Below are 67555 nucleotides of genomic sequence, written 5' to 3' on the forward strand. Positions count from 1 at the left end.
TAAAAAACTGTAGGACAAAAAAAAAGTAGAGTCTACCAGTTTGCAACCTCTGTTTTAGGCTGAAATCACAGCATGAATAAAAACAAGTGGAGATGAATATGTTGAAGAACGAAAAGCCTAGTGTGATCTGGAGCATAAAAGTTTTTGAAGGAAGTAATGGAAATAAGGCTAAAAATAATTTGAGGTCAATGCTTGGAAGGCCTTGAATACATGGCAGGGAATTTGGACATTTACAGTAAGTTTTTGAGAAGACAAGTGACTTCCAACTTATGATTTTAGTGGCAATGGGAAGACAGCGAAAATTTGCGACAATATTAAACTTTGCAGTAATTTATGTGAGAAGTTTAGAGCTTGGAACAGCAGGAAAGAGGACAAGAGTCATCCAGGGACAAAAAATTGACGGGCTTAGTAACTGACTAGGTTCACTCAGCCAACATAGCATACCTGCCATGTGCCAGGCATGGTGCTAGGCATTTGAGATTCACAAATAATTGAGAAACATGTCTTTAAAGGAATTTTCAGCTTGGTAGATGCACTTGAACAAATAATGGGGAATACAGGATAGTATGTTGCTAATAGATAAAGACTAAATGGGACAAGGCGGAAAAGGGTCCAACTACCTACCTGATGGGATGTAGGAGGGAAGGCTTCTCAGAGGAATCGTTGGAGCTGAGTTCTGAAAAGGATCAGATACTGGCCGTGAGGAATAGGGGTAACAGATCGAGCATTTAGTGTGAGTCAGGCACTAAGTATTAAATATCTAGTCATCCCAACTTTATAAAAAGGCACTATTATCTCCATTTTTTTATGTGGGGAAACAAAGGAAAAACTTCGCACAGCAATTAGAACAGGGATTTGAAACCAGAAAGTCATTCCAGAGCCTGTGCTCCTAACCACCGCACTTAACAAGGGACACTTAACCAAAGATGAGTCATAAAGACAGGTTTCTAGTCTGTGTAAATGATAAGACAATGTCATTAACCTGAATCGGGAGGAGAAGGATGAGCAGGTTTCAGGGGTGAAGTAGTGAGCTCAACTGGGGAGCACTGGATTAGAAGTGCTTGCACATAGAGGTGTGGAAATGAAAATGTGAGTCTGGAGCTTAAGAGTAAGAAGTCAGGGTTAAAGCAGAATTGGAAGCTATCCAGAGGTGATCAAAACATTCTAAGAATTAATACAAACATTAAAGGAGAGAATAAGAAGGCTAAGAATGGGGCCTTGGAAATTCCAGAAGTGGTCTAGGACAAAATCTGGAAAACAGATAAATGATAAAGTTGGCTAATGCATCAGCTTTTTAAAAAGTAATTTTGAAGTAGTAAATTTTTTTTTAATATATCTTTATTGATTTCAGAGAGACGAAGGGAGAGGGAGAGAGAGGTGGAAACATCAGTAATGAGAGTCATTGATTGGCTGCCTCCTGCACTACCTCCACTGGGAATTGAACTGGAAACCTGGGCATGTGCCCTGACCGGGAATCGAACCTTGATCTCCTGGACCGTAGGTCGATGCTCAACCGCTGAGCCACGCTGCCCAGGCGAAGTAGTAAATTATTTAAATGTGGCTCATAAACTAGCTGTGAAGGAGTTCCAGAAATATTTTGTACAACGGCAGCATTCCTGAAACAAGTGTAAGTTAAGATCATTTCAGCTCAAGTCCTCTAATTTGCTTTACTGGATAAACTGCAGAGATCTAAGCCTCTTAACATTTGGAACAAGTCAACAACTTGCAAGGGTATAATATTAAATTGTTGTGCGTTAGATTCCCACACATAAGCTTTCTAGTCACATAAAAGCAAGTTTGATACTTACCTGGCAGGGGCGATAACCATGATCACGAAGATGTTTTTCCGAGGCTGAGGCTTATCCATTGCACTCTGGATGTACTGACCCCTGTGATTTCTCCAAATGTGGCAAACTTGACTGCATAATTTGTAGTAGTGGGGGATTGCATTCACAATCTCCCCTGTACCCCCCCAAAAAACTTAAGATCTAAGAATTTGTAGCTGAAAAAAATTAGTGTAGGGTACCATTAGTTAGTCATTAATTATAAAATGAAGAGACAGACCCTGGCCGGTTTGGCTCAGTGATTAGAGCATCGGACTATGGACTAAAGGGTCTCGGGTTTGATTCTGGTCAGGGGCACATACCTTGGTTGCAGGCACGTGTGGGAGGCAACCAATTGATGTGTCTCTCTAACATTAATGTTTCCCTCCCTCCCTCCCTTCCTCAGTTCCTCCCTTCCGCTCTCTGAAAAGCAATGGAAAAAATATCCTCAGGTGAGGATTAAAAAGAATAAAAATTAAGAGACAGGAGCTTCATGAGAGAAGGAATTAGGCTGTCACATGGAAATGTCCAGCCTGATTAGATCGGGGGTATCTTATTGGGAAGAATTAAGGATTAAAAAAATGGGTGATTTAGGCAGGGTGTTCTTGAAAATAGGAGCATGTGTTTGATCAGACAGGCATTGAAGTTTCTGGACAAGGAAGTAATATGAAAGTAGTGTTTTAGAGATTTAAGTGTGGTGAAACTGGAGCACCTGGAAGGCCACTGTAACAAAAGCATGAATTAGATGATGTGATGGAGAAAGCAATGACTGATGAATCATGGGCATGGGAGAAAAAAAGTCAGATAATCCTTCAGGTTGGAAACTAGATGGAATTGAGAATAGTATCAACATAAATGGAAAAAGTCGAGAATGTGATTCTGGGAAAGAGAAGTTTTGTGTTTTACGTGACATTAGGTCAGCTATGCAGACACAGACAACTAGAGATAAAGGACGATGGTTTAGCTGAGAGGCCATGCCTGGAATGGTGGCTTGGGATTTTTGTCTTGGGAGGAGGGAAAAGAATGAAGCTTTGGTAGAATTCCACAGAAGAATGGAGAAAACAAATGAGATGGAGAAACAGTTCTTCTCTCCTTTTTTGCAGCTGTTTTTTTTTAATTAAAAAAATATATAGTTTGCCCTGGCTTGGTTGCTCAGTTAGTTGGAGTGTTGTCCATACACCAAAAGGTTACAGTTACAACTTCTGGTCAGGCACATACCTAGGTTGCAGGTTCAGTCCCCAGCTGGGGCTCGTACAGGAGGCAACAGATTGATGTTTCTCTCGAACATCAGTGTTTCTCTCTCTCTCTCTCTCATCAATAAAAACATATCCTTGGGCGAGGATTAAAATATATAGTTTGGTCCTGGCCAGGGTGTTCAGTGGTTAGAGCATCGTGCCGAGTACCACAGAGTGAAGGGTTTGATTCCCGCTCAAGGGCACGTACCTGGGTTCTGGGTTCGAACCCTGGCTCCGGTCAATGTGCCTCTCTCACATAGATGTTTCTCTCTCTCCTTCCCTCCTTCCCACTCTTTCTGAAAAGTAATGAAAAAAATATCCTCAGGTGAAGATTAACAGAAAAAATTAAAAATATATATATAGCCCTAGGCAGTTTGGCTCAGTGATAAGAGCATCAGACTGCGGACTGAAGGGTCCCAGGTTCAATTTTGGCCAAGGGCACATACCTCGGTTGCTGGCTTAATCCCTGGCCCCAGTCGGGGTGCATGCAGGAGACAACCAATCTATGTCTCTCTCACATTGATGTTTCTCTCTCTTTCTTCCTTCCACTCTCTCTGAGAAGCAATGGAAAAAATATCCTCGGGTAAGGATTAAAACACACACAAACACACACGCACACATAAAAAAAACACACAAAAATATATGTAGTTTATGGTGGTTGCTCTGTCTGTGGAGTAGCCACTCTGTCTCGTTGCTTTACTTAAAATATATATATATTTTTAAGATATATGTATATATATTTTATATATGTATATATTATATATTTTATATACATATTAAATGTATATATTATATATTTCTATATATGTATATATGTGTACGTATATTTTATATATGTATATATGTATATATTTTTATGTATTTATGTATGTATTTTACATATATATATACACACACACACAGTTAGTAAAATCTTAGTTTACTTGTTGATGAAACTGTTCTAAGACAGCGATTTTCTACCAGCGTGCTGCAAGAGTTTTTAAAACATGCAATACCTGACTATTTAGTCAGGGCCACTGACCTCTTTTCCCTTAGATTGTCAAATATAAAAATGACAACACCCAACACGATAATAGCTGTCCAGTAGAAATGAATCAAAAGTATACCTTTTTTTTTTGGTCAGATCAGCAAAAAATATATTTTTTGGTGTGTCGCAGAATTTTAGTAATTAGTTGATATGTGCCACAAGATGAAAAAGGTTGAAAATCACTGTTCTAAGAGAAAAACAAATGTCTCTGAAGCCCATTAAGATATCAATGGTTACAAACATAGCAAAGATTTCTAACACAGGGTATTAAAGATAGTATGGAGCTGGAGGCAGAGGATATGCATTTTATTCAAAAAAATGAAAGTAGAAAACAATGTGGTGGTTTGTAAGTGTCAGGTGTAGTTTTATTTGTTCTGAATTAAAGAAGGATTGATCCAGTAGAGTAGGAAGGGTACTTATGGAAGGTTCCCTAGGAGGTTGAAATGAGTGGGACTGCAAGCCAAGGTGAGAAGATAACTTAAGGGCAGATAAGCAAGGCCAAATACTGAACCAGAAGAAACTAAAGAATGTCAGTAGGTAGAATGTAATATGTAAGAATGAGGGGAAGAGGGGCCCAGTCATGCAATGCAGAGAAAGAGAGACAGGATTTGTTGGGATGGAAGGAGGATGAAAGAATTAGGGAGTTGGAGTGGGCTGCAGGGATGGTAAAAATCTGAACTTATCTACTGTTCATAAGAGTTCAAAGCCTTGGCCTCTCACCCCAGAAAGTTACAAGGGAAGCATTTGAGAGCGAAATGTAGGATCTCCTAAGTACCAAACAACCTCTGCCAGTTTCTCATTCTCAGTCCAGATCCTCCATTTTATAAACCATGGAGCCTTCATCCTTTCACAACATAGTTGTCGTTTGCCCTCTGCTGGTCAATTTTGGTCCTGGCTCTCCAGATATTTAAATCCGGGAGCATGCGCAAAATTGGGATTGGGTAGGAAGCTGAGTACTGAACCAATTAGGTGGTAGTGTAGTATATATTTGATATATTTGATCACACCTACATGTAAGACTTAGTAGATACAAATAAAACACACAGTCCTAACTCCCAAGAATTTACAGTACAGTCTGAGTGAAGATTAAAACATGTACACATAACTACTGTAAAAAGCATCCATTTACTCAACAAAATGATTTTTTTTAATTGAGCAGCTTATAGGTGCCAAGAGTTTATATCCTACAGGGGAAGAAGGACTCCAAATAATAAAATTAGAGCATAGGACATGGTGGGCTATAGGTGATTAGAGAAGACTTTCCAGGAGAACCAACATTTAAGTGGAGACTAAGAAGAAGGTGAGGATAAGAAAGATTATTTCAGGCAGAGAACAGAATGAACACAGACAAATACTATACCAGGAACTAAATAATGCCAGGGGATGGAAGTAGGAAATATGGAAGAGTGGTGGGAGAAAAGAGACCAAAAGCAGCTATGGAAAGTTTTAAGGTCTCCATTTACAGTGTGCAGGCTTTAGTGCAGCTTTACATTAAATCTTGTAGTCCTCACAATTACCCCTACTTTCCAAATGAAGGCTCCAGCAAATGGTGGGCCCAGCCTGCACTCAACCCTGAGAAAAGTGGACAGATTTAAGGCATAGTTGGGAAGTAGAATATTTTTTAAAATTAATTTTTGCAGACATGTATCAAAGGAAATTCCTTGCATGCCATCTAATGAATGGTCATGGTAGACTGATAGATTCCATCTGGAGCAATCAAGAGCCTCAAAGAGAAGGAGTAAAAGGATGTGCGGGATAGAAAGTGATTACAATGGGGGTAGGGAGAAGGGGGTGGGGAGGGTGACCTTGGAAAGAACGGCATGAGCAATGGTATGAAGGTGGAAAACTCCCAAATATAAGTGTGTAGAAAGCTCTATGAATTACTTTTGAACCCCCTGTCCTTTGGGGATCCTTCTTGGAGAAGATGGTGCTGTGTAAGAAATGAAATACAGAAAGAACATCCTCCACAAGTATCTTAGCTATTCCCCACAATCAGAAATTGGGGGATAGGAAGAACTGAGTGAGGTGAATACAGGTTAGAGAAGGGATAGATTCTCTATCTTGGTTAATACACGGAGTACTTAGAACAGTACCTGACATATAATGAGCACTCAATAAAAAGTGATAGTTATCATCCCACACTGGCTCCAGCTGGATCTGCATTTGTTTCAATAGGCTACTCCCCCTAGCTCTGTAGTACTTGAGGTGCACCTATTCAAGGAAATCCTTGGTCTTCATTTGTAATCAGACCTACAACGTATGACTTCTGGTCACCAAATCCAGACAGAGGTGCCCTCTTCTCCTGGAAACTACAGTTTTGACTCTTACAGCACAACAGGTATTCAAATTCCTGAACAAAACTTAACCCTTCTTCAAATTCTTTGCTATTCCCTACCAAAAGCATGGAACAATGTCAAAGCTCGGCTAGCAAATCTGAAGTTACAGAATTCTGAAAGTGCCTTGTATCCTAGCAGCCAATAAAATTGTACATAATTAAGCTTCCTTGATCACTCCCATCCCCCCAAATCCAGGGGTGAGACCTTCCGGCTTCTGTTTCCGAGAGAGAAAGCTAAGTGCACGAAATTCACGTGGGAAAACAAAGAGTTCCCTTTACACGTCCAGAAGAGGAAAAAAAAAGAAGCGGCCGTCACGAACAGGATTCGAACCTGTGCGGGGAAACCCCATTGGATTTCGAGTCCAACGCCTTAACCACTCGGCCACCGTGACTCCCAAAACTACACTCCGCTTCGCGCTTACAGAAGGAGGCCGAATTGCGGGGAAGCCGAACCCCAATGCATATGCACATACCCTGTGACACCCCTCCCCTCTCCCCCGGCTCCTTACCTCTCTTCTATGCCACTTAAAGGAAAAGAGTCCGGTGACCTAGGTTGGGAGGGTCACCTGCCCAGCAAAGATTCGGGGTCTCAAGGAGAGCAGTTACTTAGGAGGCGAAGGCGAAGCCTACAAAGTTAGCAGTTGGAGGGAAGGGGCTGGCCCCGAGGGTGGCGGCTAGGGGACGCCTCGGATTAAGGAGTGAGAAGGGGTGCTGGGAAAAGGCGTTAGGGGTGAGGGAGACTAAGAGTTTAAAGGGGTAACTCCTGGAGACGGATGAAAGAAAGGAACATTTTAGAGAAAAGGGTTTGGAGCTCCTTGGGATTAGGGTCTCCGGTGAGTTAGGAATGTACAAGGTGACGGCCACTGGGAGGTGGGGGGGGCCTCAGGCGACGGGCGTCCCCTTGGGGTGGAATAGAGAGGTGCCACTTCCCGGCTGAGAGGCAAAAAAGGAAACGGCTTCCCGTCAGGTCCAGAGCGATCTCAGCAGAGGAGAATGGGCGCCTCCGCCAGGAAGCAACCACCTCGCCAAGGCTCCCGCCGCCGCCGCCGCCGCCGCCGCCGCCGCCTCCGGGGAGGCCGCCAGGGTCGGTCCCGCCGCCGCGCCTGGCTGGCCGGCAGGGGTCGCTGCGCGGGCCAGGGCCGACCCAGGCGGCGGGAGGCGGCGGCCGCGGCGGCGGGAGGCGGGCGGAGGAGGCGGAGGAGGCGGGAGCTGAGCTGAGCGGGGCGGGCGGGCGGCGGCGGCGGCGGCGGGGCCCGAGCCCGAGAAGATGGCGGTGCGGAAGAAGGACGGCGGCCCCAACGTGAAGTACTACGAGGCCGCGGACACAGTGACCCAGTTCGACAACGTGCGGCTCTGGCTCGGCAAGAACTACAAGAAGGTACGCGGGCAGGGCCGCGCGGGGACCGGGGGCGGGACAAAGGGACCACGGTCCCACAGCACCCCGGGATCCTGCCCACCCTCCGGCGGCCGCGGGCCCTGTGCAGCCCCCAGCGCGCCCTCGGGCCTGCGCCCCTCCCCCAGCCCCCCCCGCCCCCCTCGGGCCTCAGATTCCAGCCCCCGCCTCCCCCGCGGCGCCCTCTGCCCCGTGTTTGCCCCCACTGCCCCCGCGGGCCCCGGTGCCAGCAGCCCACCCTCTTCTAAGCCATCGCCTTCCGGGCTTTCTCGGGAGAGACGACCCGGGTTGGACCGGGTGTCGATTATGCTCCCCACCCCCATCGTGCCCGCTACAGTGCCCGCCAGAGCTCCCCACGGAGCCAGGTACCAGCAGGGCCGAGGCCTCCGTGGTGCTTTGTGTACGTTCAGAAAGCAGGAGGGTAAACAGCTACAGAGCAGGCCCTCGGCTGCTCCATCAGCCTGAAAAAGGCCCCCACCCTGAGATCACCTGTCTCTACTTCTTGGCCCTCACCTCCAGCCAAGGGGCAGCAAAACCTCTTTGCGAGCCAGGGTTTAAGTTCCTTGCCAGGGACCCCTTCTCAAACCATTCCTCAGCTTCACAATGAGCTAACCTCACCACCTGGCCGTGAATTGCCCTGGGTTTGGGGTTCAGAGTCTAGGCCCCCACCCCATAACTGGAGGTAATAAGGTAGTGAACAAAGGGTTTAAGAAGCCTTACCTGTCTTTTCTGTTGAACCTTTTCCTGGTGTTGTCTTTGTCTATTAGGCCTTGCTGAAAGGAACATCTAAACATAAGGTTTTTCTCTGGAGATAGTCTCTCTTCTCACTAGCCCCCGCTTTCTGGCTTTCCTTTAGCTCTACAGTTCTTCAAGCCCAGCTTTGTAGCCTGTCAGAAGTGTGATGAGTGGTTTAGGAGAACACCCCTCTGATCCTGGTTATGAGCCTGTTCCTGCTCAGGTCTCTGGGTGTCAGGATGCTGACAAACAGCTGCTGGGTTTGTGGCTTGTCTGTACCCCTGCCTGAGGCTCTGGTTCCCAGGCTTCTACCTTTGACCTTTTGGAAGGGAGATCAATCTAGGGGTTTAGTCTCTGGCCCTGGGGAGATTGACAGCCTGTGACCTGGTTCAGCTTTCAAACTCTTAGCTCTTTGTCATTTACCTTTCCTTCAAGGATCTCTTTACACCTCCCACTGAGACGGAGCACTCTTCTCTGTGATTAGAGTTGAGGAAACTGGGGTTAAAAGGTAAAGAGAAAGTTAGCCTCCAGCTCAGTTTTAAATTAGGACAGAAGGTGAGGATCTTAGGTAGCAATAATATGGAAATGTTTAAGAATGCCCAGGATTACTTGTCTCAGCTAAGTTTTCATCAGAAAAGACAGATGTGGTCTTGCTCTTTCCCACCAGGCTGGGTAATAGCCAGTCCTTCCCATTTAGGAGGGCCTGCAAAAACATTTATACCCTGTTCCTAGCAGAAGCAGAATGCACAAGCTCTCTCTGTTTGCCCAAACTTACTCTCTCAGTCTGCCCACACTTACTCTCTCAGTCTGTTTGCCCTACCTCACTTCCTTGCACCTTATTAAGCCATATTATAGGGAGAATCTTGGCATTCCACAAAGTTACCCCAAGAAATACACTGTCATCTCACTTAGAGCCTCAAAGGTATTGCTTCCATGGCCTGAACTCAAGGAATCTTCAGAATTTTACAACCCTCAGGGTAGAGATCAGGGTCCTGCAACTACCATGTCAGGGTATAGCTGAGGAAGAGTAGGAAAACCCCTTGTCCCTAGCACCCAACACTGGCAGCCTGGGCTGGGGGCAGCAGAATTGCAACTTCCTAGTGAGGGGCGTAAAGGGCCTCCCTTCTGCCATTGTCATTATAGAAACTAGACATGTAGGGGAAGAAGACACAATTTTCTCTGCCCCAGATGTTTCCAAAGTTCCTGGGGAAGAAATAAGGAAGTGGTGGACAATTTATCTGGGGTCTGTTTTTCTTTTCTTTCCCTGTTTCCCCAGTATATACAAGCTGAACCACCCACCAACAAGTCCCTGTCTAGCCTGGTTGTACAATTGCTACAATTTCAGGAAGAAGTTTTTGGCAAACATGTCAGCAATGCACCGCTCACTAAACTGCCGGTGAGTACAAAAGCCAGGGAATGAATCCTCAGAACTGGAAAGGGAGTTGTTTTGTTTTTTTGTGGGGTTGTTTTGTAAATTTCGTATTTTTTGAGATTTGGGTAATTTTTTACCATCCCTATCCCTGGTCAGGGCATTGCTGCTTTGGCCTAGTCCCCAATTTACCATTCCCTTTGTCTTAGTAATACTTTATGCAACAGGTTATTTCAGAGTGTGTGAACTCGGTGCATGAAACTCTCATGGCGTGGTTAAAAGAGTATGAGATTTGGATTTGCACAGGTTGTGTTCAAATCCTGACTCTGCCACTTGGAGTCTCTGTGACTGGGACAAGCAATTTAAACCTTTTGCAGGTGGGCACACAGTGCAATAGACAGATCTTGTAACATAGAAACCCACACCTAAAACCTATATGTTCATATTAACCATTGTCACTCCAATAAATTTAATTAAAAATAAATATATAAATAAACCTTTTTCATCTTGGTTCCTTAATCTCTAGGTAGGGTTTCTGTAATGGTCAGTGAGGTAACCCAGTAAGTGCTTGTCACAAAGTGGGGCTTTGTGAATTTTGGTTTCTTTCTCTCCCCTCATCTGGGCTACATGATACAGTGGCACAGGGGCTAAAGAATTCCAGCTTTGAGAGGGAGATCACTTCAGCATGGGATTTTGTAAAAGGATTAAGTAATAAGAGAGTTTAGGCTGTAATTCTTACATACTTCTTCCCTGTCTCAATTTTGTAGATCAAATGTTTCCTAGATTTCAAAGCAGGAGGCTCCCTGTGCCACATACTTGCAGCTGCCTACAAATTCAAGAGTGACCAGGGATGGTGAGATGCCCTCTCTCGATGCTTTTTACATTTAGTTTAGAGGGAGTCCCCCCACTCTGATTCTTCGGGGTCTTTCTGGGGTGGCAGAGCTTAGGTAGATATTCTTATGAGTCTTTTACTTTGCTAGGTCAGTAGGCCTGACTTGCTAGGTCAGAAAAATGGCTGGGAGTCAGAGCCAAAATAGCCTCCAAGAGCGAGTGAGTATGTGTGTGTGCATCAGTGTGTGTATTATAGAGATAAAGGGATTCTTAGGTTGGCATCTCAAACTTTGCTTTGTCCTTTGGACTAACTACAAAGTGATTTGAGATCAGTGAACCCCAGATTCTAGGCAGTTTTGGCAACAGCTGTGAGCAGGATTGCCTCCTAATTACCCATGTTAAAAAAGTCACATACCCTAACCTCATCCCCAGATCTGAGCTATACCACTCACTAGATTATTGCCTCTTCACAAGGCGGCGTTACGACTTCCAGAACCCATCACGCATGGACCGCAATGTGGAAATGTTCATGACCATTGAGAAGTCCTTGGTGCAGGTACTAGTCAAGAACCTCCCCTATCCGTCTTCTTTCCTTCAGTAGGAATCCAAAACACCCCTCCCCCATAATCTCACTCTTCTTCTCCCCTCAGAATAATTGCCTGTCTCGACCAAACATTTTTCTGTGTCCAGAAATTGAACCCAAACTGCTAGGAAAATTAAAGGATATTATCAAGAGACACCAGGTGAGTGGATGGGTCAGGAGAGATTTGGGAAACTCCATGGCTCTGCCTGATGCTTTCCATTCAATAAACCGCCCTGAGGGGCCATGTCTTCTACTGCAGAGGTGCCTCTACCTACTTGGAAAATGACTAGACTTGAAGCCTTGAGCTGCTCTTTCTCTGTCTCCTCCTCCCATTTCCCAGTCTTGACAGGTTTGGATCCCTGTTCCTAGAGACTATCTTGGCCTTGGAGGGGAAAGCTTTTACTTCCACTGAACTAGAGATTGCCTGATTTCAGAGAAATGAAATCTTTGCTCTTTGGAACTCTAGAATAACCAGCAGATGTCATTGCTAGAGACACACCGTCAACTTTACATTTCCCATGTGTAGATTACTTATTCAGAGATTATCTATAGCAATTTTTAATTCTTTGACTTTTCTCTATTATTAGCACAATCCCAGCTGTTTCCCTCTGCCAGTCAGTAGGTGTGTGCTTAGTAGAGGGTACAAACTAAGTTTAATACCATTCTGAGCAAAATATGATTAGGAAGGCAGATCTGTGGTTAAATCTTAGTTTGGTTTATTTATACCAATAAGTAATTTAGAGGGGACCGTATTTACCTGCTTCTTTTTGTGCCATCCAGGGAACGGTCACTGAGGATAAGAACAATGCCTCCCATGTTGTGTATCCTGTCCCAGGGAACCTAGAAGAAGGTGAGACCTGACTTTTCCTGGCCACTGCAGTGAATGGCTTGGACTAGGAGGTGGAGGACTGCTCAGATCCAATGTGGTACCTGGGCTTCTCTCTCCTTTCAACCCTAAATTCTCCTACCATCTTACATTCCTATTTCCAGGTCCTCTGCTGCAACAGGAGTTGTATACAGAGTTACATTTTTGTACCCCATTAGCTTATATCTCTCCCTGCTCTGTCTCTATCCCCAGAGGAATGGGTACGACCAGTCATGAAGAGGGATAAGCAGGTTCTTCTGCATTGGGGCTATTATCCTGACAGGTGAGGATGGGTTGCTGGGCAGGTGTAAATACAAGAGCCAGCTGAGAAGCGCTGGAACATCTAGCAAATCAACAACGAGTGATTTTGAGAAATATTTTAGGGGTTTTAATTTTATTTTTTACTTTATTATCTTTTGGGGTTATTTTTAGGTTTGTTCACTTGTTTTCCTTGTTCCTATTATGTTAATCCTCTGTCTTGGGAGAGGTTTGTACTTGTTGGACAAGTCTTAGGCTAAAAGGATTGGGGCTTTACGTGTGAAATGATTACTCCAGTATAATTTTTGATAAGTAAATATTAGAAACAATATAAATGTCTAATGGTGGGAAAATGTTTCAACCTATTTGTATATCTCCTCAGTGGGCTATTAGACAGCCTTTAAGCTTACAGAAATAACAGGGATAATTTGTAGATGAATATTAACTGCAAAAAGTAGGATATAAAATAACTCCAGTATCATTGCAATTATGTAAAAACAAAATTGTACAGAAAAAAGTTACTGGGGAAAAACATACACTGAATGTCACAAGTAGTTGTGTTAGGGTGATCCTTTTTTTATTTTTGAAATATTTTATAACTGTGTTTATTACTTCATAATGAAAAGAATCCCAGTATTAACTGGGAAAATTATACCAAAAAATAACCCAACAACACAATACTTTTTGTATATGGAAAAGGTAAAAGATTTGCACTTTCCTTTTCCACAACTCTGTCTCATTGATTCTGCTTCACACTAAATTTTCCATGGCAGTTACGACACATGGATCCCAGCCAGTGAAATTGAAGCATCTGTGGAAGATGCTCCAACTCCTGAGAAACCTAGGAAGGTGAGCTTTGTTGTTCCCCCCCACCCCAAGAAAAATGATTCCTGGGCCAGACCACTCTTTGCAGATGAAGCAGCAGCTTCTGTACCCTTGGATTCTCTGTTAAGGGCCCCAGACAGAGCTGTGGCCTCAAGACTTCTCTTCAGCACAGTCTGCCTATGTACTTTAGGTTCATGCAAAGTGGATCCTGGACACAGACACCTTTAATGAGTGGATGAATGAGGAAGACTATGAAGTAAATGATGACAAAAACCCTGTCTCCCGTCGAAAGAAGATTTCAGCCAAAACATTGACAGATGAGGTGAAAATTCCTCTTCTTTCTTCCTTGAGCCCTTAGCATAAGTTTTGGAATAAGTCTTCACTGGAGATTATTGGTTAACATTTGTCCCAACTCCCCAACCTGCAGGTGAACAGCCCAGATTCAGATCGACGAGACAAGAAGGGGGGGAACTATAAGAAGAGGAAGCGCTCCCCCTCTCCTTCACCAACCCCAGAAGCTAAGAAGAAAAATGCTAAGAAAGGGTATGCCAGACCCTAACCTGCCCCCCACCTTCACTATCCCCTCCACACCATGTTGAAGGAAATGACAGCTCCCTTCCCATAACCACCTGACCCTGTTCTATTGATCTTCCGAGAGTGAAGATGGAAAGGTCTTCTGTAGCTGCCCAGTTGTTAGTTCTAGTCCCAGCCACTAGTAAACGCAAAGAGCTTTATCTCCAAATGAAAGCCTTGGCCACTTCCCATTAGTCTGAGATGATTGGTTTCTGTTTTTGCTCAATTCTGCCCTTGGGGTTCTCTCTCGCTTCCCTTCCCTTGAACTTTAACTTCCAGGGACTCAGTCCAAGGATGACTGGGTTCTCTTTCACTCTCCTTCCTTCCAGTCCCTCAACACCTTACACCAAGTCCAAGCGTGGCCACAGAGAAGAGGAGCAAGAAGACCTAACAAAGGACATGGATGAGCCCTCACCAGTCCCCAACGTAGAAGAGGTGACATTGCCCAAAACAGGTATGGGCCAGGCCTAGCTCCTGGGCCTGCCTGCCCTGCCCCTGCTCTGTCAACACCCCTGAGTAGGCTGATTTCCAAGACCAGCTCCAGGTCTAGAAGTTCTTTTCGTCACCATGGACAATCCTCTAACTTCACATCCGTAACTGAGTTGTGGACTGTGCTTTGTGCTTGACAGTAGTTGTCTCCATACTCTTTTTTAATTTGAGAGAGAGAGAGAGACATCAATTTGTTGTTCCACTTACTTATGCATTCATTAGTTGATTCCTGTATGTGCCCTGACCAGGAATCGAACCCATAACCTTGGCATATCAGGTCGACACTCTAAACAACTGAGCGACCTGGTCAGGGCTCTTCATACTCTTTTTTTATTTTACACCCCCAACAGTGAAATATATTTGAGCACAAATTACATACATGAACTGTTATTCCTTTTGGAACATTATAAAACACATGCAAATATTATCTAAAATTTGGAAAATGTAAAGGATAAGATTAAAAAATATAAAGAGAAGTTCTGATATTATCTGCCTATGTTCTAGTGGACCATCTTGTGCATCCTATGTGAGAACCCCACTTTGGAGACCACTGCTCTTCAGTACTGGTTGTAATCTGTGTTCTGTAGACTAGGCCTAAATGTATTTCAGTGTATTTCAGGAGTGGGGTTCTGGCTCCCACCCCTTAATTATTCAGAGCAGCTCTCCTTTCGGTCCGTGTTTTCTCCCGAGCTTTCATGTATGAATTCAGTTGAGGAAAGTGTCCTCTGCTTTCAGAAACATTTAAGATCCAACCACTCTTCTACAGAGTGATTTGGTCAGACTCTGTCTCAGTTCATTAAGAACTTACAGCCCAGGCTGGTTGAGCATCCTTACATGCACTGAGAGGTCATGGGTTCAATTCCCAGTCAGGGCACATGCCCTGGTTGTGGGCTCAGTCCTCACTAGGGGGCGTGCAGGAGGCAGCCGATTGATGTTGCACTCTCACTTCCATGTTTCTCCCTCTCCGACTTCCTCTCTCTCTCTCTCTCTCTCTAAAATCAATAGAAACATATCTTTTTTAAAAAAGTACTTACAGATACAGGTGGATATAAGGGCCCATGAAAGACAAGAATGATTTATGAATATCCGTAGAGTAGAAAATGCTTCCTTATAGGAAAAAAGTTTTAAATGAATTTTTGGTTGGGAAGGGAGAAAAATGACAAGTGAGTTTCAAACCCTAGAATGATTGTGACTGGAGGGAGTTACCACGTTTTGTGATCAGATGGAAGAAGTTTTTGGAGAAAGTGAGATATTTAGAACTTAGCAGAGAGGTAAGGGCCTAATTTAGGCAGAACTTGTCTGATACAATGACTCTCTTCTGGCAGTCAACACTAAGAAGGACTCGGAGTCGGCCCCAGTCAAAGGAGGCACCATGACTGACTTGGGTAAGATGGGGAGCCTCGGGGCAGGGCAGAGTCTGAAGGAGGGGAGGTCAGCTGCCACCTTCCCCCAGGCCGCTGGGTCTTTTCAGAAAGTAGGACTCTTCTCGGCCCCTCAGGAGGCTTCAGCCTTTTATCTTGCTCTCTCTTTTCAGATGAACAGGAAGATGAGAGCATGGAGACCACGGGCAAGGTGGAGCCAGTTTAGAGAGGGCCTACCTCTCTATGTGATTTTGATTTGTGATTATAAAGTTCCCTCTGCCCAGAACTTTCCCTGCTGGACATTTCCTACCTTAGATTAATTCTACCTATTGCTCAAAACTGACCCTTCTCGAGTCCTGGGGCCCATAACTGTTCATTCCTACACCCATCTTTAGTGCTCACATTTCTGGGGTGTGAGAGAAGCAGGGGGTTGCTAGGGGCAAAATGAGAAAGCTGAGTGTCCAGCAGCCTTCATACTCATAGGATGAGGATGAAAGCAGTACGGGGAACAAGGGGGAGCAGACCAAGAACCCGGACCTGCATGAGGACAATGTGACTGAACAGACCCACCACATCATCATTCCCAGCTATGCAGCCTGGTTTGATTATAACAGGTATTGTTGCTCCAGCCTTTCACCACATCCTTATCTCCCTGCCTCCTGGGGTCAATGTATTGTTCCTTCTCCTGCCGCTGACTAAGTTATTTCTTCCTCAGCCAAGTAGAACGGGGTACACTTCCATTTTAGGGGAGCCCTGGCAGGAAGTTCTCCCCAAGTGTCTGATTCCTTCCTGCTGTCTCCAACTGTTTGCCTGCCTCACTGTCTAGGCCTTTTCTCTCTTTGGGTCTCCTGTCTCCCCACTTGTGCCTTCTGAATCCACTGGCTTCTCTTGCAGCGTTCATGCCATTGAGCGGCGGGCTCTCCCTGAGTTCTTCAACGGCAAGAACAAGTCCAAGACTCCAGAAATGTAAGGAAACCTCGACTCATGAGTCTCTTTCTCCCCGGTCCCCGCTCACTCTTCCAGCATTCAGCTTAGCAAACATGTATTGAGTTCTTCCATGAGCCAGGCACTTGTGCAAGGCTTACTGAGATGTGATCGCTGCCGCAGGCAGCCCCAGCCCAGCTACAGTAGTGTACTCTCTAGGATTTTCCCATTGGCCATATAAGCCTGCTCTTCTGTACAAAACAGGTACCTTCTCCGGTTCCTCCATTCCTTTTAACAGGGTACAAAGTCTTTCAATCCATAATTATTGATGTCCAAAATGCAAATATCCCTAACATAAGGAATAGCTTTGACTAAAATGTAAGTGACTATTACCAGTCTGGTCCTTGAGAGTAGGTTTTGATAGAAAAATGAGAGGGAAAACTATTAAGACCCAAGTCTGTGAATTAAGAGATGGAGAGGGTTCTCTGGAGAGAACTGTTAGGTAAAGTGCGGGCTTGAAGCTCAGAATTCTTCATCTCCTTCAGGGTATTGCCTCAGGCTAAACGTGCTTGGCTTTGGATGAGACTGGGCAGTCTTTTCTCGTTAGGGATGCTCCAGGATGGTGAGACTGAGTGCTGAGCCAAGGTTCCCTGAGAACCCAAAGAGCATGCTTCCCATCTGTTCCTCCGCTTCCTCTCTCTGGGGCCATCTTCCCTTCCTACAATTTTTTTTTCCTGTAACCTGGTCTGCTTCTTTCCTCCTCTTCTTCTTGGGAGTGCATTGTGAAACGGAAATAGAGACCAGGTGACAAGAGATCAACATGATTTGTAGGCAAGGTTGGAACTGGAACTGTTCTACACTTTGCACTCTTTTTTTTTTTTTTTTTTAAGTTATATGTTTTATTTTATTGATTTGTTTTTTAAAATATGTTCTTACTGATTTCAGAGGAGGAAGAAAGAGTCATTGATTGGCTGCCTCCCACACGCCCCCTACTGGCAACCCCGGGCATGTGCCCTGACTGGGAATCGAACCCTGACCTCTTGGTTCATGGGTCGACGCTCAACCGTTGAGCCGCGCTTGCTGGAGTGTATGTTTTATTTTTTGATGTGGAGATAAACCAAATGCACTAGGAAGAGAGAATCATAGATTTTTAGGTCTGGAAGAAAGTTTATAAGTTGTATAGTACTCACCACATTAAAAACTAACAAACTTGAGGGCTATCAAGATTATGTGACTGGCAAATAAAGGGCACAAAGCTATTTTTTGGTGGCAAAGAGGTATTTGAAATCATGTTTCCTAACTTACACTTTGCACTGTTGGTATAAAATAGTAAATGATGATAATTGCCTGCATTTATTGAGAGCTTACTGTCTCCCAGGCATAATCCTAAGTGTTCTACATACATTGACTAATTTACTCTCCATATCAGCTCTAATTAGAGGGAGGTCATTATTATCTCCAACTTACTGGTTAGGAAACTTAGGTTAAGTTGCATGCTTAAGGTCACACATCTAGTAAGCAATAAAACAGAGATCTGAATCCTTTAGTCTGGGTTATGGTCTCAAACTTGACACTATACCACAATAGCCACAATTTTTTGAGCTCCTACAACATGCCTGGCACTGTACTAGATCTTCACAGACCTTTCTAATCCTCCACTTTATTGATGAAGAAACTGAGAGGCAAAAATTTAAGTAACTTGCCTGATGCCATCAGGGTAGAACTAGGATTTGAACTTAGATCTTTCCACCTGAAAAACATATTCTTTATACCGTATCATGCTGACTAGTTGGATATATAGATATGGACCTTCCTTCAACATGCATTTGGAAATAAGGGCTGCTTTTTTTACCTTTTGATTCCTTATTTAAAAGCTGGGTGAATCATCCCCAAGTATAGCCAAGGATGTAATTCACTTAACTAAAAAAGCCATCAAGGAGCCCAGCCGGGCATGGCTCAGCAGTTGAGCATCAACCCAGGATCTAGGAGATTGTGATTCAATTCCTCGTCAGGGCATGTGGCTGGGTTATGAGCTTGATTCCCAGTCAGGGGTGTGCAGGAGGCAGCCGATCAATGACTCTCTGATCATTGATGTTTCTTTTTTTTTTTTTTAAACATATTTTTATTGATTTCAGAGAGAGGAAAGGAGGGGGAGAGAGAGAGATAGAAACATCAGTGAGGAGAGAGTCATTGATCAGCTGCCTAGCCCGCAACCGGGGCATGTGCCCTGACTAGGAATCGAACCCCGATCTCCTGGATCCTAGGTCGATGCTCAACCGCTGAGCCACGCCCGGCCGGGCTGATGTTTCTATCTCTCCCTCTCCCTTCCTCTCTCTGAAATCAATAAAGATACATTTAAAAAAAAAAAAAAAAAAGCCATCAAGGAAAACATCAGCAATGTTTGAACCCTTGGTGTCTAGCACATAGTAGACTCACGTCGTTTATTGAGTCGAATGATCCACTCTTTTCTATCTTTACCACACAGGAGGAGACATTAGCTCCTTTATCACTTTTTCCGACCTTTCAGCCCTTAACAGACATTTATTTTTCTACCTCATTGTTCATCTCTCCTTCTAAGCTACCTGGCTTATCGAAACTTCATGATTGATACTTACCGGCTGAACCCCCAAGAGTATCTCACCTCTACTGCCTGCCGTAGGAACCTGGCGGGTGATGTCTGTGCCATCATGAGGTGGGTTTTGCAGCTGAGAGGAAGGGGGTGCATCAGGATGTCTGCCCACAGGTGTCTCTTGGCAGAAATAGAGATGCCAGCAAGGAACATAGGGGAAAAAGCGGGGAAAAACACCTCTAGAGAAAGATGAAGTTCAGGTTTGGGGTGTGAGTGACTTGAGGGAGTGGCAGTGGCACTCCTTGAAGTGTGGAAGAAAGGAGAAAGAGCGTGTCTACGGTTGAAGGATCCTGGTTCAATTTTACTGTCTGTCCAGGAAGACGTTTAATAGGTGGGTGAGTATGAAGAGAAGTCCTAACTGGAGATGTAGACGTGGCATTTACATGGTGGGAGGAGATGGGATTTCCCAGGGAGGTAAATGAGCAGAGAAAAGAAGACCAGGGAGAGGAAGCTTTAGGCTCCCACCTCTACCCTCAGCTATCCTCACTCGGTGTTCTGGTTTCTGTGACTCTGTTTCTCTCTCTCCTCACAGGGTCCATGCCTTCCTAGAACAGTGGGGTCTTATTAACTACCAGGTGGATGCTGAGAGTCGACCGACCCCAATGGGGCCTCCACCTACCTCTCACTTCCATGTCTTGGCGGACACACCCTCAGGGCTGGTGCCTCTGCAGCCCAAGACCCCACAGGTGGAGTGAGGGACTGTAGGGACAGGGTGGCGGCGGGAAAACTGGGTTTCTTTGGACTTTTCTTTTTCTGGTTTTTTAGGGTAATGGTTCAGGAGTGTTTTGAGGCTTCTTCCTTTTCCATGGGATGCACAGGAATCAGCCCTAGGTGTTTAGCAACCTGACTCAGCCACTGTACCTAAGACTGTGAGGACTTGCTGAGGGAGAAGAGATGTTCCTTTTCCTCAAGGAGCAGACAGACTAATGTAGGGGATGGAACAGAGAGAGAAAAATGGCTTAAAATTCAGTTGCATGAAATTTTTTAGCTTTGTCCTGTTTCCAACGTTTTTTCATTTTTGCCTCATAATTATGATCACTTCCATATTTCCACTTCCATTTCATACATTACAAAAACTAAGAGGAGAAAGGTTATGTGGCTTGCCCAAGGTCACCGAGTACTAAATCTAGGATTAAACCTAACTGTCCAGCTCCTAAGAGAACCTGTAAAAATATATGTGAATACAAATGGATATCATGCCAACTACCGATCTAATTAATCATTAAGGGTACGTGGAACAGTGGCATGAATGCCCCCAGAGCTTGCGGACCACCCAGCATTTGGTCTTGAGGCCTCTAGGGCCTTGGCATGGTATTCCCTGCCCAGCCTCCATGACGTCAAGCTCTGTCCCCCAGGGCCGCCAGGTTGATGCTGATACCAAGGCTGGGCGCAAGGGCAAAGAGCTGGACGACCTGGTGCCAGAGACCGCTAAGGGCAAGCCAGAGCTGGTAGGTGGGGTGTAGACCCTGCTGGGCTTCTTATTTGCCCCTTTATTGGGGGGCCCCTGCCCCGGAAGAAGAAACATGAGAGCAGAGGAGCTACAGCAGTGAGGGAGGAAGTCCCGCCCAGGGGTGTCCCTGGCTTTGGGAAGAAAGCTCCTTCTGTCTCTTTTCTTTCTATCTATCTCTACATATCTCTCTCTCTCTACCCCTGGCTCCCAATGGTCATTTGTACTTACCCCGTCCTTTCCCTCCACAAATAGCAGACCTCTGCTTCCCAACAAATGCTCAACTTCCCTGACAAAGGCAAAGAGAAACCAACAGACATGCAGAACTTTGGGCTACGTACAGACATGTACACAAAGAAGAACGTTCCCTGCAAGGTATGGGGGTGTGGGGTGACTCGAGATTAGAGTGCCTTTACTGCTCAGAGATCAAGGCCCCTCTCTCTGACCCACCTATATTTCTCTTGTAGAGCAAAGCTGCAGCCAGTGCCACTCGAGAGTGGACAGAACAGGAGACCCTTCTACTCCTGGAGGTAATTGGGGTGAGGAAAAGAGGCCTATGAAAACAGAAGTGGCCAGGGTGCCAGGCGCACTCATGAGCAGGGCGAGTGTGATCTTGCCTTCAGTCTCTCCCATTCCCGATGCCTGCCAAGAGATATGGGCCATTTCCCTAACTCCATATCCTTTCTTAGTGCTACTTGGAAGTTCCTTTTGGACCCAGCAGAGTACACAAATACCACAAACAGAGAGCTTTGAAGCCAGCTATCCTTAGTAAGATGGGGGGAGTTGACCTTCAAGGAAAGTGGCTAAGTAAGCGAAGTTGTGTCTCCACCACCACCACCAGGCCCTGGAAATGTACAAAGACGACTGGAACAAAGTGTCTGAGCATGTGGGCAGCCGCACGCAGGACGAGTGCATCTTGCATTTTCTTCGTCTTCCCATTGAAGACCCGTACCTGGAGGACTCAGAGGCCTCTTTGGGCCCCCTGGCCTACCAGCCCATCCCCTTCAGTCAGTCAGGCAACCCTGTTATGAGCACTGTCGCCTTCCTGGCCTCCGTCGTCGATCCTCGAGTCGCATCTGCTGCTGCAAAGTCAGCTCTCGGTAATGCAGAGGGGTCCTGGCCTTAGTTTGTGTTTGAAGGACTGGTTACTCAGACCTTGAGACCCCCTCCAATTTGGCCGCCCTACTGGCCTTGTCTTCTGCTGGCATCAGCTCAGGCACCTGTCTGTCTCCATGCTAGTCTGGATGGAGAGGTGGGCTTTCACTGGGTAGTCAGAACTACCTTCCTGCCTCCACTCCCAGCCTCATGCTCTCTGGATCTTGCAGAGGAATTCTCCAAAATGAAGGAAGAGGTGCCCACTGCCTTGGTGGAGGCCCATGTTCGGAAAGTGGAAGAAGCAGCTAAAGTGACAGGCAAGGCAGACCCAGCCTTCGGTCTGGAGAGTAGTGGTATTGCTGGAACCACCTCTGATGAGCCTGAGCGGATTGGTAAGGCTGGCAAGTTCCCAGATTTCTCCCCCTCCAACCTGGCCTCCCTCTGCCATCTCTGCCTTGGTTGGCCTAAGAGCATGAGATGATGGGAAATTGGTGGGGTTTTTCTTTTCCCCAGGACTTTACCTTAGGGACTGTGGCCTCCTATTGGTCCTCTCACTAAGATTTTGGCTAGGAAAAGGGGCTATGGGAAAAGTATAGTAGAGGCAGACTCTGTATCAGCCATTTCCCATTTCCTCTTCCTATGGGCCCAGAGGAGAGCGGTACTGACGAGGTGCGGGCGGAAGGCCAAGCCACAGAGGAGAAGAAGGAGCCCAAGGTATAGTGGGACTGACCTGGGTGGCGGGGGGGCAGGCATCGCACCATGGTGATGGGGAGCTGGCTTTGTCCAGCTCAGGCAGGCGAGGGCTGGGCTTCTCTGGAGCCAGACTACCTCCCAAGTAAGAGGTGTAAGTCCATTTCCCAGTCCAGACCCTTTGTGAAAACCTGTCACACTGATATCCTCTACTTTTCTTTCCCTGGGACTCCAGGAACCCCGAGAAGGAGTTGGGGCTGTAGAGGAAGAAGCAAAGGAGAAGACCAGCGAGGCTCCCAAGAAGGATGAAGAGAAAGGAAAAGAAGGCGACAGCGAGAAGGAGTCAGAGAAGAGCGATGGGGACCCCATAGGTGAGCCTCCCAGCATGGTGGGTAAGTCCAGGAGAGAGAAGGGAGTCTGTGGGACTAATAACCTTGTTCCTGGCCCAGTTGACCCTGAGAAGGAGAAGGAGCCAAAGGAGGGGCAGGAGGAAGCGCTGAAGGAAGTGGTGGAGTCGGAGGGGGAAAGGAAGACCAAGGTGGAGAGGGACATCGGTGAGGGCAATCTCTCCACTGCTGCCGCCGCTGCGCTGGCTGCCGCCGCTGTGAAGGCCAAGGTGAGGGCCAGAGACCCAGGAGACCCCCAAGAAGGAGATTCCCCTTCTCTGATGTCACTTTACCTGGAGGAAATCCTTCCTTGCTCCCCTTAAATAATGCTGGCCATTTCCTTTTTCTTTTGATCCTAAGAGGGAGAGTTGGTCTTTGCGGTTCTAAAAAAAACTTTTTTTAGGCTTTTACCACCCTCTGATTATTTGACTTAGTCTTATCCTTCGCCACACTTTATTCTTCTTCATACTCTTTTTAAAATATCAAGCCTGTGTTACTGTCTGGGCTGTGACCACAAGAAGTTCTTTCTTTTTTAAAAAAATATCTTTATTGATTTCAGAGAGAGGAAGGGAGAGGGAGAGAAAGAGAAACATCAATGATGAGAGAGTCATTGATCAGCTGCCTCCTGCACGCCCCCGGGTGGGGATCGAGCCTGCAGCTCAGGCATGTGCCCTGACCAGGAATTGAACCGCAATCTCCTGGATCCTAGGTTGATGCTCAACTGCTCAGCCACACCCGGCTGGGCAACACATTCTTTCTTAAAACCTGCCAGCCTCTGCCCTACCTTTCTCTGCCCCAAATGTCTTCCACTGGGTCTTCCTGCTGAAGTGCCTTCCACCCCCCCCTCCCCTAGCACTTGGCTGCTGTTGAGGAGAGAAAAATCAAGTCTCTGGTGGCCCTGCTGGTGGAGACCCAGATGAAAAAGCTGGAGATCAAACTCCGGCACTTTGAGGAACTGGAGACGATCATGGATCGGGAGCGAGAAGCAGTGAGTAATGTCTCCTTGGGGGTCAGCAGAGCCCAGGGACGCCCACCTTGACACTGAGCTGTCCCTCAGTTGAGGATAGGGCAGCAGGGCAGGGGGAGCAGCAGGGCAGAAAGCCTGAAACAGACAAAGCCTTGAAGCAAGAGTGGAGCAGCAGCCCAAGCCAGGGCAGGAGGACCCAGCCCTAGGCAGTTAAGGACAAGTGGCCCGCAAGTGAAGCCTGGAGACTGAGGTCCCACAGAATATCAGCTCCTCCATGGGGCAGAGATCCTAGTATGTTTTTTATTGCTGCATCTCCAGGTACTGGAACAGTGCTTGGCCCTTAGTAAACTCTCAATAAATATTTGTTGAGTAATCGAACAGATTTAAGGCATGATGGGAAGGTAGAGACTTCATATCCAGGAAATGAACTTGGAAAGGGGATGGGATGGACAAAGTGTGGACCACTTTGTCTTTGAGAAGTTGTAAAAAAAAAAGAAGACAGGCCCTGCCCACAGAGAAGTTAGAGTTTAATTAGAGATATTAAATATACACAACATGGAGACATCAAAAACAGTTAATGCTTAAGGTATCTGACAAATTCATATTTAAGAGACTTCAAATCAAGAATATAAGTCCCGAGGAGATAGAATAAAGGCCAAAAGCTGAGAGGCTAGTGAGTTGACCTGGGATGGCTCCCTAAGAATGGTGAGTTTTTAGCCAATTTTTAAGGAAGAACATGAATTGACAAGAGAACTGAAAGGGTTTTCCAAATTAATGACAAGTACAAAGCTTTGGAGCTGAAATAAACAGATTAACACCATTGCGATGAGAAGCCATGTGGGCAGCCAGAAGATGGGGGTAGGGGGAGAGGATGCCCAAGCACTGATTTAGATTTGATGGGAACGGCCAGAATGAGAGGCTGGGTTTGTCCGAAGACAAAGCAGGGGGCAAGGTGTTTGCTTTTGGGATCTTCTTAACACTGGTAACAGTACTCAATTGGCACCGGCAGCTGGAGTATCAGAGACAGCAGCTCCTGGCCGACAGACAAGCCTTCCATATGGAGCAGCTGAAGTATGCAGAGATGAGAGCTCGGCAGCAGCACTTTCAACAAATGCACCAACAGCAGCAGCAGCCACCACCAGCCCTGCCCCCAGGCTCCCAGCCTATCCCACCTACAGGCGCTGCTGGGCCACCCACGGTTCATGGCTTGGCTATGGCTCCAGCTTCTGTGGCACCTGCTCCTGCTGGCAGTGGGGCCCCTCCTGGAAGCTTGGGCCCCTCTGAACAGATTGGGCAGACAGGGTCAACTGCAGGGCCACAGCAGCAGCAGCAACCAGTCGGAGCCCCCCAACCTGGGGCAGTCCCACCAGGGGTACCACCCCCTGGACCCCATGGTAAGTGATGGCTTCTTGAACTCTTGCTGGGCAGAGGGATCCTGGAGAACATTCCAGGTCCCCTTGAGGGGATACCTGATAGGACTGGAGATAGAATTGGCCTCAGTTTCTACTGCTGGGCCCACTTCTGTTATATCCCTAAGCCAGCAAGGATCTCTCCCCAAATCCAGATCTTTGGAATTTTGCTCCAAGGATTTATGACTAATTCTAGTGTCAGGAAAAGGGAAGGTGGTGCCTAGGAGTAGCTAGATTATCCTCTATAAAAGTGAGTTGATAAGTGAAATTTTCTGCCTCTAACTTCTGGATCTCTCCTCTTTATTCTCAGGCCCCTCACCGTTCCCCAACCAACAAACTCCTCCCTCAATGATGCCAGGGGCAGTGCCAGGCAGCGGGCACCCAGGCGTGGCGGGTAATGCTCCTTTGGGTTTGCCTTTTGGCATGCCGCCTCCTCCTCCTCCTGCTCCATCCATCATCCCATTTAGTAGTCTAGCTGACTCCATCAGTATTAACCTTCCCCCTCCTCCTAACCTGCATGGGCATCACCACCATCTCCCGTTCGCCCCGGGCACTCTCCCCCCACCTAACCTGCCTGTGTCCATGGCGAACCCTCTACATCCTAACCTGCCGGCGACCACCACCATGCCATCTTCCTTGCCTCTCGGGCCGGGGCTCGGATCCGCCGCAGCCCAGAGCCCTGCCATTGTGGCAGCTGTTCAGGGCAACCTCCTGCCCAGTGCCAGCCCACTGCCAGGTGAGAAGGGTCCTGGAGGGGAGAAGGGTGAGGGAGAGGGGTCCACATGGAGGGATGGAGGGCAAGTGGGAAAGGACTCAGGTACTTTTTGAGCGCTCTGATAAAATTAGAATACAGGAGGAAGGGCCTCTCTGGCTGTCCTCCACCATTCCCCAGCCTGGCTGCTGCCACCTCTGGGATGACGTTGGGGCCTTTCACTGATGGGTCATGGAGGAGTCCTGTGGCACAGAGCATCTCAGCTGTAAACTTGAAAAACAGCTACCTGATTGCATGACAATTGGCATCCCCTTTGCTTGTCCCCATCACGCTCAAATGCCCCATTTAGAGTTCCCTTGGGGGCAGGAGGATGATTTAGGGTCTATCAGTTTTCCCAGTGTGAGGTGGGAGAGGTTATTGGGAAAAGGAAGTTGTATATTGTGGGTACCTCATTCATCTACCCACCCATTGCATGCCTTGCCCAGTTCTGTTTGTCCATGGCGGCCTGGGTCGGGAGCCCTCTCCTGCTCACCCTAGCTGATTCATCTTCCCTTTCTCCACAGACCCAGGCACTCCCCTGCCTCCAGACCCCACAGTCCCGAGCCCAGGCACAGTCACCCCTGTGCCACCTCCACAGTGAGGAGCCAGCCAGACATCTCTCTCCCTCACCCCCCCATGGAGATCAAGGTTCCAGGAACAGCCCTCCCCCCACCACTGGGACCCTTCCCCAGCCTGGAGAGTTCATCACTACGTAAGGAAAGCTCTTCCTGCCCCCTTCAAAGCCCCTACCATGCCTGTCAGGGGCATGCATTTTTATATCGGATTATTCAAGGAAGGACTTCTGTTTAAAAGATCTTTCTAATGTCTGGGAGAGAGGATAGGATGGGGATGCTGCCCTCAAAGGAAGGGCTGGGGGAAGGTGTTTATACAAGGTTCTAATTAACCACTTCTAAGGGTACACCCCCTCAAAACGACTGCATTTTTTATGGATAAAAAAAATTAAGACCTTTTACAGGAAATAGATTTTTTTAAAAGCTGCATTGGAGCTCCCTCCACCCACTAAAAGAAAAAGTCCAACTTTTACATTTCTTGGAGGAGGGAGGTGACCGTTTTAGGAAAGGGGAATTAATGTTCTGGAGAGAACTCTGGTGATAGTATAGGGTGCAGAACCTGTCTCCAGCCCCTCCTTAGTGACTAAGTCAACTCAGAACCCCCTCAACCACCCTACCCCGTTTATTCTTACTAATCTCTCCTGCTGCTTCCTCAGTGTTGCTGTTTTAGGCCACCCCAGCTCAGCCAATGACCCCATTCCCTCTGAATGTCAGTTTTGTGTTTTTAAGTCACCAATGTAGTTGATATCAGCGTAATGTATTTGGTGGGGAAACACATTTTTGGAGATTCCTGTGGTAGATAATAGAGGACAGGGCATTTGGGACTCTTCTTCCTCCCTGGGCTCTATCAATGGGGTCCTAGAAGACATGGAGAGGGCAGCTAGAAGATGGAAAGTTTAAAAAACCTGAAATTTTCAAAAAGCACTTAAGCACCTCCTTCTTATGACTCAGTGGATCATCCCCATAACTTACTCTTCCCTCCTCCACCAAGACCGTCAGAACCTTGACTGGTAGCTAGGGGTTCCCTGGGATTTGGAGGCAGTCAGGGTGGGGGTGCCCAACCTAGGGTAGTGCTGACCCCCAGCTTGCAGCTCAGCTCAGCTCCCGATTCCAGTGCCTCACATACCAGCTTTCCCTCTTCATCCTTGATGTGAAGGCAAATGTGATTCCAGGCTCTCCATCAGTCCCTAGTCCCTCCCCCACCAGGCCCTTTGTTCCTCATGTCCCCATGTTTCTTTTCCTCTGCGTCTTGGCACCTTCCTTCTGTTCAAAAGTTTTCTGTAAATTTTCTCTTTTTTCTTTCTTTTTCTTTTTTATAAATTAATTTGCTTTCAGTTTTATCTTGTGGATGCCTTCTGTGTTCTCTGACTTGTGGCTGTCAGGTAGTGGGGTCGGGCTGGGGGCATCATTCCTGGAGTTCTTCCCAGGGGCATTCAATTAGGCCAGAGAGGCAGTCAGCCCAGATACTGAGCCTCTCTCTGACAGCTAAAGGCAGCACAGCTATCAGAACTGTGCATTGGTGCAGGAGCTGGGCAGAGGTTCTCATCTGCCCCAAAAATAGCTGTGTAAGGCTTGGAAGGACATCCTCACAACCTGGAGATTTTGTTTATCCTTTCAGAAGTAGTGGCTCATTTCTTCCCTTATTAGGTGGGGAGAATGCAGGCATCTCACCTACTTCTGTAATTATTGGCCCCTAGCCCTGCTGGGGTGACAGGCTCTGGCAGTGCTAATATGCCCTGGCTTTAACTCCAATAAACAGTCTCCAGGCCTCCACCACAAAAGGTCTGCAGTGCTTGGGAGGATCAGGGCTGGGTTTAAGGAGCTGGAGTGCTAGGCGAGGAGTCAGCCTGGTGTGGCCTAGAACAAGGCTGGCCAGCCTTGGTCCTACAGAGATTTATGGCTTTCCTCATCCCGCAAGGGGTAGCCTTTGAAGCATCAATGGATGGGGTCAGCATTTCTTCAATGAGGCAAAGATGGCTCCTACAGGCCCTTCCCCAGCTTTCCCCTGTCCCTGGTCCACTAACTCTGGGCTCTCTCTTGCCCCTTCACCCTGCTCAGGAAGGAAAGCAGAACCACATTTAGGGCACAGAGAGTGAGTTTATTTGGTGAATGCTGATGGCAAACATCATCCAAGAGATACAAGCTGGGAAAAGTGCTGTGACAAGAGAACCTACGAAGCCTTTGGGGCTAATACACAGTCTCACACAGGGGAAGGCACAAGGCTCTGGGCACACTGGGAATGTCTTCAGCCATTCAGCACCATGCGGACGAGCTCTGTGGAAAGGAGAGAGGTATAAACCAGGAAGCAGGGCCAAGGGGAGGGGTCCACCAGGGGCCAGGAGACCATGAGACCACAAAGGTGGCATAAGAAGGGACGTGCCCACAGCAACCAACCTTGAGGTCAGTTTGCAGAGGAGTCACCTTGAGTCTCACCAGTTCTCTTGGTCCCCAGCTCCCCTCCCATCAGCTGTTAGTTCCCCAGCCCACCCTGAGCAGCAAGAACACAGCAGAGGCAGAAAAGTTCTTAACTACACCTAAAGCTACTGTCAGCCATTGGCAGGAGGAGAAGACAGAGTTTTGGGTTAGGGTACCTCCAAGCTGCCCAGCAGAAGAAAGGGGAAGAGACTGTTAAGCTACAGCAAAACAAAGGGGCAGGCAACCCACCCCCTATGCCAACCGCCAGTGCTCCAGGGCTAAAGGATCACCCTAAAGCAAGACGGGGATAGGCTGGTGACAGTTCCCAGACACCAGCACCCAGGGCCCTATAAATAAAACTTCAGAGCCCATTCTAGGAGAGGAGGTACCATACCCCCAGGCTGTCTTCCTCTTCGAGGACCGCCTCCCCTCCCCTCCCTTCCCCTCCCCAGTCAGTTCCATGCAGAAACATGCCAGAAGTCAGATGGTAGTAGGGGTAGGGCAGGGGACAGAGAGCAAAGGTTGGGAAGAAAAACACTGGGGGGGTCAACTAGAGAAGGGGAGGCTGGGAGGAGCCGTACCCGCCCCACGGGCCCGTCACCCCGACAGGATATGCCTCACAAATGCTGCAGGAAGGAAGAGACATTAATGGTGAAGACAAGACACACATGGGATGAAGGGGTCAGGCAGTGGGGACATAGACATTCCATTCATTTTACTTCCCATTCCTTCCCCACCCTTCACACCATATTGCCCCTTCCTTTCTTGTCATATACCCCTGGCCTCCCACTCCTGGGCTGGGCGGGGCCCTGCCTCTTGCCTTCTGGCACTTTTTTGAGCCCAAGTCCAGGTATAAGGAAAGCCCCAGACTGTACTTGACCTGCCCCATATGGCTCCTTCCTCCACGAGAGCCCCAATTCGTCACTCACCTTCATAGTTGATACAACCATTGCTGTCCTCATGCCCTGCCACCAGCATCTCTACTTCTTCCTCTGTCATCTTCTCACCTGCAGAGGGAAAGAAAGCATTTTGGACACTGAGTGACAGGTGAAGGATCAGGTGGCACTTCTGCTCAATGAGCAAGGGTAGAGCCTTACCCAGTGTGACAAGAACATGTCGGATCTCAGCACCCATGACAGTGCCGTTCCCTTCCTTGTCAAACACCCTAAGGCCTTCAACATAGTCCTCATAAGTGCCCTGGTCCTTGTTCTTGGCCACAGTCTGCAGCATGGGCAGGAAGTGCTCAAAGTCCAACACCTTCACATTCATCTCTGCCATAAAGGAGGCAAAAGGAAAGTCACACAAGTTCTCAGAACTGCGGGGATTACAGGGATCACAACCAAACAGACTGCTCCCACTCAAAGCAGAAGAAATCCATAGAGTTTGCTACTTGAGACAAGACCTGCTTGAGTTTGGGGCCTATGAAGATAAAGGAAACTCTTAGCTGAAGAACCGTGGGCACACTACTGCACTGAGGAGTTCTTGGGGACCCTCACCATCACTCTTGGGGTTTCCCAAGACTTTGAGCACCTCGGCGTTGGTGGGGTTCTGGCCCAGGGCCCTCATCACGTCCCCACACTGGCTGTACAGGATCTTGCCATCCCCTGTTCGGTCAAACAGCTGGAAGGCCTCCTTGAATTCTGAGGATTCAGATAAACATCAGCACTGGGCACATGCGGTTAACCCAAACCCTCATGGTGTCCATTGCCCATTCAACTTTAATCATGCTGAGGAAACCAGATATTTATTCTACTGTACACCCAAGTCCTCTAAGAGGGACCCAGTGTCCATCCCTCCCAACTCAGGTGTCCCACATAAAGACACAGCCTTCCTCCCCTCTAAGCACAGTAGTAACATCCACTTACACACCCCATCCGCCAGCGGCAAGCCGGCCCAGCCTCCTCACTACACTACTCAGGGCAGGAATTTGCCACCGCCCTGTCTGGGTCCTGTCCTTATAAGGAAGTGGGAGCAGCAGCCTGGGACTGGGGTCAACCCAGCCTGCCACTTCCCACCCCTCCCCTTCAGCAAAAGTATCCTCAGCAGACCCCCCTCCCCACTTTTACAAAATACCAGGTCATTGCTTTTTAGTCTTCACAATTCCAAGCTGGGGGAGGGGGAGAATTGTCACAGAAGGAGAGAAGAGGCAGAAGAAGCTCATTAAGGGATGGAGGCGCACAGGCAGCTTCAGACACTCTCCCCAAGCCCCACACACAGCAGGCATTAGGTGACCAAGTTGTTTCACATACCCACACCACCTAAAACTCTCCCAGTGCTTGGGGCTCAGATCTAGAGTGGAAGGAGAGGGAGGAAGAAAGAGTGAGAAAAGAAAATGGAGGCTCCAGAAGGAGGCAGAGGAAATCCAGGAGGTACCCCCCTGGGGGTTCTGAAGAGGTGACAGGTTGGGGGGTAGGTGGGGGGGGTGTGTCTCCCTAAGTGTGACCTTAGTAGGGGTCAGTTACCTACCTGCGGTCTGGTCCTCGGTGAAGTCACACTGCTCAGAGAAGAGGGGAGTGGTCAACATCTGAACTCCAGTGCCCCAAGCTTCTATCCCAGTCCCACAAGCTCAACCACAAACTCCTGTTCCGTGCAGGGGATTCGCTCGCTTCCCAGCAGGACAAGACCCCAAACTTTCCAACCCCAACTCTAATCTTCCAGGCCCTCAGGTTCACTTTGCCCCCTACCTCTGCCTTCTCCGCAACCCCTACCCCTCCGGCTTCCCGCCTCTCGCCCCAAATCCCGCTCATCCTCCCAGGCCCCGTTCCCCACCATCTTGGCCGCTGAGCTCTGCGGGACCTTTTCCTGCAGTAATGGCTCCGGCTCCGGGCCCAACCCTAGTCTTAGGACGTCCCAATGACGTCACCCTAAGCGGACCCAGCCAATAGGATTCCTGCCTGGGCTTATGCAGATGAGTTGCTACATTAGTAATGAAGGAGCGGGCCTGCCGCAGTTCAGTTCTCCAGAGCCTTACCTGCGACACCGAAACGCACCGGGGGATGGAATGGGGAGGGGCGCAAGGAATCTGCTCCGATCAGAGGATAACGGATTGGGAGAGGAGAGCCCCCGTTTCCCTCCCTTCCACCCCGACCTCTGAAGAAAGCAACAGTCGGAGGCCAAGGGAGGAACCATCTCTTTATTTTGAAACAATAGGTGGCCTCCTAGTGGTAGGAACGTGCTTCCGCCTGCGGGAGGCTCAGTGTCCGACCTCGGCATCTGTGGAAAAAGATGAAAAGTTGCCAAACCCGGGTGCTCACACGCAGCAGAACATGAAAACGCGCTTCCCGCTTTTCTACCCTGGTGGAGGGATTGGAAGGAGACTAGTCTCTCAAGGCGAGTGGAAGAGCCCTACCTGTGGAGCTCAAACGCTTAGGATGTGCTTCAAGAAGGCTGCAGAGAGAGGAGGCAAGAGGGGCTTCAGAAGCAGGCACTTAGATGATCCATCTGACTTTAGATAATCCAGGCCCCGGGGTTCTCCTCCTCCTCTGCCCCTTCTGCTCCTCGACCCCCTCACCTTCATAGTTGACGCAGCCATTGCTGTCTTCATGTCCTGCCAGAACAGTCTCCACTTCCTCTTCAGTCATCTTCTCTCCTGAGCCCCAGCCAGACACAACATTTTAGCCTCTGTCTTCCCTCCCTCACCAACCAGTGCACGCTATTCCGCTATTGCGTGTGGTACCTCCTCTTCTCCCACCCTGTAGATTTGCCCATAGCAACAGAACTTCAAAGCAATCTTTTCCTTGTAATGGTTATGCCTTGAACGTGTTTCTGCATCTTGCCATCCATTTCACCTGCATTAGCACCAGGTGAAAGCTTTGACAATGAAACTAAATTCCAGAGAGTTAAAAGAAAGTACCAGATCACAGAGCACCAGCATCTCTTCCAAAACGGAAACTCGAGTCTCCCACCTCTTCCCCTTTCCTCTGCCCTTTGGGAGGCATCTGTGCCCTCTCTCACTTTAGCCTCTGCAAGAGGAAGCCCTTCAGATTCTGGCCCCACTGCTCTGACCTTCTCAGTCTCCTGCCCATGACCTACAGGACAGTAATCCCTCCCTGGCCCTTCCTACTTGGCAACCTTCTTTTTGGTCCACCCTCTTCTCTCCACTCCACAGGAGTTCTGGTCTGTGCCTCACCCAGGGTGGTGAGGACATGTCTGAGCTCTGCTCCCATGACTTTGCCGTTCCCTTCTTTGTCAAACACCCGAAGCCCCTCCAGGTAGTCCTCATATGTGCCTTGGTCTCGGTTCTTGGACACGGCCTGGAGCATGGGCAGGAAAGTCTCGAAGTCCACACGCCGGGACTTTAGCTCTGAAGGTTTGAGAGGTGAGGGAGAGGTCACTGTGCTGTCACCTAGGACCCAGCTCCCATCCCAACCATGAAGGCTTTCATCCTGTTCAACATTCAGGATGCTTTTCTACCCTTGGGTTTGACAGTTTTTGAAGTCATGAGACCCACCCTGGAATCCTTTGTCACCTTACCAACATTCCTCAGTTCCACCACCAAACTGAAAACCCTCATTGTTCCAGGGGCGCCCTCACCATCACTCTTGGGGTTCCCCAGAACCTTGAGCACCTCGGCGTTGGTAGGGTTCTGGCCCAGGGCCCTCATCACATCCCCACACTGGCTGTACAGGATCTTGCCATCCCCTACTCGGTCAAACAGCTCAAAGGCCTCCTTGAACTCTGAAGTATAAAGAGGTACCAGTGTTGACCAGAGTTTCCCATTACCCTCAGACAGAAAGGAAGTTCAGAAACCATGTGTTAGAGCTGGGCAGAACAGGGGACACATAGGACTAGTGTGGGAGGTTTCAAGGTTGGGACTGGATTTAGGGGAATTGAAAGAGAATCTGACCAGGGGCTTGGGTCTGGACAGTGGGCTCAGGAGACCAACTTTTCCTTACCCTCCAGCTGGTCCTTGTTAAACTGGATCTGTGGAAGAAAAGAGCAGGTGAGGAGGGATGACGAGGCTCGTTCCATCCCTCTGTAGCACTCCTCCCAACCAACTGCCAGCCACTTCTGGGGAGGGGCCCAAAGAGACCAGGCTGGGAGCCCAGCCACCTCAGTCCCATTCCCAGATCTGGACCTTGGGAGAATCCCAAGAGAAGGAATTATCAGGGGGGAGGGTTTCCTGGGAACAGGGTTAATCCCATGCCACCTGTTCCCCTCCCTCCACTGCCCTGAGCCCTGCATCCCTCACATAACTGGGGGCTGAACAAAAGCTAAATTTACTCCTGGCCCCCAGCTGTGATTGTCTAACAAGTCTGTCCTCTTTAGCCTTCCCTCCTGGGGTTCAGAGATGTGGCCTTTAGAGTTGAACAGTCAGCCAAGTACAGGCAGTAGCTCCCTCCCTTCACCTTGAAACTGTCCTGGGAACCCAGATGTTCCCCATCTCCCAGTCCCTGCCTCCAGCAGGGAAGTCAGTGAGTGAGTGTCTGTGTATGTGTATATATACACACATGTGTTACAGGTTAGAGGAGAGAACAACAAAGATACTAGCAGAGTCATAAGCCTGGTTGCTTCCAAATGAGGGACCAAGAGGAACCCCCAATATCAGTTCAGTGCTCACTGATTCCTACCTTCTAGATACCTCCTAATTCCCTAGGCTGTATCCCACCCTTGTACCACTCCCTCCAAATTCTTTCTCCACTTTCCGGGGACTCACCACCACTTTGGAGAGATCGATGGGGGGCTCCCATGTTTTCTCAGAGGCTGAAGGGACTGCTGCTGGCTCAGTCTTGGTCTTGGCTGTAGGGGCCCCTGCTGCTGGCTTGGTAGCAGGCTTGGGGATAGAGGGCCCTGCTGGTTTCTTCACAGGAACATCTTTCTTGGGAGGCATGATGTCCGGTGGCCAAAGGACAGTGTGCCGATGGGGGCACCCATCTCTGTTTAAATAGCCAGGGAGTCTGGGATGTTAAGGGGCGGGAGCAGAGGCAGGGAGCCAGTTGGCGGTGGGGAGGGTGAGATAGAGGAGAGATATGCCGGCCTGCTCTCACTCCCCTGGCCTCCTATGGTTCAGGACTCCTGCCCCAAGGTCTTCTCCTTTCTGTCTACCCTGCCCCAAAGGCTGGTCAGAACAATGGCCCCTTTGGGGGCAAGGGAAAAAAGCTAGAGACTGCCCAGAATGGGGGAATTAACCTCCTGGGTGAGGGCAAGATGCATGCTAGTGACACTGAGATAGGGGTGAGGCAAAGAAGGGGATCCAGGCATTCCAGGCCCTCGACCTCCTGACTCAGAGTAGCCCCTTTTTCTAGCAGCTTTAGACTCTTGAAGACTGAGGCAGGGAGGGGGGCCTTGTGAACTGGAATAAAGTGGGGTCTGGGAGCAGTGAAAGGTGTGAAAAACAAGCATCCTCTCCACTTCCCTCTGACCAAGGATGAGGAGCAGGGGTAGTTGACCCTACAGCCTAATAATCCCCAATACTTGTTGTCACTGTCCTCCTCCCTTCCAGCCAAGAACTGGAACTGTGCACAATACAGAGAAAGGATAGTAATAGAAAACGGAGTGTGACACACCTCCTACCCCCCACCCGGCCTCCTGTGCCATGTTGTTTTAAGGGGGGGGCAACGACCAGTTTAACACTCACCACCCATACTCACAAGGCCTTTCCACAAGCCCTTGGCCATTCAACTCAGATAAAGGTAGGGTGCCTGCTGAATCTGCAGGGACCCCTGGTGACACCCTGAGGGGAAGGGCACGCTCAGAAAGAGAAAGGGCCTAAATTCTAAAATCTCTAATCCAAAAGGATGTGGGAGTTCCTATGGGCTCCAGGAGTACTCACTCCACCCCTCGCCCCCAACCGGAGGGATAATAAAAACCTTGACTCAGGTACCAGGTTACAAAGCTTGCTCGAGGCACAAGAAAAGGGTCTAAGTCGGGGGCCTTAGGGAGAGGGGAGGGGTTGCTGGCTACTTTTGTTCTGGGGCGAAAGGAGAGGATTTAGGTAGCATTCTGAGGAAGACAGTAGTGATTTCATTTAGGCCCCGCGGTTCAGAGTAGATGCTGAGTCTTCTCTAGCAAAATAAAGCGTCTGAATCTCATTACTGCAATTGTCCCATTTTAGGAAAATCAGAATCATTTCTTGGGAGTACATTACACACACACACACACAAACACACACACACACACGACTTAAATAAAGGGGAGAGTCCCTTCCCAGCTCCGCAAAACTCACCCTGCGGGATCCAGGTAAGGGACGGAGGCGGGGCGCCTGGCGGCCGTGGGCCCTGAGGGGTTAACCCCGGCGCCCCGGAGCATGCCGGGAGTCGTAGTCCCCGCGCTCCCGCGGGCTCCAGGAAACGCCCCTCTAGCTCGAAAAGGAAGCTGGGAGGCGACTTCCGGCCGGTGGCTGCGGTTAGTGACTGCTGTTCTTTTAGGCGCGATTCTTGTCCCGGAACTGAAAGGCAATTAGCAATTTACAGTCCCCACCCCTGGCCCTAAAACGGTGCGGGGCTCCTCAGGGTATGTCCTTTGCTCAGCCCCGAGTTCTCCGTTTAGTGTGGGCGGGAATATTTTCCTGGCAAGAGAACTCGGAACCAAGGGAAGGGTTGGAGCCGCAGCTGCAGCAGGCCGGTTAGAGGTCAGCTTGTAGGAAGCACTTACTGGCTGGGGAGAGTGGTGCGGTCCCTTTAGCTTCCGCTTACTGTTTGGTAGAGAGTGAACAGAGGACACTGAGTTGCTGTGTGACTTGGAACACTAACCCCAAAGTTTTTATTTTTTGAAATGAGATGGCAGTTGAAGTAAATGTTAAGATTTGGAATTAAGCCCATCATCTGCCCCAGTCTCACCTAGTCGAAGTTTCTCCCTACTGCGGCTTCATAGGTGCCAGCCACCCTGCCGGGACCTCACGGGTCCCCTTGGAACTGCAGGCGAGCTTCTCCAGCCCTTTGCTCAGACACCTCTGCGCAGCGTTGGGCAGCTTCTTCCCCCAGACTTTTACCAAAGGTCTCTTCTGTGCCGGCAGGGACGCAGCCCGGCCAGGCCCACCTTCACGCACTGGGTCCCTCAATTCCCTGTCAAGCATTGTCCTGTTGGAGGCTGGGCTACCTGGTCATGCAGTCTGTGGATGGAGGTCAGGAAGGTTGAGCCATTAAGTTAACTTTATGGGCAGAAACTGATGTTTGTTAGTTGGAGAAAGCTTCTCAGAAGACTAGTAGTGGGTTGTAAACAGAAATAAGGATGATGAGAAGTTAGCGACCATTCCTGGAGGCCTCCACAAAGCAGGTACTGCATGAGGGGCTCAGTTATCTCAGAGAAGCAGCACAGGGGGTGCTAAAGACTTTGCGCTCTTCAGAGCAGCCTGCTTAGAGAGGAATCCAGGTTCTGTCACGTGTTTACTGGCAACGTCTAGCAGTTGTTATCTCTATGTGCTTCAGTTCCCTCATCTGTGAAATTAGGATAATGGTATCTACCCCATAGGGCTGTGGGGAGAATTAAATGTGTTAATATTTGTAAAACAGAATGGGCCTGGCACAGAGTAAGTGGTATATAAATGTCTGGTAGATTTCCTTTAATCTTCCCAACATATGAGCTAGCTGGTATTTCCTCTATTTTATATTCAGGAGGTTGTGTGGGTTTTGGGTTCATGGTGACCCAGAAGTTCAGGACATAACAAAAGGGATCTGTTCTCTAATTCTCTTGCCACTGTTTCCCATGTGTTAGCTCCTTCCTTGGGTCCCCTCCTGGAGCCAGATGTGGCTTAGCTGCGCAACCATGACAGCTTTATACCACAAGAGGAAGTGAGTGAGCTTCTCTTGACCATTGGAATCAGTTCTTAGACTTCACTCTGACTAAACCAACTTAGAAAAATGCCTGTCCACCCTCAAATATTATAATCACTATGGCCAGGGAAATATCATGCCCTGATTGGCTTAGGCATGGGTTATTGCCCACCCTTGTGGCCAACTCATAGCATGTCCTTGCCACTGAAGGTGAATTGAAGTTCATCCAAATGGGGAGGAGTGGAAAGGACATTGGGGAGGAAACCAACAATGTCTACCACAATGAGGAACTCTGATGCTAATTATCGAGCGACCTACAATGTACATTGAAGATGCCAGGATGATAGCAGTATTTAGGATGCCATACCCTTCAGTAATATTGAGTGTCCATGTATTTAGTGAATGACAGAGTTGAAAGAAGGTAGAGACAGTTATCAGATTGGCATTATCTCTAAAGGAGCTGAAATTTTTACTGCTCTGAGAATAACGATGGGGAAGCAGCATTGGGGTGCAAAAAGAATGCAAACCCCGCCTCCCAATATAAGTCTGTGGGGTTCAGGAGAAGGAGTAGTCTCCCCTGGAAGATGTTCCAGGTGCATGAGGTCTCTTGGGAGGTGAGCCAAGTTTTAGGAGAGGCCAGAGTGAGCTTTGTATAAACAAAGGTAAAGAATTATAAAGGATAGAGTGGGTGGGAAGTGTTATTTAGAACTAGGTTTGCAGAGAGCACAGTGGGAAGGTTTGCGATGGAGGGGAACAGTGGAGATTGTATCAGGGCCCTTCAGCTGCTCTCTTCCCTCCCTTTTCTTCTTTACACCTTTCTTACGTTCACTTATGTGGAATACTCTGCTTGCCTGGTCACCCTACTCCTACCTAGACTTTAGTTTCTTTTTTCTTTTTTTTTAATCCTCACCCAAGGATATGTTTTTTTATTGATTTTAGAGAGGGACATCGATGTGAGAGGGAAACATTGATGTGAAAGAGAAACATCAATCAGTTTCCTCCTATACTCGCCTCAACTGAGGATCGAACCCACAGCCTAGGTATGTGCCCTGACCAGTAATGGAACCCACAGCCTTTATGGTGTATGAGATGATGCTCCAACCAACTGAGCCACCCAGCCAGGACTTTAGTTCTTTTTTAATTTAAAAACTTTATTTTTTCAATAGATAATATGTGGTACAAAATTCAAAGGTACAAAAAGTATACAGTGAAAAGTAATTCCCACCCCTCTTCCCAGAGGCAACCAAAGCTGCCAGGTTTCTATGGATCCTCCCAGAGATATCCTAGGCATAGGCATGCAGATGTGTTTAATATAAAATTGTGTAAGCGTGTACAGATACACACACACACACAAACACACAGACACATTTTTCTCCATCTCCTTCCTAGTTCTTTTTTTCCCCCCCAAATGAGGTATAATTGACACAGTAGTTTCAGGTTTACAATATAACAATTTGATATTTATTACAAAATGATCACCACATTGTGAAAAGACCACTGCAGTAAGTCTAGTTAATAGTCACCTGGCCGGGTGTGGCTCAGCGGTTGAGCGTCGACCTAGGATCCAGGCAATCCAGGTTCGATTCCCAGTCAGGGCACATGCCCGGGTTGCGGGCTCAACCAATGACTCTCTCATCATTGATGTTTCTGTCTCTCTCTCCCTCTCCTTTCTTCTCTCTGAAATCAATAGATATTTAAAAAAAAAAAAATCCATCACCATATGAAATTACAAAAAAAATTATTTTCTTGTGAGGAGAGCTTTTAAAATCTAGTCTCAACAATTTTCAAATATGCAGTACAGTATTATTATCTGTTGTCACTATGCTATACATTACATCCCCAGGACTTATTTTATAACTAGAAGTTTATATCTTTTGACCCCCTTAACCCATTTTACCCATCCCCACTCTTTTACCCCCTGCCTCTGACCACCAATCTGTTCTCTGTATCTGAGCTCCTTTTTTTAAAGATTTTTTATTGATTTGTTTTAGAGAAAGAGGAAGGGAGAGAGAGAGAAAGAAACCTTTACCAGCTGCCTCCTGCACCCCCCCTAATGGGGATCGAGCCCACAACCCAGGCATGTGCCCTGACTGGGAATTGAACCTGCAACCTTTTGGTGCATGGGATGATGTCCAATCCACTGAGCAACACTGGCCAGAGCAATTTTTTTTTTTTATAAGATTCTATATGTAGCCCTAGCCAAGTAGTTCAGTTGGTTGGAGCATCATCCTGATATACCAAGGTTTTGGGATTTGATCCCTGGTCAGGGAATGTACAAGAATCAACCAGTGACTCTCCTTCTCCCTCCTAGGAGCACACCTGTGCGTTTCCCTTTCCCTTCCACAGGCGTACATCTCCTAAACTCTAAGAGAATCCACCAGGTTTGCAACCAGGGAACAGTGGGCAGCAGCAGCTCATCCTGGGCTAACCCCCTGACCCAGTCCCCAAGGCCCACTTTTCTCTGACTTCCTGGTGAGCCAAAGCAGCCCAGCCTAGGCTCATTTCCCACCTAGTCCCTCTTCTGCTGCTGCTTCTATCCTAGGCCCTTCCTTGTTTCACTGTCCCCAGCTTTAATAAATGTCCTCTAAAAATAAAAATATAAAAAGAATCAACCAGTGAGTGCATGGATGGGTGGAGCAACAAATTGATGTTTCTTTCTCCCTCTCTCTCTCTAAAATAAACAAATAAATAATTTTATAGAAAAGATTCTACATATAAGTGAGATCGTAAGCTATTTGTCTTTCTCTGACTACATTTTACTTAGCATAATGCCCTCAAGGTCCAACCATGTTGTCGCTAATGGCAAGATTTCCTTTTTTATGGCTGAATAATATTAGTTTGTGTGTATGTGTGTGGTGTGTATATATATACACATCTTCATTCATTCATTCATTGATGAACACAGGTTGCTTCTGTCTTGGCTATTGTAAATAATGCTGCAGTAAAGGTGGGAGTACAGATGTCTTTTCAAATTATAGTGTTTTCATTTTCTTTGGGTACATATCCAGAAGTGGAATTGTTGGATTCCATGGTAGTTCTGTTTTTAATTTCTTGAGGAAACTCCATATTGTTTTTCATAGTTGCTGTACCAATTTACATTCTCATCAATAATACACAAAGGTTCCCTTTTCTCCACATTCTCACCAACACTTACTTCTTGACTTTCTAAATATTTTTTAAGGGGGGAAGGGAGAGAGAGAGAAACGTTGCTTTGATGTGCCATTTAATTATGCATTCATTGGTTGATTCTTGTATGTGTCCTGACCGGGGATGGAACCTGCAACATTGGCGTATTGGAACAGTGCTCTAATCAAATGAACTACGTGGCCAGGTCTCTTCTTGACTTTTTTTTTTTTTAAACTAATAGACTTTATTTTTAATTTTTAATATATCTTTATTGATTTCAGAGAGAGGAAAGGAGAGGGAGAGATAGAAACATCAATGAGAAGAGAGTCATTGATCAAGCCCGCAACCAGGCATATGCTTTGACTGGGAATCGAACCCGGATCGCCTGGATCCTAGGTCGACGCTTAACCGCTGAGCCACGCCCGGCCGGGCTCTTCTTGACTTTTGATAGTAGTCCTTCTAACAGGTGTGAGGAGATTTTGTGGCTTTTATTTGCATGATTAATGATATTGAGCACCTTTTCATATACCTATAGTCCATCTATATGTCTTCTTTGGAAAAATGTCTATTTAGATCTTCTGCCCATTTTTTAATCAAATTGTTTGTTTTTGCTATTGAGTTGTATGAGTCCTTTAGATATTTTGAATATTACCCTCTTATCATATATATGATTTTTTTCCCCATTCAGTAGGTTGCCTTTTTTTATTATTATTAAATATATCTTTATTGATTTCAGAGAGGATAGGAGAGGGAGAGAGATAGAAACATCAATGATGAGAGAATCATTGATCGGCTGCCTAGCCCGCAACCCAGGCATGTGCCCTGACTGGGAATCGAACCCTGATCTCCTGGATCCTAGGTCAATGCTCAACCACTGAGCCACACCCGGCTGGGCTATTTGTTGATTTTAGAAAGAGGAAGGGAGAAACATCAATTGTTGTTCCACTTATTTTTGCATTCATTGGTTGATTTTTTGTTGTTGTTAATCCTCACCTGAGGATATTTTTTCCATTGATTTTTAGAGAGAGTGGAAGGGAGGGAGAGGGGGAGAGAGAGAGAGAGAGAGAGAGAGAGAGAGAGAGAGAGAGAGAGAGAAACATCAGTGTTTCAATGAGTGAGAGAGACATATCCATTGGTTGCCTCCCATACACTCCCTGACGGGGACTGGGAATTGAACCTGCAACCCAGGTATGTGCCCTTGACTGGGAATCAAACTGGGCCCAAAACACTAACTACTAAGCCACACTGACCAGAGCTCATTGGTTGATTCTTGTATGTGCCCTGATGGGATCGAATCCACAACCTTGGTGCATAGGGGCAGTGCTCCAACCAGCTGAGCTACCTGGCCACAGTGAGAACTACCTATATTTCTGACAGAGAATTAGTTAAATTATGGTGCATTCTATGGAATTATACACAACCATTAAAATTAAATTTTTGCCCAGCCGGTGTGGCTCAGTGGTTGTGCATTGACCTATGATCGAGGTTCAGTTCCCGGTCAGGGCACGTGCCGGGGGTTGCAGGCTCAATCCCCAGTAGGGTGTGTGCAGGAGGCAGCTGATCAATAACTCTCATCATTGATGTTTCTCTCTCCTTCTCCCTTCCTCTCTCTGAAATCAATAAAGACTTTTTTAAAATTATATTTTCAAAGAATATATAATGAAGTGTAAAAATGCTTATGTTTTAAATGAAAAAAGCAGGTTATAATATGCTAATTTATAAAATAGATACTCCTGTAATAATGTTAGCTTTTACTCCTTGTATTAGTGACCACATGGCCTTAAAGAAGGCTGCTGCAGCCCGGCCGGGCATGGCTCGGTGGTTGAGCGTCGGCCTGGGATCCAGGCGATTGGGGTTCGATTCCCGGTCAGGGCACGTGCCCGGGTTGCGGGCTCGATCAATGACTCTCTCATCATTGATGTTTCTATCTCTCTCTCTCCCCCTTCTTTCCTCTCTGAAATCAATAAATATATATTTAAAAAAAAAAAAAGGCTACTGCAGCTGCTACTTCTGCTGCAGCAGAAAGGAAGGGGCAATGAGGGCTCTCTTCTGTTGATACTGGAGTCCCCAGCTGATTCCTCTTACATCTTGTTGACCATAGCTGGGTCATAGAGCCAGTTGCAGGGGAAGCTGGGAGAGTGACTGTATAGCAAAAAGAATTGTGATTAATCCTTTGGAGCTAACACACTGTCACAAGGAATGCTCTGGGGTTTTCTGAATATAGGGAAGAGGGGGAAATGGCTGTTGGCTAGACAACTGTGTTACTACACCCACTTAACTACAGCACACGTGTTTGGGCCCATAAAGCCACATTCCAAGGGGGTAGTATTTGTAAACACAAGTTACAGTGTACCCATATGCAACTATATCTGCCTTTCTCTGGAAGAGGTAGGCATCATGTATGTGTCAATGTGGAAGTCCAGCTGTTTGAGAAATAACAGTAAATTCTTGTGATTAATGATCCTTAATTTGTTTAATCTCTGTATATATAAGTGCAACAGTTATTGAATTATCTCATCTTGTATTTAATACGTAGATCAATACTTCCTCCCTTATGTATCCTGAACTTGAGAAAGTTGGAAGAGTAGGGACCCTTCTGGAATGAAGAATTTGTGCCGTGTCCTTAGGTTTTCTGGAAATGTTTATTAGTTGAAGTGATGAACTAGGTCAAGAGTGTTTCCTAATATCACACATTGCAAGATCCCTGGTTGTAGCCGAAGCCAGCTAGGACAGGAGGCCTTGGGCCACATGCCCAGTACCAAATATAAGACAGGGTCCTTAGTTCTTCTGTCCTGTTTTTGCAGTTCCCCCCTTAAGTTTCTGGGTTAGGGGGAGGGCAACTGAGACCTTTCGCTCATGGCCAATGCTTGGGATTCCCTTAAGTTGATAAGGAAGTAGAATGGCAGAAGGACCATCAATGACTACAGAGGAGTTATTGAAAAATAAAACGAGCTGAGTTAGTAGATGGCATGGAGTATAAGTTCAACTTTTGCTAATAAGGTGAATTTTGACAACCTGTGGAACTGAGTTTTCTTTGCCCCCGAGCCTTTCCTCTCCTCCCAGTGGACAGCATCCTAAAGTTTATGTTCTTCCAGAGGCAATAAGGCCCTGCTGAAGCAGTTATGAAATCTCCAAGGTCCTATTCCAGTAACTGTTTTTGGTAGTTCTCTCCCTCTATCTCACTCTCCTTCCATGTGGTTGGTAGAACAGATGGTGCACTGTTTCTACAGCTTGCATTCCAGGAAGGGTCCCGAAAGGAGCAGAGTTCAAGGTGAGCAGACCTGAATGGGTATAAAATATCCCTCATTTAGCTGCCCTTTGGGTGGGCCTGAAGTCTTTTTGGGTATAGGTAAACATACCACTGAGGCACAGGGCTTCCAGGTTCACTGGGTTTGGGAATCCTTTTCTTGGAAAGCCCATGAAATAATGGTCAGCAGGCAAGCTGGGTGGGTAACACACTCCATCAAAGTGACTGGGAATGAATCTCACCGGAAACTCAGCAGCAGCTACGTCACACAGGTCCCTTGACCATCCTCAACAGAACCAACATTCTTTGTGGCTGAAACCACAGTAGGTTCTGACCACTAGGTAAACTGACATGATTTGTGAATTAAATAAAAGCTTTTGACACTTGAAATAAGCATCTGATAGGTAGGATAGATTCCCTCTCCTTAAGGAAAAGAGCCACAGCTGGTTTGAATATGTTTAATGTAAGATACAGTGCTTGGCAGAGCTGGTGCAGAATGAAGAGATTCCGACTAGTCAGTGAGTTAACAGAGTAGGCATATAACAAAAAATTGGACCTGCTGTTCTGAGTCCTCCAAGGCCCTCTGCACAGCACCAGCTAGAGGCTCCAAGAGTGATACCGGCTACTTAAAGGCTTGGGTAGAATCCAAGTGTTCCCAATTCCCAGAGTGAATCAGGAGACTGGCTGGCCCCAGTCATCATAGCAGGTACAATTTTCAGGACAGGCTTGAGGAAAGTGGAGACAGAAATGGACATGGGGGCCTGGGTTGCTCTATACTCGCTACATGCAGTGGTCCAAGAGGCTCAGAGCTTGAGTGGTTAGCCTATCCGCTTTCCCACCCTTGTATTTTCCTTTCTCTTCCTGTTTACGATAGGGAAGAAGATGATCCTTCAATTAAAGACGTCTTTCCAAAAGTGTATTTGGCATAAGCTAATGCCACTGCTAGTGCTGCCAGTGGCCAGGCACAGGTACAGAAGGCCCTGAGGAGTTGGGCGCAAAGGAGACTTTGCAGGCAGAGCAGGAAATAGCCAGCTCAGGTGCCCTGCCCCAGGAGCCCAGAAGGATAAAGGCCGTGCAGTAAAGAAAGGGTAACATATGGTTCCCCTCTTTGGTGAGGCAAAGGCCCTAGCATGGGCCTGGGAGGTTGAGAGGGCTGAGGGGTGCAGGCTCTGCCCTCGGGCCCTAGCTTTTGGCTCATCACATTGAGGTGGTGATGCAGCAAGAGGCGAGGCAGAGAGACAGCAGTGAAGCTGTTAATCCCCTCATTTTAGGAGCTGCCTTTGTCCTTGTCATCCATGAGGTCATACCTGTGGGAGAAAGAGAATACTCAGGTATAAAGTTAACTCTTGCCCTGGCCAGTGTGACTCAATGGTTGGAGCATCAGCATACACACCAAATGGTCGTGGGTTTGATTCTCAGTCAAGGGCACATGCCTGGGTTGCAAGTTCAATCCCCCACCCTGGTTGAGGTGCATGTGGGAGGCAGCTGATTGATGTGTCTGTCTCACATCGATGTTTTTCTCTCTCTCTCTCCCCCTCCCTTCCTTCCACTCTCTAAAAAAATCAATATGAAAATATGAGACACAATCTAAGAGCTTTTATACTTCAGAGAATCAATGGTTCTCAGCTCAGTTTGCATACTATTCCCCCTTCCCATAATTGGGATTTCTTCTACTTAAATCTAGGCCCATCCCCGGACCATCAGATACTCACCACTGGGCTGCGCCCTGGGAAAGGTCTGTCTCAGCGAGGTCTAATTGCACCTGTGTTGGAGGATGGTAAAGGCAAGACGTTATTTTCATAGCTCCACAGACCATGTCTCATCATCACACTTGCTGGTCCCAAACCAGTGCAGAGGTGATTGGGTTACCTATCAAGTAATGTCACCTGGGGTGCTTCCTCCCTAATAGGGATTACAGCCTTGATACCAGCAGCTTCTAACTCTCATCTTTGCTCTGTCCATTCTCACCCTCTTACCTTCCCCAGCAGCTCACGCTCTCTTGACATGAAGGAGGAATTAGACTTCACAGAGACTTCCAACTTTCGCCGGAGGGCCTCATCCAGGGGAAGTTCCCACTCAAACCTGGAGCGGGACTGGGTATTAGGGACAGGTATCCTTCTCAAGCCTGCCATCTTTCCACCTGAATGCCCACTGACTGACCGTTCATTGAATTCAGGATTTAGGGTCTTCTTCTTCTGTGAGGTCTTCCTCTTGGTGCCCCGGTTCTTGTCTGGCAGCAGCAACAGTGACACATAGGGGTCAGGGGGATCCCGTCCATTCTGTCTAAGGGACCTGCAGCAGGAAGATGAAGGTGATAAGGCAACACAAGGGGGAGGGAGAGAACTCGGAGGATCTGATTGATGGAGTCTCACCGGCAACTGTGAACGATGCTAACCAGCTTCCGTTCTTCACTGTAGTACCAAACAGTCAGTCTCACCTGGCCCAGAGGCCCGATTGGAGCCTCAAGGGGGCTGTAGAGAGATGGAGATAGGTCTGGGAGAAGGCAGTGCCTAGGGAAACTGTGGCTCATCCTTTATATTCCTGACTGCATCCCATCTTTCTATCCTAGTCCTTTACCTGTCACCATGTGTTAGGCGCTGCCGGAGCTCTGGGGCTGAGGAGGTGGTGTGAGGCAGTCCCTCCCAGATCTCTAGCTCTTCACTCAGAGGTGAGGAGCTGTAGCTATGGCTGTGGCTATGAGCTTCTACTCCTGAGTGCTGGGACACCAGGATCTAGGAGGGCAAGAAAGCTGTGAGCTGGGCAGAGTTCTGCTCCACTACCTTGCTATGAGGATGCAGCTCTCTGTTCCCACCAACCCTTCCCCTCCTGCCAACCATCTGGTACTCACCCCGAGCTGTGCTCTCAGTAACACCTGCCCTTGACCATTGTTGAGTGTAAACCAGCGGTCCATGCAGAGCTGATCAGCCCCAAGGAGCTCCGAGAGCGGCAGGGATAGTGAGCCCAGTGTACCAGTCCCCTCACCCCGAACCTGTGGAGCAACAGCACTGATTGAAAGATAAAGGATTTAATCCTAGTGTCCCAGGCCCAAACGCTTGGACTCAGGTGGTTTTGGTGAGAGACTCCTCTTTGTGAAAGGCAGGGAAGCCCTGGTAACAGTTAAAGGTCTCATCACTTCCTTTTCTTTCTTAACCAGAGTAGATTATACTATCTCCAAATGTTAACCTTCAAAACCTTCCAGTTTCCTTTGTTCTAACATAATTCTAATTAATATGCCTAAATCTCTATTTCATGATTTGCCAACTTTGGTATCCACTGATTGATTCTCTGCTATGCAAGATGAGGAATTGAGCTCATTTACATATCTACCTCTGCTAGTGTTGTTAACAGTTACATTATTTTATTTTCTTAACTTTTTTCTTTTTATGCCCCTAACCCGTGGGTCCATGGGCCGAAGCTCCAACCACTGAGCCAAACCAGCCAGGGCTAGTTACATTATTTTAAATTCTATTGGTTTCTAATCATGTAATTCTCTACTTATTCTTCTATCAACTTTAAAAGGTATCTGACTACTCCATAAGAAGTGAGCAGTCCTATATTACCTTCCACCTCTCCTGTCCCTATCTCCCATACCTCTTCACATTTTGCTCACCCTTCAACCTAGTGATATCTAGTTTCTACTCCATTTATCCCACTGAAGTTGCTGCAATAATCAGTGACCTAGTTTTCAAAGTCAATGAATAATTTTCAATAATCTAACTTTACCTCTCAGCAACATCTGGCCACTTCCTGTCTTTTGAAATACTCCTTTCAATATCTGTAACCCACTCTTTCCTGGTGAGTATCCCCCTGCCCTGGCTATACTTGAGGCCCTTTGAAGAGCTCTTCTTCCTCCACCTGCCCCGTCATTGTTACAGGGCCCAGCATGTCCATCCTTTGTCTTTTTTTCACTCTACACAAGCCCTATGAGATCTCACTCACACTCATGATGACAGCTGCTGCTACCTGTTGCTTGCTCATGATGCTCTAAGAGGGAGAGGGAAGAACATCATAACAGGCCATAGATCTATCTTCTGGATGGCTGTCTCCCCTTGGATGTCTCTCTCAGATCTCAAATGCAAAAACTCCTGCTTTGTGCATTCCCTATGTTGTCAAAGGCACCTTTGTCTCTCCAGCCACCCATGCTTAAAAAACAGGAGTTAGCATCTAGGCTGTCCCTTGTTCCTCCTCCCACTCCATGTAAAAATAATCACCAAATACCATCCAGCCTCTGTCATTTCTTACTTCAGTTACTCTAATAATCTCTTAACTGATCTAGCTGGCTCCAGTGCTGTCCATTCTTTATCTTGCTCTCAGCATGATCTTCCTAAATTAGAAATCTGAATATGTCACCTCTCATTCCTTCACATATTTCCCTATGCCTTTAGGATAAAATCCAAATTCTTAGCATAATATTCAAAAGCCCCTGTGATCTTGCACCTGCCTGCCTCTCTAATCTATAATTTGCTTGCTTTCTTCTCCAGTCTTTTCTCAGACTGGAGAGTTTTCCTGATCATCTTTTCCTGGTCAGAGACTATTTACTCTTAAATTCAGGGGACATCCAAGGATGCATTTCTTACTACCTCCACCTTTTCCCCTAGTCTGAGTTAGAATCCATCTTCCCCCCTTCCCCCGCACAGTGCCTTTTACTTCAGCAATTATCAGTCTGGAAGTATTCTCTGGAAATAATTTTTCTTCCAAAAGAGAGTATGAGCTCCATAAAGATGAGAAATCTTTTATCTCTAAATGCCCTGTGCACAGAGGCTCTGTAGCTCAGAGGTTAGAGCACTGCTCTCGTAAATGCCCTGTGCCTGATTCAGTGCCTGGCCCATGATGGATATCTGCAAAATGTTTGTAGAATGAATTTATAGTACCTGCAACTCCAGGCTCTCAGTGTTTGGTTTCCTGATGAGAAAGGAGGCACTCTCGTCCCAGATGGGGGCTGAAGTTTGGGAAACAGTCTGGTGGAGATGAGGGGTGATCAGCAGTGGTTGATAGTCTCTCCTCTACTCCTCTTATCCCTCCCTTTCTTATCCCTGCAGCATTTCATAATACCTTAGTTTTATGAGAAGTATCTCCCACAGTGATAGAAGCGTAAGGGCTGGGAGGCTTGGTACCTTTTCGGAGCTAAAAAGAGAATAGTGTGTTAAATATTAAATATTTAATACAAATATTAAAAGTTGTCTTAAATTGGGAGCAAGTTAGGCAGATCCTCCCTCCAAATTGTATCCATAGCCAGCGGTCATGTCCCCATTATCACTTAACAGCCACCACCCTCCTTGGACAGACAATTCTTCCCACCCCAGCACCACCCTGGGAAAGAGAGGAATTTGGAATTTACTGTTATTCCAAATATACCAGGAGCATCCAAACCTGAGGGAGGTGGAAGGAGGGCCAGGGAGTTATGGGGCGTGGGGAGATCTCACCGGCAGGTCCTCAGCCCGCTCCACATAGACGGACAGCAGGGCTGCTGCCAGTTCTGCACTCTTCTGAGTCTGGATCAAACTGTTCACCTGCAGCACCTGGGGGAAGACACACAGGGGGTTGAGGAGTGGTGACTAACATCCTGTGTTAGTATATACCTTAAAATCAGATAGAAGTGTTCATCTTGACACATCTGGGGTCCCTTCCTTCCTCTTGTAGCTTCCTTACCTCCTCTAAATCAGCAGCAGTGGGACGGGGGGTCAGTCGCTCCAGACGCAAGTGCAGGCGGCCAGATGGAACATCCTCCAGGGTCAGCCACTGTGGTAGTAGGCAGGGTTAAAATTTGGAGGTGTGGGGACAGAGAGACTATGAGAATGAGACTTGGGTCAAGATCAGGAAGGATTGTTGATTCTAATTCTATGCTCACCTCATCAAGGAAGCCACTGTTTAGGACTGCGGTGAGACTCACTTTACACCTGTGAAAGAGAAAGATTAAGCCAAGAGGTCAGTGGTCAGAGCCAAGCTTTTGTCTCCCTGAGGCCAGACTTCCAAGGCCTACAGAGGCTCAGCCTATGTCCCTGGCTAGACTCCAGCCTCTCACCTGCCCAGAAAGTCATCCTTGTCCAGGTCCTTGTCAAAAACCTCAACCCCTAGCTCTTGGCCTGGAATTGATGTGACAATCACCTAGTGGGAGAAAATAGTGCAGACAAAAGGGGATTCTCTCCTTTTCTTCTCCAAATGACTGGAACCCCCTCCATCCAATCAACTGAACCCCATAGCTTTTGTGGACCACTCTCAGAGATAGGGGGAAGCATGGGGCAGAACTGGGAGGAGTCCTAGCCAGTCAGTTCTGACCTCAAAAACCTCGTTCCAGCGGGGATTGAGATCTTCCCGAACAACACGGCTCCGGAAGCTTCGTCCTGCCAGCTTTAGTTTGACATAGGGGTCTGACTTGCCCTTCACCAATCCCCCCAAGAAACGGTCTTTGGCAATCAGGTCCTGGGCCTCTAATACATGGATCCGAAGAACATTCTGCAAACAGGACAGATAGAGGCACCAAATGGCAGTCAGAGAGAAACCTATTAGAACCAGCTCTGAAACAGGCTTTGCACACGTAGGGTGGGCAAACAGACCCTAGTCCTTTCCAGATATACACTCACCTCAGTCCCAAAATGACTGTCAGGAGTAGTGTGAAAGGGTCGAGGTGGGGCATCCACACTGCTGCCTGTCTGGGGACTTTCATTGTCCAGGTCTGAAGCACCAGCAGTACCAGGCACAGTGGGGAAGCGCACTTCTGATGAATCCAAGTACAAGATCTGGAAGGGTAGTGTGATTGTAGAATCAAAGAAGTGCAGCTAGCCACCAGCAGGCAGGTAGGTGTGGATTGGAGGGTAGAGCAGGGGCTATAATGGGGAAACCAGGTCCCCATCTTGACTGGCTCATCTCTGTGGGGCTCCCTCCACACACATCCTATTCATACACCATGTCTTCCCCCAGTTAGATCTACAAACATTTTTGTGTGTGCCGGCTAGGTGCTTCCACACATACTAGCTCATTTAATCCTAGAGGATCCCCCCATCCTTACTGGTAATACCAAGGAATCTAAAAGACCCTTCTGCATCCTCAGCACTTCCTCCACCTCCATACCCTCATAATCAGTTTCATGTAGAGCCTGGAGTTTGGGCCAGAGCTGCTGAGCTGGAACCACTGGTCCAGGGTGAGTTCAGAGGCAGTCAGCAGGCGAGCCAGAGGCAGGGTCAGTGCCCCTAAAGTCAGTGCCCTAGAGTCATCTTTCACCTATAGGTACAGAAGGAGATGTTGCAAAGAGATGTTAGGGAAGAGGGAGGCATCCTGGGGAAATCCTATTTATTTATTTATTTATTTATTTATTTATTTATTTATTTTTTAAAGTATGTCTTTATTGGTTTCAGAGAGAGGAGGACAGAGGGAGAGAGAGAGCTAGAAATATCAATGACGAGAGAGAGTCATTGATCAGCTGCATCCTGCACACCCGATTGGGGATCGAGCCAGCAACCCAGGCATGTGCCCCGACCGGGAATCGCACTGCGATCTCCTGGATCCTAGGTCGATGCTCAACCTGTGAGCCACACCCAGCCGGGCCTGGGGAAATCTTAATATGGCAGCAGCTTCATTCTCTCTGTGCCAATTACAGACCTTTTTCTCTATTCTGGGCCATCTTTTCAGTCTTTTTGCTCACTCCACGGTCCCTTCTGCCTGTGCTCATTCTGTTCCCATTACCTGGAAAGTTCTCATTCTCCTCTCTGCCTATTTAAATTCTACTTATCTTTCAAGGTCCACATAAAATCCTACTTCCTTCACAAAATCTTCAGTTACTCCAGCCTCTGTACCTTTCTTTGGCCATCCTTAGCACTATACTATGGGTGTTTTACTCCCACTAGTTAATATTTAATCCTTCTTGGATGGTTTTATATATGTGTGTCTTATCTATGAAATTAGCTGTTAAGCTTCATGAAGGCAGGTACTGTTTCATGCTTTTTCTATGACCTTTAAAATACTAGGTACCTAGCCCTGGCCAGGTGACTTAGTTGCTTAGAGCACTGTCCTGAACTGCCACAGTTGTGGGTTCAATCCCCAGTCAATAAAAAAATTAAAAATGTCCTGGCCAGTGTTGCACAGTGGTTAGAGCATTGGCCCATGCACCAAAGGGTTTCAGGTTTGATTCCCAGTCAAGGGCATGTACCTGGGTTGCAGGTTCAATCCCTGGCTCAGGTCAGGGCACATGCAGGAGGCAACCAATTGATGTGTCTCTCACGTCGATGTTTCTGTTTCTCTCTCTCTCCTCCCTCTCTTCCACTCTGTCTAAAAATCAATGGAGCCCGGCCGGGCGTGGCTCAGCAGTTGAGCGTCAACCTAGGATCCAGGCAATCAGGGTTCGATTCCCAGTCAGGGCACATGCCTGGGTTGCAGGCTGCAGCCAATCAATGACTCTCTCATCATTGATGTTTCTCTCTCTCTCCCTCTCCTTTCCTCTCTCTGAAATCAATAAAGATATATTAAAAAAAAAAAAAAATCAATGGAAAAAATATCCTCAGGGAAGGATTAAAAACAAACAAACACTAGGTACCTAATAGGTACTCAATATGTCCTTTTCTCTCTCTTTTTTCTTTTTTAATCCTCACCCGAAGATATTTTTTCCATTGCTTTTCAGAGAGAGTGGAAGGGGGAGAGAAAGACACACATACATCGATTGGTTGCTGGGGCTGGGGATTGAGCCTACAACTGAGGTATGTGTCCTTGGTCAGAATCAAACCCGGGACCCTTTAATCCATGGGCGGATGCTCTAAGCACTGAGCCAAACCAGCCAAGGCTGTTCTTTTCTCTTTTTAAAAAATAATTTTACTCAGGTATAATTTATATACCATAAAATCACTCATTTTAAGTGTACAATTCTCAGTTATAAAAAGTGATTCTAGATATGTGGGGAACAGTAGAGAGAGTAGAGGAGGTAGAGTCTAGATAGATGGACTAAAAATAGAGATCAAAGGAGAACATGGAGAGAAGAAATGATACAGATCTGAGAAGGCAGAACAGGGTATTCGGAAGGGGCTGAACAGATGATTATTTCACCTGCACATCAAGCTCCTGGCTTTGAGGGTCTTGCAGGAAGAACCGGAAGGCCTCCTCCCATACTGGGCAGTTGTTGTTGTAGACAGCCTGGGGATGTGCAGGATTAAAGGTATATGCCACAAATTTTATTAACCAAAGTTGCCCCAATAAATTTTTTAAAAAAGGGTACATGCCACAGTGCCATTCCTGTTTCTCAAGAAAGCCCTTGCCATAATAGGCTTTCCAAAGGGGAGACTTCATCCCAAGAGCAGTCCTCCCTTCCCCCAACACACAAATGATACTTCCCACAATGATACATGGCCCTCACCTTGCTCTCCTGGGTCACATCCTGAATTGACAGCTGTACCATGGGGTTGGGTTCCTTGTTCCCCTTCTTCAGCTGTGGGGGAAGACTTCAGAGGTCACTATTATGGGTGTTTTTGTTTTTGTTTCAGTAAAGGAAGGTAGACTCTCATCATAAACTTTTCCCTGAGGTGGCTCTGAAACCCTCCTTTGAACCCTTGTGTTACATGGTGCAACTTCTGGAGCAAAGCAGACAGGGGGCAAGGGAAGGTGTAGGAATGCTAGGCCCAAGGCTCCCTGTTCACCCACCCTCAGAAGCCATACTCACAGGAAGATCCTGGGCCCGATCCAGATAGACAACTAAGATGGCAGCTGATGGGGGCTCTGGTCGAGAGGAGACTCCTCGATTCCACTGTAGAACCTGGAGGGGTGACAGTAGTTAGACCTTAGTCCCTGCAGTCCCCTGTACTTCCAGATACCTATTTCTCTCCCCTGCCATCCTCCCGCTTCCATGTTGGTTACCTGCTCCAGTTTTTCTGCATCTGGCAAAAGTGACAGCCATTCTAGCTTTAAGTGAACTTGGCCTTGTCCACCTTGTAGAGGGAACCACTGAAGGAAGGAGAAGAAAATGAGGTATAGTAGAGATCAGACAGCCACCCAGCCTCTTCCCTACCAATGTAGCAACTTTTATCTGCTGAATGGGTGAGACCACCCCCCACCTTCCTCTTAACTTACATCATCCAGTACTCCAGCCTGTAACACCTTCCCTACATCCAGCTTCATTCTGGGGGAGGGGGGACAGTGAAAGGGGAAAAAAGGAGAGTGTTGTAATTAGTAGCATGTCACTGGCTCTCCACTCACCCACCCAGAAATAACTGACACATCTCAGACTCCCTTCTCCTTACACTCAGGAGAGGATTGTGTATGTGTGCATGCGCACACATGCATGTGCCTGTGTGTGAGGTGGGGGCGAGGGATGGGAGGTTGGGAAGGAAATGATACACAATTCCCAGGCCTGGAAAAGGATTATAATTACCTTTGTGACCCTGCTAGCACTGGGGCTTTAGAATTGTAACATAGGTAGAGTCTCACCTGCCCAGAAAGTCATCTTTGTCTGGATCCTTGTCAAACACCTCCACCTCAATCTCCTGACCTGGGACCTCATGTACTATCACCTGAAGAGCAGAGAGCAATCAGGGTCTCATGGGCTATGGCTGTGAGGACTATCCAATCAGCATCTTCCCCCACAACCTTCCGAGGCCTCCCCATTTCACACAGCCCCACTCCTCAGCTCTCCCACCTCATAAGTCTCTCCCCATTGGGGGTTGAGTTCCTCATCGATGACACGACTACAGAATGCCTGGGTGCCCACTCGCACAAGTGCATAGGGGTCTGACTTGCCCTCAATCAGGCCCTTCACATATTTGTCCTTGGAGCTTAGCCCTCGAGCAGCCAGCAGGTGAATCCGAATAATCCCCTGAGGGTAGGAATCAGATAGTGAAAGACTAAGGGCCAAGCACAGGGTTCCTAAGAGAAGGATCTACTTAATGGGGAGAGGCCATACCCTGGGAAGAGGGGAACGTAACTGGGCCACATCATGAAGGTCAGGCACAAGGGGCACCAATAATCGGTTGGGCAACACAAGGAAGGCAGCGATGGAGTCCATGATCATGGTGTCAGAGAGTGAGCTGAATCAGGGAGTAGAAAAGGAGGTGAGGGTGGCCTCAATTTATAATATCCCTTACCCCAACTATGTTTCCCACAACCAAGAGGCCTAAAGCCAGAAGTCCTTTCTTTAAACTTTTTTTTTTTTTGCTACTCTTCTACCCTAATTTCTCACCTACTGCTCTGTCCCTTCTTCACTGCCATCCCAGCTCTTCTTTCTCTTTTTGCCCCTGTTGAACAGTCTGCAGCTTCCTTCATTCTCTACCAAAATGCCTGTTCCCCCACAGAAGAAAAGTCATAGCATGGTACTTTTCAGGGGTATTTGTCTTATCTCCCCAACTAGGCTCAAGGCTCCTGGAGGGCACCACTGCGTCTTTTACTGCTGTGCAACCCTTAAACCACCAAGCCAGGCTGGAACACTTGGCAGGTGCTCAATAAGTCCTTGATACCTGAGGCCTGGGATATCCAGCAGGTTGGTCATCCCTGTCCAGTTGATATCTAGGGTCTAGAAGAAAAGAGCAGGGGGATCAGAACAGAATGTATGGTGGCCTGGTCATATCCATCCAACAGTTGTCAGAATTCAGCCTTGTCAATTCCCTCCTCCATTCCCCATACCTGGCGACCCTCACCCTCCCAATCCTCTGCTTCCCCATCCCTCAACATTTCCCCTTACCGGGCGTCGAATAAAGAACATCGACACAGCCCCCACGATAGGAACATCTCCTATGAGCGGCTCAAGAATCACCCGCAAGACACCGTGAAGCTGGGAAAAGAAGAGAAGATCAAAGCCTTTCCCCAGAAAAGGCCTCCTTTCCCCTCCCACACTTCCCAAGTCTTGGTTTTTCCAACCTCCCACTTCCCCATATCTGAGGAAACTTAGGATAAAGGCTCCCTACTATGGAGGCCCCCTGATATCTGCCCCACCTGCATGCCCTTTACTCCTGCTTTGCAGAAATATTTCTTCACTTCCACATCAATTTGTATATCACCTACATAGCTGGGGGTTGGTGGGGAAGAGAACAAAAAGGTTAGTACTAGGCTGAAGTGACCAGGATCCTGTTGAATGGGAAATGGGAAGAGTGGTGAATGGTGTTACCTGATGTTCAAGTCCAGCAAGATCTGTTCTTTGTTCTGACCAGGATGAACTTTGACTCCCAGGATGCGCAATGGCTAGAGAGAGATGAATTCTTGAGAGAGAGGAAGGGAAAGGGAGAAGTATCTCAAGCCCCCCTGGGCCACTTGCTTTCCCTGTTACTTTCCCCTTCCTTCCACTTCGCTTATACACATACCTTTTCACCCAGTTCCACTCGGGTAAATGTAAATGTTTGCAAATGGGGATTAGATCCTCTAACAGCTGGGGCCACAGTTTCAGCCAAAAGCTTCTCCATATACTGTCCCAGGAAGGGCCAGATCTGGGCCACAATCTGGGAGGAAAGAGAGCCAGTCATAGAAGAGCCCAGTCCCTCCTCTAAAGTCGTTCCTTCAGAATCCTCCCCACAGAGAGCACTGGAGTCTAGGCTGGGGCTAGAACTAAGTGTGGAAGATCTGGCAAGAAGAGGGAACCCCATTCACCCCTCGTGAAAAATAAAATCAAGACAATCAACCCTTACCTTATTTAGCCATTCAACCTTTTCCACATCTGGGAAGCTGACCTGGAGGTGGAGAAGGCAGAGATAGTACTGGGCACACACTCCTCCTGTGGTTTCCTACTAAGACACTGGGGTTGGGTAGCCCACAGAGGAAAGGAAACATAAGTGTGACAGGGTGTCCTCACAATCAGGGGTTGGGGGAGGGGCTGAGATGTCCCCAGGTTTCATTCTTCCAGAGTTTGGGGGCACTGAGGTCTCTCTGACAAGAGGAGCTCATGGGATGTAGGCCACACTTAGTTGCTTTGTGGGTAGTCAGGGATGTGAAATGACAGCTGCTGGGGCAAGAGGAGGAGTGAGAAGGGCACATTCTTTATGGAGGGGGAGGTCCTGCCAAATCATAGTCTGAGGAAGAAATTCTGGGATTGGAGAAGGCCTGGTTCTTTTTGCAGCCTTCCCTCCTCTCTGACTGGGACTGCTATACCAGGAAGGTGAAAAGGGAAGCAGCTCAGGGAGCGACCAGAAGAGCTATTTAGGCCTTGGATTATTTTTTTTTCTTCATTTCTTTTGATCAGTGTGACTTCTTTTAAGGGAAAGGACACCTGTGCTTTATATTGGGGGAGGAGATGGGGTGGTTGCTTCTGAAGATTAGTTTCCATGTTGAGGAGTAGGAGGAACAAAGGACAGTTGCTGCCTGGGCTACAAGTCCCAGGGGACCATTGCTTCCCCATTCCCTTCTCATCCTCGGCCTGGGAAGCATGGCTGCGTCTCTCTAGTGTCAACTTTGATTTCTCTCTCCTGCTGTTGTCCCTCTAGACTGGCACCTCGGCTGGGACGAACAAGTAGGGAAGAGTAAGGAGGGACTGGGTAACGGTCTCCGTCTCTGCAAGGACAGGGGCAGAGAGATAAGGATCTGGGCCCCAACCAAGCGCAGCTCACAGTCCGGAAAAGGGTGGGGCGGGCCAGGGCTGTGGAGTGTGGGCTGCGGGCACTGCAGCATTCGCACCCCCCCTTCCTGGCACCCCCGCCCTTAGTCCAGAAGCCGCCGGCGCTGCGCTGCGGCCCGGCTGCCTGAGGCTGGAAGGTGGCGATGGCCGGAGCGTCTGGCCAGGTGCAGGGGGCTTGGCTGAGCAGTGTTACCGGGGCTGGGTCCCAGCGGGTCCCCGGGGATACCAGCGAGAAAAGAGAGAAGAACCTTACAGCCTTGAATGGGGAGGAGGGAGGAGTCTTGAGAACAGGAGAGAGGAGGAAACCCTCTAAGCGGCTGCGGGAACGGGGATACCCAGCAGCAGCAAAGGCATGAGTGGCACCAAAAGCGAGTAGGGGCTTGGCTAGGAGGGAGAGGCACGGCTGAGTTAGTATTGCTCCTGCCCAAGAGGAGGGGAAGAAGTCCTGATAGGGATCTGGGATCTGGGTGTGCGGCCAGGCAAGGGGCGGGATGCGGGGTGGGGATAGTGGAGAAAGGCAGCTAGCGGTTCTAGAGAGGAAAGTCTGGGCGGGGCCCATTGTCCCAAGGTGGGGAGCGGACTTTAGAGGTAGGGATGGAGAGCCCTAGAGCTGAAGGACTAGAAGGGGGCTATTTTGCACTGCGGATTGAGGGTGGTCACTCACCCAGGCAGGTAGCTCTCGATGGCTCAAGTAGAGTGTTTCCGCCGTGAGCCGTTCCTCGTCGTCCAGCAGCCGCCGCGCTACTCGAAGGCTCCGTTCTTTCTCATCGCGGACCCGGCGCCAGCCCAGGTAGAGGGCGAGGCCGAAAAGCACGAAACCCACGCTGAGTCCCATTGCCCCGGCCAGGTACACCGGCACCAGCACCAGCAACCGCCGCCCGAAAGAAGTCAGCACCGCCAGGGCCTCAGCCGCCGCTCCTGGGCCGGCAGGTTGGTTTCCAGAACTCAGGTCCGGCTTTGTGTGCGCAGCGGGGGGCTGGTCAGGGGGGTCGGAGGGAGCAGAGGGCTGGTCCTGGGGGCTGGGGCTGGAGCCGTCTACAGGACCGTGCTCCATGGTGCCACCTCTGGGAAGACCCGCGGGACCTAGCGACCCGCTCTGGAGGTTGCCTAGTCTTAAAACTAGCTCCCCACCTAGCAAACGGTGAATCCCAAATGGGGGAGGGGACCTCCAGCCACGCCCTTTTATTTCTGAGGGCTCGGGTAGGTCTGCGCGGCACAGACCAAGGTGGAGTCAAAATATCGAGACCCCGCCCCTCTTCCGCGGGAAGGGGGAGGGTTCGGGGGAGGCAGGGCCTCCCGGATTGGACCAGAGTGCCAAAATGGGAGGTCTGAGATGGCGGGAAAAGGAAGAGCGAGCTAAAGAGCAGCATCGGACTGGCCAAAAAGAGAAGGCGGTATGGTGGACCATTTTAACAGGAGAGGCGGGACCAGGAGCTCCCCCACGCGGGACTGGACTGCCAGTGGTACGGCGTCACGCAGAGCCGCTCCTCCGAGCTCTCGGTTTTTAGAGCGAGCTGCTGTTGCGAAGTTGAGGGGTTGTGGAGGGTTAGGATTCCCTTTCACTCCATTCGGTTTGGCTGGATTTGGTTTGCGATTCCTACATGTTCATTTGTCAGCTTCCCTAATTTTCATATCCTAAGCACTTTCGACATGTTCCTGGCCGTCCTTAAAACTGGAAAGGAAATTACCCTATTTGGAATGAAAGTGTTCCTTGACCTACCCCGCCTACCCTGTCTCTAGTCCTCTAGCTTGTCTCTGCAGTGTATCCACAGACGCTACAGAAACCTGGAGAATCCGAGAATTACAGAGTTGAGATAATCCACCCTTCAGGGAAGAGGGGGAAAAGAAAGCAGAGTGAATAGGAAATGAGGCTTTATTTCTTTTTAGAAATCTCCAAAAGTTCATTCTAACATAGATGGCTGATTAAAACTAAATTCGGCTCCAAAAAGGAGGCAGGCACGCTCAGCTGCAACAGAAATGATTACATTTCCAGACCCTGACAAATGCTAGGACACGAAAATAAGAAACCAAGAGTAGAGACGATTCCATTTCTCATTTGCTGGAGTCGGAAGGTTTGAGATAGTCGGATGTAGAGCTAGTGCAGTTCTACGTTGTACTGTACAGGTTGAGGAAGGGGAAAATGCAGGGTACACTGATGACCACTGTTACTAGTTAACAGGACTTAAGAGGTGGAGTTGCCTGGCCGGGCGTGGCTCAGCGGCTGAGCATTAACCTAGGGTCTAGGATATCACGGTTGATTCCCAGTCAGGGCACATGCCCAGGTTGAGCGCCCCAGCCTGCAGGAGGCAGCTGATCAGTGATTACTCTCATTGATGGCTCTCTTTCTCTCTCTCTCCTCTCTCATCATTGATGTTTCTATCTTTCTCCCTCTCCCTTCCTCTCTCTCAAATCAATAAAGATATATTAAAAAAAAAAAAAAAAAGGTGAAGTTGTCTGGGGACTTAGAAATTAGACTAGTTGGCCCTGGCAGCTGTGGTTCAGTTGGTTGGGTGTTGTTTCATGAACCAAAAGGTGGTGGGTTTGATTCCCAGTCAGAAAACATACCCACGTTGCAATTTGATCCCCAGCTGGGGTGCATATGGGAGGCACAGATCAGTTTATCTCTCACATCAATGTTTCTTTCTCTCTCCTCCTCTAAAATCAATTAAAAAAATTTTCTCTAAAAAAAGAAACAGAACAAAACTGGACTAACTGGAAGCCCGGGAGGCAAGGGTTGGTCATAAAATGATTACTGTTTACTGCAGTATTTGTAGAGCTTGTTTTATTGTTTGATGCAGCAGAGGAACTAGGGTTGATCATTGAGGCAAGACTAGATCTTCAGCTGATAAATTTTACCTGGCTCTGCAGGGCATAGATTTCATCAGGCTGTGTTTCATCAAAGCTGCTTAAAACCTAACCCTGCCCAATCTTAAAATTTCTCACTTCCCTTTCTCTACTTCTCTGAGGCTTACAGTATCTAGACTGCTTCATTCAGTTTGCAGAACTGTTTAAGGAACAATTTTCTGCCTGCCTCCTATGTTCTCCATATTCTGAGAGATAAGCAGATAGAAAAGGAGCTCAAGGAGTTTGGAGGAGGTTAGAGTGATCTGTTCCCCAACTGATGAAGCAGAACTATAGGAGAAAAATGGATGAAGCTCCTTAAAGGGAAACCTCTTTATAAACTGAAATTTGCCAAGCACTGGAGTAGGGGGAAAGGGTTCCCTTATGCTGGGAGATAGGGTTACCTATGGAGGTTCCTTTTCAAACTTTCCCCATTTTCACCCCATCTAGATTATCAGACCCTCCTACTGAAGACTGTATATGGAGCACAAAAAATTCATGCTAGGAAGGTCTCTTCTCAGCTGGGGCCCAGGAGCCACACAATCAGCAGCTGCAATGCAGGCACCAGAGCCAGTAAACAGGGTGGGTCCCTGCCCATTGACAATTCTGCTGCCCAGGTGCCACCTGGTGGTGATAAGCAATAAATGGTAATAGGAAAAATGATAGCCATTTGTTAGAGGAAGTATCTAAGTGAGCCAGAGTGCCAAGATTTGCAATCTGCATTTATATGTAAACTATAGGATTGAATGTGGTAATCTGGTCCCAGCTCACTCTGAGAAGGGTCAAAAGGGTTGGAGGAAATTTCCTCTCTATTATTCCTAGCAAGTTACAGCAAAGTAGGGGTCCCATTGTTGGATGGCTCTACATTAGAACTCTTTTATGCCAAGTCGGGGGTCAGACTGCCTGAATAGATTCCTGGCTCCATTCCATACTAGTTGTGGAACCAAACTGATTAATCCTCTTCAGGCCTGCTTTCTCCTCTGCCAAATGGTTATGAAAATAATACCCACCATGTTGTACCAATTAGATATTGTATGTAAAGTGCCTTGACTTATATTAAGTACTCAGTAAGTGTTAGCTATTCTAGAACTCCCTGTTTACTTCCTGTGAAGCAAGACAGGACCTTTTTTTCCATTGGGCGGCCCTTCAGATATTCAGAGATACCTATTGGGTCTCCCCTCAGTCTTCTTAACCAATTTCTTTCAGCTACCCCAGCGGTTTGTCAGTGGCCCTCTTTACAAATTACATTTAGAACAATACACAATACTTTAGGAGTTGTTCCACTTAGACAGACATGGAAGAACCACTATATTTACAATACATGACTATGGTTCTGTTACCCTTATGGAGCTCCTAGGAAGGTGCCTAGAACACAGCAGACTCTATTTATGAATTGACATAAGGACAGAGTTTTTGTTGTTGTAGCCAATTGGAAGTCCTGTGTTGTTCTCATGTTGTTCTCCTATTGCTAATGTAGATCTCTGGATTTATTCCTCAGACAGACTCAAGCAATGTTTTAGAGGGAGGTTCAATCCAAATTGATGCAAACTGACCCCTTGGATTTAGTCAATCCAAGTTACAGACACTTTTAATGTTACTTAGTATGTCCTTGTGTTACTGTTAATAACAGAGCCTTTCATATTTTTACATAAGTTTTTAAAAAAATAAAACAGCCCGGCTGGGCTCAGTGGTTGAGCATCAACCTAGGATCCAGGCGATCCGGGTTCAATTCCTGGTCAGGGCGCATGCCCAGGTTGTGGGCTCGATCCCCAGTCGGGGCGTGCAGGAGGCAGCCGATCAATGACTCTCTCATCATTGATGTTGCTCTCTCTCTCCCCCCCTCTCCTTTCCTCTCTCTGAAATCAATAAAGATATATTTTAAAAAATAAATAAAACATACCCTTTGGGTATATCACTAGAGACTAGAGATTTCTCTAACATGAATGGACTAGTCAACATTTACTTTGCACAAATGTTCAGTTTGGATTCCACCAAACTCTACTATTAAATGAACCATAATTATTCTTTTATTTGTAAAGACTTAGGAGGTGAGAAAAAGGAAAGCAGCTCCTGACATCTGGGAACTGGCATGACACAACTAGGCTTCAGAGTTGTTAGAGGCTGACCTGGGCTCACAGGTAGGAAATGGTACTTTCCTGTTGGACAGAATCTCATGAAACACCAACACAGGACAAGGACACTCAGTGACTACGATGAAGTGAGGCAAAAAAGATCACTTCACAATTTTAAGTACAAAATAAGGTCAGTGTGAAACCACAAAATGGCAAACATCCCCCTCACTCAGCTGAGTGACTGTTTCATTACCAATTATACAGCTTTACTTCACTCTAGTCTGCCCTTTTTCCTAGATAAAATAAAGATACCCAGTCATAGAATTACCTATCCCTGCTTTCCTGAGAGCACTCAATCCAGAATGAAGCCCCACTTCTTTAAACATTCCCCCAAATCACTTAACCAAAGTACAAGTCCCGTAACTCCTAACACCCTCTTGCTGAGACAGACCACGGTCCCCATGGCATGCTCTCTCCATTGTTCCAATGAGCATTAAACTACAGGTGTATTCCTGGTGGTCTTTAGCTGGAGTATATTAATAAAGGACATATAATGTGTAGTATCCCAAATCTACCTCTTTAGAGATATGTGGCAAAAAGAAAAAGTTAGTGTGTCAGCATTTGGCTGGGACGAATTCATGTTGGTATCTATGATCACACTTGTCTCTAAATGTTCATAAACCATCTCTTTTAATAATCCAAAATTGTGCCAGAAAAATCAACATTTAACTTATCAACGTGTGGTTTCTAAAATCCACAAACAATAGTTTAGTATTTGCCCATTTTTAGTCTTTAGACTCTTTTTTTGACTGGCCTTGCCTTGACCTAGCCCACCAAATCCAACCCCAGGTATATCCTGAGTGATCAACCAGACAAGAGAGCAAGAGGTAGCAGGAGATATGATGGGGGAGAACAACATAGGATCACTGTCTCTACCCCCATATCCACAATCCCATTAGGCTAGACACCTGAGTTGTTCCCACTATATCAGCTCAGCTGAGGAGGAACTGAGGTTTGGCTATTGGGGATCTCAACCTTGACTTTTAATTAGATTTAAAACCAATGTGGTCCTATGTGGAAGTAGAGGGAAGAAAGGGATGAATTCTGAGGCTTGTGTCCCCAGAATTCTCCTTTTCCCAGCACCTCCAAAGCCTTGAAGGTTTAAGGCATTGGTAACTAAGGAAGGGGTAGGAGGGACATTAACTGCCATTAATGAGAGCAACTGCCACCCCGCGCTGCTCTGTTTGAATAAGGGAAGGATCTGTCAATACATATTCCATTCCCATTTCCCAGCACTTCCACCCTCATTAGTACCTGCCCCCCTAAATGACCCTAGGAGCCCTGGTTACTAAGGCAACCTGGGAATAGTACATGCAGATAGAAACCAGAACAGATGTGACTATTTTTAAACTGGACTAGGTGGCTCCAATGCTTTTACCCCACAAAGTACCTTCCCCAAAGTCTCATTTGGTTTTCTTCTGGGTCCCTACCCTTCTTCACTGGTCTCTATCCAACCTTATCCCAGCTCTGAGGGTGGGGTCTTTACCCCATTTTGGCATGACATCTATTTACTGCTCCCATCTTCCACACAGGATATCTAAGCAAGTTTTCACTGCCTTCATTTGTTAAAAATAATTGCTTTTTATTTCTTTGGAAAGTGATGGGCCCTGCCCTATGAACTTCCAGGCCAAGCCAAGGTAATGAATGCTCCCCTAGTCTTTGGGCTGGATTACTATGGTCCCCGCCTTCCCACAGGCCCAGGACCAGTTATTGTCCAACTTGACTATGTCCCAAATTATCTGAAGGCTCCTATCAGGCCTTCCCTCCTGGCCACCCACTTCCCAATCTTTCCTGGCTTTCCCTCTGGGCAGGGTACTTTTTTCTTCCAAAGCCAGTGCTGGAACCTGTGTTGTGCAGAAGAGAGGACAAGACCAGGCATGTCCCCATCTTCCCATCAGGGGACTTGCAGCCCCTCAGTCAGTCCTTCCTCTCTGCTGGCTTCAGTCTGCACTCCTATTCAAGCCCCCTCTGTGAGACTTGAAGATGGACAAGAAGACCCTCATAAAAGGAAGGTGAAAGAAACCTCACCAGCCCAACCCCTTCTCAGAAGTAAACTCCTTGTAGTCTCTTGTCCTAGTTCTTGAATGAGCCCTTAAGACAGGGCCTGGGAGGGCTAAGCAAGTGGGTGGATAAAGCGCCCTCCCCACCCCCCCGGATCCCAGCCCCGGGAGGCTATAACAGTGGAGTGTCCATTAGCCCCATCAGTGTGGCATGGCTGTGATACGCATGCTCTGGGAAGCGATGGGGTAAGTCACCATGGGAGTGGTGGTGTGGCTCATTGTGATTCCTGCCAAGGGCTGGGCCATCGATACAGCCACAGGGGCCACAGGAGCCACAGATACAGCCACAGGAGCCATGGAAACAGGTGGGGGTGCCATTCCCTGGGCAATTGTTTGAGCCAGAGCAGCTGACAGTGGCGTGATCTCTGGGTTCAAGTGTGGGGGTGGGGGTGGTGGAGCAGCAGGAGGTGCAGCATTAGTTGGGGGAGCAGCTGGAGCTCCGGCAGGGGCCACCAGTTCTTGCTGAGACACAGGCCGAGGCTGTAGAGCCTGGCTGCTGAGAGTAGTGTGAGTCTGGGCAATGCCATGATTAAAAGTGGCAACAGTACCCACAGTGGGGGCTAGGGTCTGCTCAGTTGCTGGTGCAGTGGAGCTCAGGGTCATGACCTTGGCCTGATTGCGGAACTGGGCATTCTGTTCCAGAAGTACCTCATTGGTAGCCATAAGGTTGTTGACCTGCTTCTTAAGCTCCTCTATCCGCTTCCTGAGCATGGCATTCTCCTCCTCTAGCAGTCTGCACTCCACCCCTCGGGGTGGAGCCAGGCTATAGTCATAGGATTCAAAATGGAGGCCATCTGGGGCACAGCATCCACCTCGCCGGCGCTTGGGAACTGGTTCATGGTCCTCAAAACCCCTGTCAGGGAGGTCATAGATATCATAGAGATCATGACGTCGTCCTGGGGGGACTGGGCCAGTTGAGCCCCCACCAGCAGTGCCTCCTCCACCTCGAGTATCAAATTCAAAATCCCGTTGTAGGTGACGGAACTTGCACTTGGCTCCTCTCTGGCAGTCACCTTTGAGAAAGTCTCGGCAGATAGGGACCTCTTCCTTGCCATTTGGTAGGTCAGCTGGAGAAAGGCCCAGGCCTGCTGCAACTTTCTGCCTCAGCCGAGGGGGAAGCTCTCCTGTCTTTTTATAGCCATCCTCATCTTCCTTGGAGCCATGGATGAATCGGCAGTTTGGGCGACTACACTCCTTGTTCTGGAAGTCATGGCAGAAGATGAACTCATTTTTGCTTACCCCCAAGTTGGACACCTCACTCATGTCTGGATGGCGATATCGGCAACGCTTGCCTCGCTTGCACACATTCCTCAGGAAGTCTCTACAGATGGCATCTGAGCTGGCCCCTCCATTGCCTGTCCCTGTCCCACTGGCCTCCTCGCTGCCACCACTTCCAGGACCTCCACTGCCGCTCCCAGTGCCGTTGGCATAGCTGTCCCGGTCAGGCATCCTGGTCCCCCCCAACTCAGGGCTTTCTTCCTTTTCTTGCCACCCTTGGTGACCACTAGGAAAGAGGAGAACTGTGTCAAACAAGAGTCCTCCAGAGAGGCCAAACTCTTTTCGACTTTAGGGTAGGCAGTCCAGCAAGAGGCAGGCCAGAGAGGCAATGGCTTTGGAGATGGAGAACCTAAGGGATGAGAATTCTGCCCAGATTGGCTGGCTTGTCAGAAGTCCCGCCCAGGCCCTTGTGCACCTGGTCTGGGTCAGAATGATTCACACTTGCCTGGCTAATGGAGAAGGGAGGGAGCTGGGGGTGAAGCCATCTCATCTCACTAATGAATGCCAGCCAAGGAGGGGGCAGGGATAGAATAGTACTGGATTTTATTTCCCCTTCTGAACTGATCTTATTAAAGTTGTGGAAGTGAAATGAAAACTGTCAATGTCTGAAGAGGCTAGGAGGAGACTGGGAATCATAGCCAAGACGGGCTGGTGAGCTACTAGGGCTGTGGATAATGGCATACTGGTGACAAAACTTCCCTAACCCCTCTTCCATGGGATTTCAGGTCAGGGCTCTGTGAAGGATCATATCTCTAGACCCCAGGAAATCCTGAGTGGAGAGACTTGTGTCACCAACTTGAAGACAGTCCCTAAACCTGTCATTTTTTAGTATTCCCTCCCAGCTCAATACCACCATCAACCCTAATGTAGTTAGCCCCTACCTCTACATTTAAGGTGAAGAGTTCTATGGCTGGAATCTCCACTTATAGACTCCCAAAGGACAAAACCATTTGTTCCACGGTCAAAGCAGGAGGAAGGAGTTAATTTCACATGAACAAGTGACCTTACTTTGCCCATTCTATCCCCTCCTAACCCTTCATGGGACATCAAACCACACCATTCCTCACCCCATAAAGATCCTCTTTATTTATAGACTCTATAAAAGCTTTTTAAGTCTCATCTTTCCCAAGAGAGCTCTGGAATGTCAGTCCACTGCCCTGGTTCTAGCCCGCCCCTCACCCCACCCCCTACAAGACTGGGAGTCCTGGCTACCACGTGCGTGACCTGTCCTGGTAAACCTTTCCTAGGCAGTGTTCAGGCTCCCCCTGTTGTTCAAATAGGAAAACTTCACATTGTTTCCCCTTGAGTATAAGGGAATCTTTCCAGTTTCTCAGACCTTGATCTCCCCCAGTTCCCCCCCCTTGCCTTGACTTTGCCTTCAGAGCTCCGAAAAATGAACCGACTAGAGGCCAGAGTTACAAGAGAATCTGTAAAAGAAGGGTCCTCTTCCTCCAAAGGGAGGTAGTCCCAGAATAATAGAAACACTCAAGGAAAAGAGGGGTAAAAGATACAAACTTTTACTAAAAGGGAAATGACCTGGTGAAAAATAAATGCTATCCAAGCCTGACCCACATTGCAAGTCCCACCAGATACAGATAATCAGATAGGGTATTCCTCCCCACCCAACTCTCCCAGGATTGTTCGATACCTGAGGTAGCTCAGG

The 67555-nt window shown here is 47.8% G+C and overlaps 5 protein-coding genes across 18 annotated transcripts in view; 1 reads left to right on the top strand and 4 right to left on the bottom strand.

Moving 5' to 3' along the window:
* The first annotated feature begins 7615 nt into the window (after positions 1-7615).
* Positions 7616-27912, top strand: SMARCC2 (SWI/SNF related BAF chromatin remodeling complex subunit C2). 8 transcript variants are annotated; one of them, XM_081130425.1, is made up of 29 exons: positions 7616-7798; positions 9825-9944; positions 10685-10770; positions 11223-11304; positions 11399-11491; positions 12112-12181; positions 12410-12479; positions 13228-13303; positions 13470-13601; positions 13707-13822; positions 14182-14306; positions 15667-15726; positions 15876-15913; positions 16186-16316; positions 16597-16668; positions 19205-19318; positions 19788-19941; positions 20611-20703; positions 20958-21077; positions 21170-21232; positions 21544-21802; positions 22028-22189; positions 22447-22511; positions 22723-22858; positions 22937-23103; positions 23727-23861; positions 24850-25234; positions 25560-25985; positions 26525-27912. In XM_081130425.1, the coding sequence occupies exons 1-29, from the start codon at positions 7688-7690 to the stop codon at positions 26599-26601; spliced, it is 3738 nt and encodes a 1245-aa protein (XP_080986551.1). In that variant the 5' UTR covers positions 7616-7687; the 3' UTR covers positions 26602-27912. The 8 variants fall into 8 exon arrangements, with proteins under 8 accessions (XP_080986551.1, XP_080986555.1, XP_080986552.1 ...); XM_081130429.1 differs by having other exon boundaries at positions 25560-25643; XM_081130426.1 differs by having other exon boundaries at positions 20961-21077.
* Positions 27913-28649: 737 nt separating this feature from the next.
* On the bottom strand, positions 28650-31859 carry MYL6 (myosin light chain 6). 5 transcript variants are annotated; one of them, XM_081130490.1, is made up of 7 exons: positions 31757-31859; positions 31454-31481; positions 30484-30627; positions 30085-30258; positions 29917-29994; positions 29569-29613; positions 28650-28846 (listed from the first exon to the last, which is right to left on the bottom strand). In XM_081130490.1, the coding sequence occupies exons 1-6, from the start codon at positions 31757-31759 to the stop codon at positions 29585-29587; spliced, it is 456 nt and encodes a 151-aa protein (XP_080986616.1). In that variant the 5' UTR covers positions 31760-31859; the 3' UTR covers positions 28650-28846; positions 29569-29584. The 5 variants fall into 5 exon arrangements, with proteins under 5 accessions (XP_080986616.1, XP_080986615.1, XP_080986618.1 ...); XM_081130489.1 differs by lacking the exon at positions 29569-29613 and having other exon boundaries at positions 31757-31842; XM_081130492.1 differs by lacking the exon at positions 31757-31859 and having other exon boundaries at positions 31237-31481.
* A 242-nt stretch (positions 31860-32101) lies between these two features.
* On the bottom strand, positions 32102-36482 carry MYL6B (myosin light chain 6B). 3 transcript variants are annotated; one of them, XM_081130472.1, is made up of 8 exons: positions 36153-36482; positions 34644-34863; positions 33883-33910; positions 33521-33664; positions 33117-33290; positions 32499-32576; positions 32337-32374; positions 32102-32200 (listed from the first exon to the last, which is right to left on the bottom strand). In XM_081130472.1, the coding sequence occupies exons 1-7, from the start codon at positions 36233-36235 to the stop codon at positions 32346-32348; spliced, it is 756 nt and encodes a 251-aa protein (XP_080986598.1). In that variant the 5' UTR covers positions 36236-36482; the 3' UTR covers positions 32102-32200; positions 32337-32345. The 3 variants fall into 3 exon arrangements, with proteins under 3 accessions (XP_080986598.1, XP_080986599.1, XP_080986600.1); XM_081130473.1 differs by having other exon boundaries at positions 34644-34884; positions 36153-36179; XM_081130474.1 differs by lacking the exon at positions 33521-33664 and having other exon boundaries at positions 36153-36236.
* An 8033-nt stretch (positions 36483-44515) lies between these two features.
* Positions 44516-60001, bottom strand: ESYT1 (extended synaptotagmin 1). The gene is made up of 31 exons (XM_081130434.1): positions 58246-60001; positions 56659-56700; positions 56338-56472; positions 56145-56218; positions 55973-56045; positions 55722-55811; positions 55498-55553; positions 54948-55071; positions 54684-54860; positions 54476-54558; positions 54119-54167; positions 53906-53992; positions 53712-53804; positions 53409-53480; positions 53102-53188; positions 51140-51289; positions 50653-50808; positions 50348-50524; positions 50094-50176; positions 49920-49968; positions 49721-49810; positions 49495-49590; positions 49124-49195; positions 48943-49029; positions 46920-47060; positions 46649-46803; positions 46444-46542; positions 46232-46363; positions 46048-46153; positions 45784-45833; positions 44516-45378 (listed from the first exon to the last, which is right to left on the bottom strand). Exons 1-31 carry the CDS (start codon positions 58633-58635, stop codon positions 45339-45341), a joined length of 3315 nt encoding a protein of 1104 aa, XP_080986560.1. The 5' UTR covers positions 58636-60001; the 3' UTR covers positions 44516-45338.
* Positions 60002-63167: 3166 nt separating this feature from the next.
* Positions 63168-67555, bottom strand: part of ZC3H10 (zinc finger CCCH-type containing 10) — a 5247-nt gene continuing 859 nt past the window's right edge. Inside the window, exons 2-3 of the mRNA XM_081130471.1 lie at positions 67541-67555; positions 63168-66118 (exon numbers count right to left, since the gene is read on the bottom strand). The exon at positions 67541-67555 is cut by the window's right edge and continues 49 nt beyond it. Of these exons, the coding sequence (XP_080986597.1) occupies positions 64756-66063 (1308 nt within the window). The 5' untranslated portion in view covers positions 66064-66118; positions 67541-67555 and the 3' untranslated portion in view covers positions 63168-64755. The remainder of the gene's footprint in view (positions 66119-67540) is intronic.

Source organism: Miniopterus schreibersii (genome assembly GCF_964146895.1).
Source record: "Miniopterus schreibersii genome assembly, chromosome: 2".
Lineage (NCBI taxonomy): Eukaryota > Metazoa > Chordata > Mammalia > Chiroptera > Miniopteridae > Miniopterus > Miniopterus schreibersii.

Bases quoted from the DNA above. Each gene is read 5' to 3' on its own strand.
- ESYT1 (XM_081130434.1), bottom strand. From the start codon at position 58,635: ATGGAGCACGGTCCTGTAGACGGCTCCAGCCCCAGCCCCCAGGACCAG. The intron at 50,177-50,347 runs GTCAGAACTGAC...TTCTCCCACTAG, and splicing joins GCTGGAACGAGGTTTTTGAG to GTGATTGTCACATCAATTCC. The intron at 46,364-46,443 runs GTGAGACTCCAT...TTCCTGCTGCAG, and splicing joins AGCATCGTTCACAGTTGCCG to GTCCCTTAGACAGAATGGAC.
- MYL6 (XM_081130488.1), bottom strand. From the start codon at position 31,511: ATGTTGACCACTCCCCTCTTCTCTGAGCAGTGTGACTTCACCGAGGAC. The intron at 29,995-30,084 runs GTAAGGCTCTAC...TTCCCTCTGCAG, and splicing joins ACATGTTCTTGTCACACTGG to GTGAGAAGATGACAGAGGAA. The intron at 28,847-29,916 runs GTGAGTGACGAA...TCCTTTCCACAG, and splicing joins TGGTTGTATCAACTATGAAG to AGCTCGTCCGCATGGTGCTG.
- SMARCC2 (XM_081130425.1), top strand. From the start codon at position 7,688: ATGGCGGTGCGGAAGAAGGACGGCGGCCCCAACGTGAAGTACTACGAG. The intron at 13,823-14,181 runs GTATGCCAGACC...CCTTCCTTCCAG, and splicing joins AAGAAAAATGCTAAGAAAGG to TCCCTCAACACCTTACACCA. The intron at 16,669-19,204 runs GTAAGGAAACCT...TCTCCTTCTAAG, and splicing joins AAGTCCAAGACTCCAGAAAT to CTACCTGGCTTATCGAAACT.
- MYL6B (XM_081130472.1), bottom strand. From the start codon at position 36,235: ATGCTCCGGGGCGCCGGGGTTAACCCCTCAGGGCCCACGGCCGCCAGG. The intron at 33,665-33,882 runs GTAAGGAAAAGT...TTTATACTTCAG, and splicing joins TAACAAGGACCAGCTGGAGG to AGTTCAAGGAGGCCTTTGAG. The intron at 32,375-32,498 runs GTGAGGGGGTCG...CTCTCTCTGCAG, and splicing joins TGGCTGCGTCAACTATGAAG to CCTTCTTGAAGCACATCCTA.